The 64,149-nt window shown below is 41.9% G+C and overlaps 2 protein-coding genes across 3 annotated transcripts; one reads left to right on the top strand and one right to left on the bottom strand.

Annotated features, from left to right (window-relative positions):
* Positions 1–3,784: 3,784 nt before the first annotated feature.
* Positions 3,785–25,216, top strand: LOC134643513 (meprin A subunit alpha-like). Its single transcript, XM_065472009.1, has 13 exons — positions 3,785–3,965; positions 6,462–6,515; positions 6,605–6,642; positions 6,722–6,797; positions 6,885–7,002; positions 7,206–7,381; positions 13,959–14,180; positions 14,456–14,602; positions 14,742–14,957; positions 15,068–15,514; positions 24,303–24,476; positions 24,556–24,760; positions 25,066–25,216. Exons 1-13 carry the CDS (start codon positions 3,785–3,787, stop codon positions 25,214–25,216), a joined length of 2,205 nt encoding a protein of 734 aa, XP_065328081.1.
* A 453-nt stretch (positions 25,217–25,669) lies between these two features.
* On the bottom strand, positions 25,670–54,476 carry LOC134643263 (adhesion G protein-coupled receptor F4-like). Of its 2 annotated transcripts, none has more exons than XM_063495540.1 (19): positions 54,380–54,476; positions 53,760–53,832; positions 52,798–52,860; positions 52,504–52,516; positions 51,851–51,988; positions 51,131–51,283; positions 46,228–46,283; positions 46,054–46,112; positions 45,275–45,417; positions 43,188–43,418; positions 42,674–42,916; positions 42,347–42,484; positions 41,762–41,961; positions 40,860–41,045; positions 29,437–30,750; positions 28,905–28,946; positions 28,736–28,765; positions 28,581–28,654; positions 25,670–27,711 (listed from the first exon to the last, which is right to left on the bottom strand). In XM_063495540.1, the coding sequence occupies exons 3-18, from the start codon at positions 52,855–52,857 to the stop codon at positions 28,589–28,591; spliced, it is 3,072 nt and encodes a 1,023-aa protein (XP_063351610.1). In that variant the 5' UTR covers positions 52,858–52,860; positions 53,760–53,832; positions 54,380–54,476; the 3' UTR covers positions 25,670–27,711; positions 28,581–28,588. The 2 variants fall into 2 exon arrangements, with proteins under 2 accessions (XP_063351610.1, XP_063351611.1); XM_063495541.1 differs by having other exon boundaries at positions 30,703–30,750.
* Between the last annotated feature and the right edge of the window lie 9,673 nt (positions 54,477–64,149).

Raw genomic sequence — 64,149 nt, 5'->3', positions numbered from 1 at the left:
AAACACAATAACCAGCTGCATTTTTTCACAAAGCGCAAGATATGTTTGGGCGGTGTGACAGCGAAGGCAAATAAAAGCACATGTCACAAGCCAGACATATATTTCACCTGTCTTAGTCTTAGTTTCTGTCCGTGCTCAGGTGTTAAAATGTGTGATAATGTAATACAAGTAAAATGTGTTGTTATCTGTATGATGTGATTTCATTGTAAAACAATAGCTAAATCTTGGTCATCGGTTATAGATCACACGAGTTACATGAGTGAAAGATAAGAATGAGATATCACAGAAACAGAAGGAGAACATGACAGCGTTCTACTCTGAACTATTAGTGTGGTGTTGGTGAGCTCTGCCTATGGGACTGTGGGCCAAAGGTCAAATGCAGGTGTGTACAGAGCCCACTGACCAACATTATTCCATCAGATGCACAGCCGATACCCACATGGCAAAATTGGTATGGCCCGGATCTGGCCCACACAATGTGCTTATACATGGCCCACATACTGCAAAGAATGACGGCTCTTTGGGCCAGCACAAGGCCGGTTGCAGACACACTGCTGGCTCAGAACAGTTTCAGCTCTGGCCCCAGATGTCAGCCTAATGTATACCTTAACCCTTTAAGACCTACCATAGAACCAAGTCCGCCGGGGCTTATCTTTATATTTTTACATGCTGTAGCGCCATTTTTGGGAGCATTTCAAGTTGCTATACATCAATACAACTGTTATAGCCCAAATTTTAGTAATATGTATGCATTAAGTCCATAGAAACTACATAAATTGCAAAAAAGTGCAATAAACTACAACAAAAAATGAAAATCGTTTTTGATTTTTTTTTACATGTATTTCTAGTTAGAGAAATTTAAGAGGTTTATTGCTCAAAACTGTAAATACAAAAAAGTTGCACAAAATAGTTTCCAACCACAGGAAATTTATTTTGAGTGTCTTCATAGTTTAATTTTTGAGATACACCAATGTTTATATACTGCAAGAAAAACGAAAATAAATATTATAATGGAAATTTGCAAAAAAACCCCAAAAACCAGCATGTGCATCAAAATAAACTATTTCCAGCAGTGCAGTTTGAGTTCTAAGCATCCCAGAAACTATACAGAAAAGCATAAAGCTAAATATGACTTTTATAAACACCAGTATAGGCTTATAAGGCCCTGAAGGTAAAAAACCCCAAAAAACAACAACTACATTTTCCGCGAAAATGACGTCACTTCCGGTTTCGGCCAGGTAATGGCGGACATACGATAGTTCGCGCTGACGTCTATTCCAACGTAGGAAGTGTTTTGAACAGCTGATCGGATCGGCAAAGTGTGTTTCTGGAATATAGTGTTTTTGTTGCTGCAAGCGCTTTTTATGCAATTTTTGCAAAGCTATATGTGGAAGGAAACCGTGACCTAGGACAGCCTAATGGCATAACATGTAAGTACAATTCCTCCAGTTTCCTATGCAAAAAAATGATTGCGCTACATTATGTGGTTCCAGTTCTACAGAGATTTAAAAATAGTTACGCAAAACAGATTGTGCCCGCTCCGACCGGTTTTAAAGGGTTAATCAAGCCATGTAATAGCAACATGTGCCTAAATAATAATAGTGCAAAAGTAACATGATGAAACTCTGTTCAGACAGTGAATTGACTGATTCTTACACAGCACTTTTCTACTGTCTTGGATTATTCAAAGTGCTCTATACAACATGCCACATTCACCCACTTTCTCTAAACTGAGTGCTTTCTAACTATATTCACACTCTTGACACACAGACTAGAGGAGCTAGGGATCGAACCACTCATCTTGCGATCAGTAGATGACCTGCTCTACCTTCTGAGCTACAGCCACCCAGGGGTGAATGTAGCTGCTAAAACTGGTGGACCTAAATCTTCACCACCACGTCCGTACACATACAAGCGGAAGGGGAGTGAGTGGGTCAGTGCTCAGAGCACAAAAACTAAGCTGACTTTGAACACACCATTTATTTTCATGAGAAAACACAGCCAGAATCACAATTACAGGCTAAAATCCCAGCTATACAATAAAAATAGTGTTCGCAACCTGCTAAAAACCCTGCCGGGAGGAATAACTAAACACTAAAAAAAACCCCAAAGCTAAACGAATGTTTCTCATATGCTAAAAACTCCTCCCTCCCCCCCACAGTCCTATAGGGGTTTGGAGTTGACGTCACGCCGCAGTGCATTGTGGGATTGCGGCGCCATGACAGAAGGCTACAAATCAAAACAAACGCACTGTGTTGGAAGCAGGACTGTCAGAACCATGCTTAAAATCAGCGCAAAAGACAAAGGGCTGTATCGCGACCGATTGCGCCCAGAGACGATACTTGGAAAAAAATAGCGTGCATCGGTAATGTGGACCCGTATGAAATAAGGCAGCGGAGCGGAAACCCAGACAGCCTACCGCCGTTGTCCTATCCCGATATTTTCGAGTACCTTGTCTGTGGAGTCAGCGCATACACAGCGAATCAGTTTGGGAATTATAAATTCCTGGAGGCGCACATCTAATTCACAAACGGTTGGGTACAAGATTTGGCCGTTTTTAAGCCTCCACGTTGTGAGTACGTTGACCATATGACCAAGATACAGCCAGAGGTGGCACATAACATTGACTTCTCCTCAGCAGCTGCCCCCAAAATTGCTCTAGATGAACGATTCACGATTGATGCCAGCTGTGCGTTGCCATGTAAATAGTTTGCATTTCATGTGTACCTGCACATGTACTTGCTAAGTGCATGTGAACAGATCTTTAATAAAAAAAACAAAAACAAAAAATAACATACTTTTCATTTCTGTTTTATTGAAACCACTTTACAGAAAGTACAATTATTTACAATGAACTGTACATGCAACACAGCAGTTTTATGAATATTCAACAAGAGCAAGTTTCATTTGGCCCTGGTTTGACAACCACACTGGGGCACATATTCACCAAAACACAGCACACCTTAACATTCTTATCAAGCAGTGTTGTGTCTTCACCCTCACATGATATCAGTAACTCCTGTCCACAGCCTCCATGACATGGTGATTTTGTTGTTGGTCTTCTGTCAGATCTTCATCTATTACTTCTGCACGGGGCACACCTTCATACTCTGCAGCTGCATAATGAAAGCATGTAAGATAAAATTAGTGCATACACATAAGGTAAATGTACACCAGTATTCCAGGTGCGTGATTCATCTGAAAGTTATGTGCAGATTAGCGTACAATGAGCGCAATTTTGTATGTTTTTGGGGCGGGGGTTACCTCCGATGGGTGCTCTTTTTTGCTTTCGTTGCACTCGCCTTGCGTGCCGGTCCGAGTCTGACCGCTGCAATCCAAGCCTGACGTCTTCGTTTAGTAATATCGGATACACGAGATCCCTCCCGTTGCCTCCAGGAGGGGAAACGATGAAAAGAGAGCCCATTTTCCAGCTTCTTGCCTTCCCTATCGTGTGAGCTAACGTTGCAACCGACAACACAGTACGTACGAACCATAGCTGACGCTTCTGTGTGCTTCGTTTGGCCTACTGTCATGGCGGGAGGGGGCGTGGCCCCCCCGTGACATCACGCTCCAAAGCCCTATATTCCCACAGTTCAGCCACACACGGGCAAATGTTCCTTATCTGAAAGAAACAGGAGAGGAATTCCTTTTCCGGGATGGAAATCTTGCCAGCAGACCAGGGAGGAGGTTCCTATCTCCTCCTGACGGCACGTGACCGTGCAGTCCAGCCACTCTCCACACCTTCACACGGCCTCCCTCGTAGCACCGCCCTGAAACAACAAACATGGGCCAGCAACGTTGTCGGCACAGCCGCTGTTACCCTCCCCCAGCAAAGCTACGCCTAGCGCCCAACAGTGGGAAAGCGATACTCACAGATCCAGGCAGTGGCGTACCCCTGCCCTGCTGTGGATTTCACGCGTCGCCTCCAACTGTCGCTATTCTGGCTGTTGGGACAGGATCGCCGGGTTCCGCTGGCCGATCGCCGAATGTCTCGTGGCGCCCCACAGTCAGGCCGCAGGTCCTTCTTCACATATGCTGGCTTGCACACGTTTTGTTTCCTCCTGCTCACTTTTCCTGTGTCTCTCTCCTTTCGTCTCTGCGTTCACTATCCCCCTTAATAAGTCAGTTTGGCGGCTAATAGGCCACCTCGGGGAACGCCCCCACCTCACAGGTGCCTACAATTGTCCGCTTAGTCCACAGTGGAATAAAAAGAATATTGTGCAACAACACTAAACACACAATATAAATATGGGGATAAAACCATGCAATAGAAATATCAATAACATGCAATATCACTATCACAATAAAATCATGCAAATAAAATCAACACTATGTACCAACACACAGTCTGATCCAAAACAAAATATAAAAACACAATTTTCCACTGTGTGACATAAACATGAGTAAACCGTCACTAAGTTTTGGATAAAGTGTACACACACAAACCTGTCAGACCTGCATTTGAAATGTTGGCTACCATAGCAGTATAGTATTGCAACATGGCATTTGGGTCTTCTAACTAAAATAGGAAAATAGGAACATAAACAGTGTCATCATTGCCAGACCTGGCCCACATCTGTTTGACATACACCCTGCCAGTCAGTCAGAAGTGCCAGCTTGATGGCGGATCTGGGCCAGACCTGTTTTCTATGGGCCTGGGCCACATAACCCAAACCACATTGGGCCATGCTATCACATAAACAGTGCCATCTATGTCAGGTCTGGCCCATATCTGGATGACAAACCACTTACTATGCCAGAAGTCAGCCAGCAGTGCCAGCTTGATACCAGATTAACAAAGATTTTGATCATCTGCAGTTAAAATGGTTCTAAGGCTCAAAGTGTACCTGATGTCCTAGCAGGCTGCATTTAAAACTTCACTTTAACAACATTTAGCATAGAAACACCACAGAGCCCCACGATGATCTCAGAGTGATATTCTCACTGTGATTATTAAAAAATGACATATAAAATATGGTGGCCCTGACAGATGAAAAGCACTGCAATGTAAGAAAATGCCAGCAAAAATGCGTTTTAATAGAATGAATCAAAAAATACTGTAAATGTATGTTTACTCTTAGCCATGTCATGTTATTGTCTTCTTGACAAACACTTGTGTTGTGAGGGGTCTTCTTATTGCCATTGTGTTATTTAACTTCCATCCTGTTTTGTGTGCGTTTGCTGCATTTTTCTAATTGCTGACAGGGTTTTTTTTCTTTTTTCGAATTGCAGTGCATTTTACTTTTCAGGACCCAAAATTTTTTAAATAATAAACTTATATTGTATACAATATAAGTTTGTGCGTCATCACTCCAACCAAATCCTAACTTGATAATTGATTGTTTAAAGTGTCATACAGATGTGATCCATTTAACTAGTAAATACTACAGACATGTATGGTACTGACAGTTCCTCATTGAACATAAATGTTGTGTTTTTAACAACCTTGACTTTAGTTTTTTAAAGACATAAACATCAGCAGAATAATGGTTTCTGATTGTGAGTGTAAATATATATAAATATATATATTTTTAAGTGTGAGTGAGAAATCGCCTTGTATTTGTTGCCAAGACTCAGAAGAATAACAAAAAAGAAGCAACGATAACATTTTTGGACAGCGTAGGGTTAGAGCCATCGCTGATGACGATTTTAAAGTTTAATGCAAATGCTTTGATTAAACATTGGTTGCTGTATTTTCTGACCGACTGTGGTGTCTAAGTGAAGTGCAATGATAAATCCTTTAATATCCAATAAACCGGTTGTGCTGACAGCTGACACTCTGTAACAGTTCACTAATTATAAGCTAAGTTGAAAGTATTATACAAGCTTATCAGTCATTACAGATATCTGGCCTAACAGATTGGTTATCATATTCATTTTTTTTATATTGACAGTACAACCTGGCACTTAATCATTAGCCTGCTTCACTGCTATAATCACGCACATTTCAGAGGCCAAACCATTCTCATCTTTCACTTTGTGGACTTGTACATTGGTTCTGATTTGTCTGTGTGATTCTATTTCTGCTACAGCTGCTGTTAGCTACTCGTGCCAGGATGTTTGAAGTTTCTGTTACTCATTAAACAATATAATCTTGATCAAAGTTCTTCTCCAAGTGTAATCTTTATGGGCATGTTGACCATGGTCTTAGAGAAACGTACTATTCTGTTTGAATAACAACATGGGCCCTGGATGCAGATTAAAGAAAATAGCTGCGCTGGTTGGAGTCCTTGTATTTTTAAAGGTAAGGAGTTTCTGTCTAAAATCAAAGGAACCAGGAATATAAAGCAATGTCTCTGCTAAGGGTTTTTACTAAGAAGAAGCATCTCTTTTTGTGTGCTAGGCACAAGCCGTTCCGACACCTACTGGTTGGTTTCTATGGTCTTTTTTTCGACTACATTCACATAAAACTATCTCTTTTGTTTGCATTTTCTCACACTAATAATACTTTTATGCTCTAGCTGACACTGCAGATGCAGGTGACCTGAGAGATGACATACCTGAGATCAACAGAGGTATAAACTTTAGGCCCCATCTGCATATGTTCTGATGCCTTCTTAACAGATACTCAGTTTTACTAAAAATGTGTATTTCATACTGTTAGAGTTGACACATCTGTTTGAGGGAGACATTGCTGGTATTGTAAGTATACGCAGTATATGTTTAGAAATGGAATTTGTTCACTGAAAAAGGGTCTGATTGATTTCAGTTTGTCTTGCAGCCCAGCAGAAATGCGATCCTTGATCAAACAAGAAGATGGAAGTTTCCAATCCCGTATATCCTAACCGATTCTTTAGGTACACAGGTCACAGTAGAAAACATTTCAACCAGAAGAAATATCAAAGGAAGTGAACTGATTGGGAAATAAATTTCTTTTGCTGTAGACCTGAATGCTAAAGGTGTGATTCTCCAGGCTTTTGAAGAGTATCGTTTGAGATCCTGTGTGGACTTCAAGCCCTATGAGGGAGAGACCACTTACATTTCTTTCACGAAGCTCTCTGGGTGAGCTCTGCTACACACAGTTTGACAGTGGAGTGACCAAGACTGTTACTCAACTGTATGGGACAAGCTCTTAGGTCATTAGACTTGAGGTGTCATAAAAAGATTAGGAAGTGCTGATGAGATAAAATTATCTTTAAAACTCAGCAACTACACCAAAGTTTTTTTTAAACGTTGATATTAAAACATATCTTTTAACATCTCAGATGCTGGTCCTATGTTGGAGATGATAAAAAAGGCCAGAATGTGTCCATCGGGGCCGGGTGTGACACTAAGGCTATTGTGGAGCACGAGCTCCTCCACGCTCTGGGCTTCTATCATGAGCAGTCTCGTTCAGATCGAGATGACTACATTATAATCTGGTGGGACCAGATAGAAGAAGGTGGGTCAAAATTATTTAATGTTAGGTTTTATTCAGGAGCTACAAGTTTAACAACATTGAGGTGATAAGTCTACATTCCTCCATTAGAAGGGTACCCATCTTTGACTAGTGACCAACAGCATAACAACATAATTGATTCCTTCATTTACTGCTTAATCTTTTGTATCATATACAGTCAAAGAAAAAAGTATTTGAAACCCTGCTGATTTTGTAAGTTTTTGCTCACTAACAAAGAAATTCTGAGTCTATAATTTAAATGTCTTGATGCATTCTCAATCATCCAGGAAAGTAAATCTCCAAAAGTTGATTCTGTTCATCTGGACGTAGCGTTTTGTGGGAGAAACGTTTCGTCACTCATCCAAGTGACTTCTTAAGGGTACATCTTTCACCATCTTACAATGCTGTGATTGCAGCCATTCCCCAACTCTCTGTGAATGGTACTCATGGCCATTGATCAGTGGGTTTTGGTCAGTGGTTGTTGATCAATGGTCATGAGAATTTGCATAATTATGATTAAGGAACTGACCTCCCAGCCCTTTGTTCCTTCAGTGGGCTGGTTTCAGTCATTATGCAAATGTCCTGTTTAAAAGATTGGAAACCTGCAGTCAGCTGAGATTGAAGAAGTCACTTGGATGATGACAAAACGTTTCTCCCACAAAACGCTACGTCCAGATGAACAGAATCAACTTTTGGAGATTTACTTTCCTGGATGATTGAGAATGCATCAAGACGTTTTAACCCACTTTGGCAAGGACTGCCTAAAGCTTGTACGTCAGTATGAGCAAACAGCATGTAAGATGGCGGACTACAGGAACCACCTGAGATTCAGCCTCAGATGCCGACAAAACAGGATTACTCCTAAAAGTCTGCAAATGAGCTCTTCAGTTAAAGGCTTCCGGGCAACAAAAATCCTGTTGTCCACAGCATCAGTTGCTTAATGAACGGGTGAGGCAAACAAATTTTACCATCGACATGCTAAAATCTAAAGAGGAGCAGATCCGACAGAGACTGACAATGCCTTTAGATGAGAGTACGCTTAAAAAGGTGTTTGACTTTACTGAGAAGGCTCGTCTAGCACAGCACAAGAAGTCTAAGACCAGGCAACAAAGGAAGTTTGACTTACTTGTTGCACGTCGGAAACCACCGCAAAATACGGAGAGTGTCCTCAGCGGCCAGAAGAGACAAGGATGCGACACGGAGGATTTGGACAAGTGGGTGAAGAATTTGTCTGACAGACAGCTCACCCAAACAGAGAAAAACATCCTTGCTAAAGGTTTGAATTTTGCTGTCACACCGAGACAAATCCCGCTAGTGGAGCTGATCACAGCCACAGAAACAGCAATTCGTAACAACAATATTGCAGAAGTGGAAGCAGAGCAACTACGGACGAAAGTTTCGGCCTGTCTCAGCAATGCAAAGCCCCCAGCATCCAACATCACCATGGAGGAGAGGAAGGCACTCATATCACTTAGTGATGACAACAACATTATCATCCTTCCGGCAGACAAGGGTAGGTGCACAGTATTGCTAAACCAGAAAGACTATCATGAGAAAATGTTGTCACTACTCAGTGATGAAAATACTTATGAACCCCTAAAACGAGACCCAGGAAGTGGCTACAGGAAGAGGGTGATAGACTGTCTGAAGCAGTTAGAACAAGACAAGGCTATCGACCGGACCTCATACCACAGGCTGTACCCAGGGGAGTCTACACCAAGTCTGTATGGTTTACTGAAAATACATAAACAGGGTGCACCTTTAAGACCGATTGTCTGCATGATCAACTCTGTCACCTATAACATCTCCAAGTTTCTGGCTTCGATCCTCAACCCGCTGGTGGGCAGCTCTGAACACCACATCCAGAACACCCTGGATTTTGTTGAGAAGGTGAGAGATGTCATTATGGAGGCAGATGAAACCATGGTCTCGTACGACGTTACCTCTCTTTTCACTTGCATCCCAGTCACGGAAGCGTTGGAGGTAGTCCGTAAGAGATTACAGGATGACCCCAACCTCAGCAACAGGACCACTCTCAGCATCGACCAAGTGTGTTTGAACTGTGTCTTCATTCCACCTACTTCACATACAAGGGTCAGTTCTACAGGCAGAAACATGGGTGTGCCAGTTTCACCCAGTGTGGCCAATTTGTACATGGAAGAAGTGGAAAAGAGGGCTTTGCTATCCTACCCTGGAACACCACCAAGCCATTGGTTCAGATATGTGGATGACACCTGGGTGAAAATCAAATCTCAGGACGTACTACATTTCACGGATCACATTAACTCGGTGGACCGACACATCAAATTCACCAGGGAGGATATGAAAAGTGGCAGGTTAGCCTTCTTAGACTGTGAGATTTCCATCAGTAATGGGGGACATCTAAAAGCTGACGTGTACCGTAAACCTACACATACGGATCAGTATCTAAGGTTTGACTCTCATCATCCACTGGAGCACAAACTGGGTGTCATCAGGACGCTACAACACAGAGCGAACACCATCCCCACTGACACAGCAGCCAGGGAGGCAGAAGAACATCAAGAAGGCCCTGAGTAAATGTGGTTATCCCAGCTGGACTTTTGTCAAAGCTGGGAAGGCGCCTAAAGAAAGCTCCAGCCGATCCAGGAGAGAAGGACAACCGCTGCCCAAGAGAAAACGTGTAGTGATCCCATATGTGTCAGGAGTATCGGAACAGTTGAGACGCATTTTTTCTAAACACCGGGTCTCTGTGGCTTTTAAACCCCAAAACACGCTGCACCAAAAATTGGTCCACCCCAAGGATCGGGTCCCCCGACAAACAGAGTAACATAGTGTACGCTGTTAAGTGCCAGGAGGATTGCCAGGATTTATACATCGAGGAAACCAAACAACCTCTGGCTAAGAGGATGGCACAACACAGAAGAGCTACCTCGTCAGGCCAGGACTCTGCAGTCTATTTACACCTACAGGCCAGTGGACACTCTTTCAATGATGAGGATGTACACATCCTGGACAGGGAGGAACACTGGTTTGAGGGCGGAGTCAAGAAGGCCATTTACGTAAAAAGGGAAAGACCATCTCTGAATCGAGGAGGGGGCCTAAGGGTACATCTGTCACCATCTTACAATGCTGTGATTGCAGCCATTCCCCAACTCTCTGTGAATGGTACTCAAGGCCATTGATCAGTGGTTTTTGATCAGTGGTCTTTGATCAGTGGTTGTTGATCAATGGTCATGAGAATTTGCATAATTATGATTAAGGAACTGACCTCCCAGCCCATTGTTCCTTCAGTGGGCTGGTTTCAGTCATTATGCAAATGTACTGTTTATAAGATTGAAACCTGCAGTCAGCTGAGACTGAAGAAGTCACCTGGATGAGTGACGAAACGTTTCTCCCACAAAACGCTATGTCCAGATGAACAGAATCAACCTTTGGAGAGATATAATTTAAATGATAGGTTTGTTTGAACTGTGAGAGACAGAAAAACAACAACAACAAAAAATCTAGAAAAATGTATTTCAAAAAAGTTGTAAATTTAAATTATTTGCATTTTCATGAACGATATAAGTATTTGATTATTCATTTTTTATTAGGGTTGGATATCATCACTGATTTCTAGAATAGATTCAATTCAGATTCATAATGTCCCGATTCAATTCGATCCACAATTTGATTTGATTCGGGGAAATTTTGCCTCAGACAGTCAGAAATATTATAATTCTGTTCATTTATCAGTACATATCCATATTTTTATATCTATAAAAAGAAAGATGACACTTGTGAGAATTTATCAGAGGTGTAAGAATCACAACAGATGCCTTTGTGTGAAAGTAACAGAGCATAAAACACAAAAAAACATAAAGGAGATTTTCCTGGCCTGTCTTTTTTATAGCAGATAACCTTAGAAATATTCTCCAGTAGAACAAAAACAGAAGAAAACCATGAATCAATATATAAACATTACCTGATGCTGCTGAAGTGAAGCAGAGCATCAGGTAATGTTTAAAGTAGGTTTACTTAGAGACACAGCTAAGCATTTTGCAATTTTGCATAATTTTAAAAAGTTTAAATTTCTTCAGTATTGAACACCAGAAATGAAGCTTTCTTGTCGGAAGTCAGTTAAATTAAAAAAACAACAAAAACAACACAGTGGCCTACAGTGCTGTACGCAATGGAAGACTTGTGCGTAATAAGCAAGCGAATAATGCAGGAAACATAGATTTTTTGATGGGAAACTGTTCTTGAAATACACTGAGAGAGAGAGAGCTGTGCAGGAAGTGTGATTTTACCGTGGTGTAAGCAAAACAGCAAAAGTAAGAGAGAATTCACGATGATGTTTATGTGAAGTGAAATGTGAAGCATAGTTTGGATCTTCTTTTGCTGCTGGTTCAGTCAAATTTGGTTGGAGAGAGACAAAGCCTACAGCTTCAGAATCTAGCCCCCCAAAAAAGACGTAAACACGATGCCCAGACCCGCTGATGCATCAGAATCTGTGAGCTGTCGGCTTTCAGCACTGACGGCGTGTCCATGTACATGCTGTCGGGTGAGAAAGCCGACATCTCACCTTTTCTGATGCGTCGGTGTGTCCAAGCATTGTGTTTACGTCTTTGTGCAGAATCCATGTACTGGCTCTCATTTACTGTTTTAGCTGTTTGGTGGTTGTCGAAATTTTGCGAGGTTTAACCAGAGATTCCGGCGTTTTGGGCAAAATACATCTATATTTAAAAATCGATTCAGGATTTTAATGACTCGATATCGCGTTATTCAAGCTAGAATAAATTTTAATCGGAACCCACCCCTATTTTTTATATTACTTAAAACTTTCCAGCTTCACATTTGACTCTAGAACACTTTGGCATATAGAGGACTGCAAGTTGTCTAGGCCCTTTGGCTGCGAAACAAGCCCATTCACCACCATGCTTGACAGTTAGTATGAGGTGTTTGTGCTGATCTGCTGTGTTTATTTTTTGCCAGATGTGGTGCTGTGCATTACACCAAAACTCAATTTTGTGGTCTTATCTCCAAAGAATGTTGTTCCAGAAATCTTGTTTGTTTGTTCAGATACAACTTTGCAAAGCTAAGCCATGCTGCCATGTCCTTTTTAGCTAGAAGAGGCTTTCACCTGGCAAACTCTTCCAAACCAGCCGCAGTTGTTCAGTCTTTTCCAAATTATTTTACAGTGTTACTAAACACACATCTAAATTATACTATATTTGCACATTTTGCATCTTGCACATGTCTTCGTCCTGTCTCGTCTACAATATCCTGACAATAACTTGAACCTGGTATTCAATACCTACTGCACAATCCACTTTGTATTGTCTTTGTCCTGTCTTTGCTTATTGTACAGTTAGTATTGTATAGTTGTCATTATAGCTTTGTATAGTATTGTATAGTTAGTAATTAGTACCTTTTTATCCCTTACTTTTACCGAAATTTAGCACGTTATTTATTTGTAAATCCTAGTTTTATAGGTCTTGGAGATATATCGTTTATATACTTATTAACGCACCATGGAGGGCTTGGGGTGAAACAGTATTTTGGTACACTGTATACTGGGTATACTATTGTATTGACAATAAAGCTCTTGAATCTTGTATCTTGAAATCTAACAGGCTGAGGCCTGTAGAGTCTGAAAGGTAGCACTTGTATTTTTTTGAAGTTTTCTCTGAGCATTTCACACTCTGATCCTGGGGTGAATTCCCTGGCAAGACTTGTGTTAACACATACCAAAATGCTTTAGATCAGCAAACTGCCTGAAGTTTTCTTTTCACGGAGGCGCTCACATTTATTTATGTTCATTTGATTAGCAGGTCCTGACTAATTCCTATGGAAACAGTGACATAAATATACATGGCGCTTTTCTGGTTTACTTACCACTCTGTGTACTTTAGACCACAAGTCACAAGTTTAATAAATGTACTTACTATTGAAACTGTAAAATTTCAAACTGCTGAGGTCTAAGTAATGGGTAGTGATTACCCTTACCATAGCTCTGCACCCTAACCTTAACCATCTTATCCAACTTCTCGTTTTCAGAGTCACGGGGGGCACTGGTGCCTATCCCAGCTGTCTTAGGGCGAGAGGCAGGGAACAGCCTGCACAGGTCGCCAGTCTGTCACAGGGCTAACACATAGAGACAAACAACCATTCACACGCATATTCACTCTTGCATTCACACCTATGGGCAATTTAGTGTTTCCAATTAACCCAACCTTAACCATATTATTATTATATATGGTTATGACTTGCATTATTACTATGCAAGTCATTTTTGAATTGTGTCATCTTGCATAACACTTTTTGTCTCAATTGCCAAGACTCGGATAAAAATGTGAAATTATTTGAGAGTTGTGCATGTTTTATGTCAAGAAAACATTTTTAAAAAGTTTCAGGATTCGTGACGCATTGCTGTGGTGGTTAACAACGGAAAGTGACACCATTCAATTGTAAAATAATAAAATACAGTTAGGAGAAAAATCACACTTATGCTTGTATAGTAAATCTATGATGTGCTCTCCTTCTTTCTTTGGGAGTCAATGTCATAGTTTCATTATGTAATTTGCACATATTAATGGTAGTGTTGCTTTTGCCACAGGAAAAGAGCACAATTTCAATAAGTATGAGGACGATTTCATCACTGATCTGAACACACCCTATGATTATGAGTCGATCATGCACTACAGACCATTCTCCTTCAACAAGAACAATAGCATCCCCACAATCACCACTGCCATACCCTACTTTAATGAGGTCATTGGCCAGCGGTTGGACTTCAGTGAAGTAGACATCACTAGACTCAATCGCATGTATGACTGTGGTAAGTCTTTCCTGTCGTTGGAGTGTAAATGTTAGAGACCGGGTGCTAGTGGACATTCTGTAAGTGGTTATAGAGTTGTCTTTCAAGTACTCTTCATCCAGTATTAGTGATATTTTACTTAGAAGTTGTACTTTTTCATTCAGAATAGACTTTGTCAGAATCCTATCTGACATAGCAAAAAAATTACTTAATGTCAGATTTCCTGTTTTTTCACATCATAACATCAACTAAACTTCAGCTCTGTTGCCAACTGTTGTTAGTGTTTTTTTTTCCAGCCAACACACTTACTCTGTTGGACCAGTGTTCCTTTGAACTGATCAACATTTGTGGAATGATCCAGAATGAGGAAGATAATGCAGACTGGGTTCAGACGCTGAGCAGTCCAGTGGATATAGATCATACCCTGGCAGGGCGCTGCAGAGGTGATGAAAAAATGTCATATGAAAAGGACTGCCAGTCATAAATGTTGACAGAGGAAAAAACCCAACAGTAATGGTTAATTTTACTCTGTGCTCCAGAGAAGTGATTCTTGCCCTTTAGCTCTTTAAAATGTCTTTTTAGATTCTGGGTATTTCATGAAGTTCGATACATCTTTGGGTGATGCTGGCAAAAGTGCTTTGCTGGAGTCACGTATCCTTTACCCTAAAAGAGACCAACAGTGCCTGCAGTTCTTCTACAAGATGACTGGACCACCTGGGGACAAATTAGTAATATGGATCAGGACTGATGATGGGACAGGGACTGTACACAGTGTTGAGAAGATCCACACCATTATAGGTACTATGCACTAAAATGCCCCAAAGGAGCTTTTTATTGCAACTTTTGTCTTTCATATACATGATAAAGTATGAATAAGAATAGTTTAGCACCTGCTTTTTGTCTCTCAGGTGATGGGAATGATGCTTGGAAAATAGCTCACGTGAGTCTCAAGGTTACAAAGAAGTTCCGCTATTTATTCCAAGGCATTAGAGGATCATCTGCCTCATCAGGCGCAATCTTAATTGATGACATCACTCTCACTGAGACCATTTGCCCAAGTGCTGTATGGCAAATCCATAACTTTACCAGTATTCTTGCCACCGTTCCTGTTGGCAGTGCGCTGAGAAGCATATGCTTCTACAATCCAGAGGGCTACTCATTTGGTATCAGTGTTTACCCAAATGGAAGACACAGTGACTACCCAGACTATGTTGGTATGACCTTACACCTGTGCAGTGGTGAAAATGATGCAGTGATGGAGTGGCCAGCCCAAAACAGACAGGCGACCATTGTTGTCATGGACCAGGAACCAGACGTTAAATTAAGGATGTCGTCCACAAGAAGCTTCACCACAGGTATGAAAAGGTCAGAGTGTTTACTAAAAAGATGAACGTGCTAGTCCATACAAAGTGCAACTAGTGGAAGTGAGGGACCATTCAGATAATTTTGAGATTTTCTGCTTCCCCTCAAGTGGACTCAAGCACAGGGCCACCAACACATTACACGTACAGGGGCTGCTTGGCCATAGAAGCTACAGAAAACCGTGTCATGAAGCTCCTGGAGCACAGTTGTTGTTAATATCAGAGGAGATTTGGAACTCTACAGTTACTGAATAAGCAGTAAGACGTATTGCAACAGTGACGTCCTATTATTCTCTTCAGTGGTAAGGTTTACTAAATTACAAAGGTCAAAACACACCTGCCAATTCTATTGGAGATTATGTATCGGAATGTCAGGAGCGGGACCACTCCTCCCAACGCTCCTTCCGGTTGTCATATATATAGGTTCCGCCAGTTTTGCAAGCTGTTCATTCTGGTTTACGTGGCATTCTTGTTTACGACAAACAAACAGAGTCCCCCTCTCGGCTAATACCTTTAAAAACAGCTCATCTCACAGGAGTAACGTAATTTTACTCACCCTTCCATTCCCTACAATCGCCCTCTCGTCCGTCAGCGCGTCAGACGAACAACTACCAGTGTTGGGAAGGTTACTTTTAAAATGTATTCCACTACAGATTACAGAATACATGCCCCAAAATGTATTTTTTAACATATTCCGTTACGTTACTCAATGAGAGTAACGTATTCTGAATACTTTGGATTACTTAATATATTATCATGCTGTTTACAACTACATGAATGTGATTTATTACTATTACTGAAGGTCCGCGGCTCCGAACCGTAGTAAAGGGACCTCTGGCTAATACGTCGGGTTCGTGTCGGGCTCGTGTCGGGCTCGTAGCTGAAAACTAGCTTTACTTTGTTGTCTGGGTCAACTTTGCTAGCGAGAGACAGAGAGAGGCGTTGAAAGGCTGCTCCAACGGAACTTATTGTTTCGGAGGAAAACACGAACACAGTGTACAGTCGAGTCTTAATAGCTTACTTACAACTGGGCTCGTCAGGCACTCTTCTCGGCTGCAGTGGTTATTATTATATTTACATGCTTCCAGCTCCCGTTTCTGCTCGATGACAACTCGTAGTTTCCACTCTCCTTTTTCTCCCTCCTCGCGCTCACAGACACATAACGGGTATGGCAGTCCATTCTCCCTGCAGCACGGACTACACTGCCCATGAGGCTACATTCTTTAGAGCTATGCCTGTAGCATTCTGCCTATTAGCTTAGCACAACAACAACAAAAAGGCGCTCTCTCACCCAGGAAACACACAGTCGCAGAGAGAGAGCGTCACCCTGTAACCATGGCAACCGTAACGCTGCCGCCTCGAACAACAGAGCGTAGCTGTCTAAACAAAACCCAAACAGTCCTGACCTGCGACAATATGAAACAGGAAAATACCGCTGTGTAATCCATTTATTTCAACAAAGTAACTGTATTCTAAATACCACCTTTTTAAACGGTAACTGTAACGGAATACAGTTACTCATATTTTGTATTTTAAATACGTAACGGCGGTACATGTACTCCGTTACTCCCCAACACTGACAACTACTCTCTGCATCCATCGCTTTTCCTCTGGCAATCCCAGATACACACCGAACGTCACTTTGGCGCTTCAGAGAAACTGAATGCTGACGACCTCCTAGCAGTTTTCTCGCCACCCGACATACGGTCTGCTACATCCATCCAGTCGTCTTTTCTCTGCTAAATCCAGTTCCAACTCTGGCCGCCCGCCACTTCAACAAAAACCAGCGGGGTCGCCCGGCAGCAGAACTGACTGTTCCCCTCACGTTGCTCGGAAACGGGCCAGAGGCCGGGCGAGTCAGCCGGAAAGCCGACGGACATCAGCGCTGAACCCACGCTTCCAAACACATCGCAGCTCCAACAGCAAAGCTATAGCATACTTCATAGCTCCACCCACCTGCCAGCGCCAGGTAGTAGGCGGAAGCTCAGCTCTGTGCTCCTTCCTACTAACACAATTTAATGCAAGCTAGCTCCATACTGTCAAACCCTGGGCCTCTGACCCAGCGCTCTGAGTTTATTTTTGTATTCTTCTCATGTTAGCTTTGTGATCATGTGTTGTTCCTATTTAGTTTAGGTTAAAGGCAGCCATTATTTATTGTTTCCTTGGTTTTAATGTTTGGATTCTTGTCTAATATATCATGTGTTTTAGGTCTGTGAGCTTAGTGTTGTCATGTCTAGTTTCTTGTTTATTTTGAAGTAGATCGTGTGTTCTGGGTTCATGTGGTTAGTTCTTCTCTCCCCTGTGTTGTCATTATGTTTGATTCTAGTCAGCTGTGTCCTCATGTGTCTCCACTTCCCTTGATCACCTCATGTGTGTATTTAAGTCCTCAGTCTTCATGTGTTCAGCGTCGCGTCATCTGTTATCTCTCAGTCATAGAGTGTCATAGGTTTTTGTCTTCACTGTGTTTCATAGTTACTCAGTGTTCATGGTTTCTTCATAGTTTTTTCACTGAGTTTCATAGTCTTTTAGTTACAGTGTTCACATTCCTCTTTGTTTTCTTAGTTTCATGTTTTGTCTGCAACCAGCTAAATAAAGCTCGCTTTTGGGCAAAGTCATGTCACGTCTCCTGCAACGCCTCTCTCTCTGCATCTGCATCTGGGTCCTGAAGTCAAAACACTTTGGCACACCCTGCCATGACACCATACTCTCTACTGTTCTCCATCGTCGTGATGTTTCCATCCCTCCTTTTGCTAAATGCTTAAGCAAGTTGGCACTGGGATACCCGGTTCTTCCCTATCTGCCATTTGCAAATGCAGCAGCAAGCTTCTTACCACCGAACTGCCAGTTTCAGCAAAGACGACACACACACACACAAAAAAAAGTACCATGTCTCCAGTTCTCCATCCCTCGGTGGCAAAATGCAGCATGCTTTGGCAACGAGTTGCCAGGTTCCCAACCTCTCATCTGCTAAACTCCGCAGCAAAGGTCAGCACAGAGTTGCCAGGTTCTCAGCCACTCATCCCTCCTCTGCTAAACTCCGCAGCAAATGTCGGCACCGGGTTGCCAGGTTCTCAGCCACCCACCCCTCCTTTGAACAATTCGGCAGCAAACCTTGGCACAGAGTTGCCAGGTTCCCAATCTTTCATGCCTCCTTGGCTAAACTCTGCAGCAAACATTGGCACCGGGTTGCCAGGCTCTCAGCTACCCATCCATCCTTCGCAAATTTCTGCAGCAAACATTGGTACCAAGTTACCTGGTTCCCAGCCTCTCATCCCTCCTTGGCTTAACTCTGCAGCAAATGTCGGCACTGGGTTGTCAGGCTCTCAGCCACTCATCCCCCCTTTGGAAATTCTGCAGCAAACCTCTGCACCAGGTTGCCAGGTTCCTTTCTCCTTCATTCGCGAAAGCAGCAGCAAGCTTTTCAACCATTGGGTTGCCAGTTTCTCAGCATAGTTAAGGGGAAAAAAAAAGGCCACAGAGTTGCCAGTACTCCATCCCTCCGTAGCAAATGCAGTATGCTTCAGCACCGAGTTGCCAGGTTCTCGACCACTCATACCTCCTCTGCTAAACTCAGCGGCAAACGTTGGCACTGAGTTGCCAGGTTCTCGGCCACTCATCCCTCCTCTGCTAAACTCCGCAGCAAATGTTGGCACTGGGTTGCCAGGTTCTCAGCCACCCACACCTTCGAAAAATTCTGCAGCAAACCTTGGCACCGAGTTGCCAGGTTCCCAGCCTCTCACACCTCCTTGGCTAAACTCTGCAGCAAACAATGGCACCGGGTTGCCAGGCTCTCAGCCACCCATCCATCCTTCACAAATTTCTGCAGTAAACGTCGGCACAGAGTTGCCAGGTTCCCAGCCTCTCACACCTCCTTGGCTAAACTCTGCAGCAAACAATGGCACCGGGTTGCCAGGCTCTCAGCCACCCATCCATCCTTCACAAATTTCTGCAGTAAACGTCGGCACAGAGTTGCCAGGTTCCCAGCCTCTCACACCTCCTTGGCTAAACTCTGCAGCAAACAATGGCACCGGGTTGCCAGGCTCTCAGCCAGCCAAGTGACATGTGGTGTGCCTCAAGGGTCGGTTTTAGGCCCTGTACTTTTTAATTTGTATATGCTCCCTCTTGGCGGTGTCATCAGGAGGCATGGAGTGAACTTCCACAGTTACGCTGATGACACTCAGCTGTACATCTCCGTGTCTCCTGATGACACCAGACCAATGGATGCCCTTTTTAACTGTATTTTAGATATAAGATCTTGGATGGCAGAAAACTTTTTACAGCTTAACCAGGACAAAACTGAAGTTTTAATCATCGGTCCTGAGGCTCAGAGAGAGAAACTCTTGTCTAAATTACAGGCATTTTCACTATGCCCTTCACTACAAGTGAAAAACCTGGGTGTTATTTTTGACTCTGAGCTTGGTTTTATCCCACATATTAAACATGTAACCAAAACTGGATTTTATCATCTAAAAAATATAGCCAGAGTCCGCCCTATTCTCTCTCGGGCCAACACGGAGATGCTGATGCATGCTTTTATTACCAGTCGCATTGATTACTGTAATGCCCTGCTCTCTGGTCTCCCCAAAAAGAATATTTCACCCTTACAACTTTTACAAAACTCTGCAGCTCGTGTGCTGACGAAGACCAGAGGGCGGGCCCACATTACACCGGTTTTAGAATCGCTGCACTGGCTCCCCGTGTGTTTCAGGATCGATTTTAAAGTTCTTTTATTGGTTTTTAAATGTCTTAAGGGTCTTGGGCCTTCTTATCTCTCAGATCTGCTTTTACCATATGAACCCTCGCGGACCCTGAGGTCCTCTGGTACTGGCCTTTTGACTGTTCCCAAAGTCAGGACACATACTCACGGAGAGGCAGCTTTTCAGTGGTGTGGTCCTCGACTGTGGAACAGCCTGCCGGAGGAGCTCAGGGCCGCAGAGAACGTACATGTTTTTAAGAACAGGCTCAAGATCCACCTTTTTAATTTAGCTTTCACCTAACGTTTATTTATTTTATGCTTATTTATTCTATCCTGTTATTCTATTTATATTATTAATTTAGGTTTTACCTAATATTTATTGATTTTATTCTTATTCATTTTTTATCTTCTTACTCTGTTTATATTTATATTTATATTGTATCCCGTTCTTATTTATTTTATCTTTTTACCCTGTATATATCCTTATTGGGTCATATCTCCAGTGTTTCCTCGGAGGGGGCTCTCTGCACTGGGGCTGTGATTGACCGTGGGTGCTGGGGCTCTGGGTCCTCTCAGCCTGGCTGGGGGGCTTCTTTGCCTCCCTCCTGCTGTGTGCCCAGCCTGGAGGCTGCGGTCTGCGACCGGCTCCCGGTGCAGACGGCTCCCTGTGATAGTGTTTCCTCACTTGGCTCATGCGTACCCAGCCCAATTTTACTCTTTAAGTGTGCGTGTGTGTGTCTATGTGTGTGTGTGTGGGGGGGGGGGGGGGGGGGGGGGAGAGAATGTGTGTATTCATGATCGTTTATGTTAATGAGAGTGTGGGGAGTGAGTTGGAGGGCGGGGTGGGGTGGGCTGCTTTTAACCATGTAAAGCACTTTGTGCTACATATTTTTTTTTGTATGAAAAGTGCTTTATAAATAAAGATTGATTGATTGATTGATTGATTGATTGATTGATCCATCCTTCACAAATTTCTGCAGTAAACGTCGGCACCGAGTTGCCAGGTTCCCAGCCTCTCATACCTCCTTGGCTAAACTCTGCAGCAAACAATGGCACCGGGTTGCCAGGCTCTCAGCCACCCATCCATCCTTCACAAATTTCTGCAGTAAACATCGGCACCAAGTTGCCAGGTTCCCAGCCTCTCATCCCTCCTTGGCTAAACTCTGCAGCAAACAACGGCACCAGGTTGCCAGATTCCTTTATCTCTCATCCACAAAAGCAGCAGCAGCTTTTCTACCATCGGGTTGGCAGTTCTCTGCATAGACAAAATAAATAAATAAAAAGGCACCAGGTTACTGAACTGCCAGTTTCTCCGCATCTATCATTGCCAGCAGCTGCAAACCCTTCTAGCAGCGTGGTGTTAGGTTCTTGCTATATCTGCCATGTGCAAACCGCACATAAGAAGCATAAGCTTCTTACCCCTGAGTTGCCAGTTCCTGTCCATCCATCATGGCAAAAGCAGCAGAGAATCCTTCCAGCCAGTTCCTTCTATATCCATCATTCGTAATCGCAGCAGCAAACTTCTTCCACCACATTGCCAGTTTCTCTGAATCCGTTATTGCAAAGCAGTAGTAAACCCCTCTGGCACCAAGATGCCAGGTTCTCTCTTTATCCCTCATTCACAAATGCAGCAGCATGCTTTCGGCACCACGATGCCACGTTCTCTTCCTCTATGCCCCTATGCAAATGCAGTAGGAAGCGTTGGCAACAGGATGCCAGCTTCTCTTCCTCTGTCTCTCCTTTACGAATGCAACAGCAAGCTTGGCACTGAGATACCTGGTTCTTCTGTATCCCTCATTCGCAAACGCAGCAGCATGCTTTCTAATATAGAGTTGCCAGTTTCTCTGCATTTATCACAGCAATGCAGCAGTAAATCCTTCTACCGCTGGGATGCCAGCTTCTCTGCATGTAGCCCTCACATGCTAAGCAGCAGACGTTCCTTTCGGCACTAAAACGGCAGGTTCCGTGTCTCTATTCCCCATTTGCAATGCAGAAAAAGCTCTTTGCCCCGAGATGCCCGGTTCTGTTCCCTAAGCAGCTCAACCTTCTGGTACTGGATTGGCAGCTTCTGCCATCAATCACTTGGGCATAAAAAAAAAAAAATCCTCTCTCCAGGATGCCAGTTTTTCTATTTCATCCAGTTTTCCACAAGATGTAGCAGCAAACCGTTCGGGCACCGAGATGCCAGTTTTGCTGCCATCTTCCTGCCCTCACAAAGCACCAGCGAACCTTCGCAACACCAGGATGCCAGGTTCTGTCCTCTATCGCTCCTTTTAAGACATCCAAACTGTGCCATGCGCATAATTCTTCATAGCGTCCCTTCACTTCTCATGTGCTTTCCATGTCATTTGCTTTCACTGGCATCATCAGGCATCCATCCTCGACACAATCATTCAAGACCGCTTTCTAAGTCGACTCACGGTTCTGACTGCATCTAAATGACATCTCCCACGAAGTCCAGTGGACTCACACTCTGCTTTCAGATGATTTTGGGGGTTATTATTATAGACGATTATTTTCCTCTAATCAGTCTTTCAATTCATTAACTCTTCCCAAGCTGCTGCTGTCACTTCTGTTCATTCAGAAATCAGCTCAGTGGTTTCGCTACCTTATCTGAAGCAATTAACCAGCTAAGCACCCCCTCTCCATCTTCTACTCAAAGACAAGCTCACACAAGCTTTTCGAGCCATCAAGCCTTACCTCAAATCTCAAATCCAGCATTCTTCTCTGTCAGAGCTTCAGCTCAAAGTCGAGCCACATCGCTACCTGATCGAGGATTCCCCTCATTCATCTATTAAGATTTCCATTGTTTCCTTTGATCTCTTCTCCTGCCATTCCTTCCTAATTGTCCGAGCTCATCCACTCCACACCATGGAGCGACGCTCTCTCTCCCTGCGCTTGTCTTTGCCCTGATCTCCTTCTCTCTCCCCCACCTGTCGCGGCAGATGGCTCCCCCTCCCAAAGCCCGGTTCTGCTGGAGGTTTCTTCCTGTTAAAAGTGAGTTTTTCCTTCCTACCGTCGCCAAAGTTCTTGCTCATAGGGGGTCACACGATTGTTGGGTTTTTCCTCTAGACATCATTGCAGCATCTTGAGGCATCCGTCACTATGGCTCGGTGCTATATAAATAAGTTGAATTGAAAATCAAATTATTAACGCTGACGTCCTTAACCTTCGTATCGCACAGTTATCACTGCTTCTAGAGGATGCCTTCTTTGGGGATCTGCCAGGCCCAGGAGCCGCCGTCAGTCCCCTTCAAGGCCTTCCCCAAACCTCAAGCTCAATTCATGTCCAAGCGTTCACCATTACCTATTAAATGCTGTCAAACCTAAAATGAGGAGGTGGGCCCAGGTAGTGAATTGGAGATTATGTATTGGAATTTCAGGAGCAGGACCACACCTCCAAACATGCTCCATCCGGTTGTCATCTATATAGGGTTCCCCCAGTTCTGCAAGCTGTTCATTCTCGTTTACGTTCCCCACCCTCCCTCCCTCCTTGTTCTCAATTCTTTAACTTCTTCACTTCTATTTAGTACACGGGGATCTGCAGGCCCAGGAGCCGTCGCAAGTCCCCTTCGAGGCCTTCCCCAAATTGCAGCTCAATTAATGTCCAAGCATTCACCTTTACCTACTAAAATGCAGTCAAACCTCAAATGAGAATGTGGGCCCAGCTAGTGAAATTAAACTTATTAAAAAACACATCACCTGACTTTGCAGTTAATTATGGCCATACAAAGGTTTATTTCCAGTCAAGAAAACCTTGAAAGGATATAGAAATTGTGGATAATCTGCCTCACAATCAAGAAACTATAGACAGCTTTGACTAATTCCTGGAGAACAGTGCACAGTGGATCACTTTAGGCAAATATTTGCCTAAATATTGTATTTGCTGTAGGGTGAAAAATAACTTCAATTGAATGCTAACTTTGGTCCATGGCTGCTGCAAGTGCATGCAGGACATTAGCTAAAGAATTAAGTCTTTTAACCATTTCTGACAATTCTGTTAGTTTTGACCAAGTCTGTACATTTTCGGCAATGTGTCCCCGACATCCATGTTTCAAACACGAATATTCTTATTTTGTCCACTCAGACACTCATGCCCATTGGAACAAACCAACAGCCACATCCGGAGCAGTGTGGGATGACAGCTGTAAATGCTTCCGCAGTCAAGACTTTGGCTGGAGCACATTCATTTCCCACTCACATCTGCAAAGGAGGAGCTTCCTCAAGAACAATGATCTCATTGTTACTGCCGAGTTCAGTGGTAAGGATGTGAAATGTGATGCCCCATTTAATTTTTCTATCTAGCATTTTAAATTAGCATCTTCTCAATGGTTTGCTAGATTTGACCCACCTGATCAAGACTGAGGTGCTTGTTCAACTGGCCCCACCAAGCAATGACATCACAGATGAGAAGTCCCAGAGTAAGATGGAAATGAGACCAGAGGCTCCAAAACACAGAGTGGCACGTGCTGCCAACCCCTGTTTCCCCAACCCCTGTTTTAATGGAGGAGTGTGTGTGGAAAGTGAGGGGAAATCATCTTGCAGGTTTGTGATGGTCTCCTTTTCAGAATTAGAATACTTTATTAGTCCCTAAGGAAATTATGTGGGTTACAGTTGCTCCAAGACAGCAAAAGTAACAGACTAAACTATTTAAACAATACAATATGTTACAATTTTAAGAAATAGCAATAATATATGCATACATTTTGGGATGAATATACTGTATGGCATTATTAATCATGGCGTAATTTTTCCATTTGTGGGCTTACTGCTTTCCATAATATTTAATTATATATTATAGATTTTATTGGGTTGCTTTCATATTAAAAGGTCTGTCTGCTGCTTTTCAGGTGTGCAACAAGCCAGGCCAGATACTACTCTGGAAAGATGTGTGAGAAGCTGAATATAGATAGAAGCTTCCTGGCAGCTGTGACTGGTGCCATAACAGGAACAGCAGTACTGACCCTGGCTATTGTACTCATTATCAGGAGACCACAGTAACTTTCACTTGAGTGTATGACATTTTCTCTGCATTTGTTCATTAATGAAATCAAAACTATCATCAGTACTGGAGTGAAATGTAACTGAAACTGTAACTGTGAAATGTAAATTTGTTATATGAGGGCTCATTTGGGAGGGAGATGGATTGTGAATGTTTCCACCTGCAAAGATTATTGTATTACATAAACTTTTCCATTCATTTTTGAAATAATAAGGACCTGCTATTAGGCATCAGGATTAGAAGCAATATAAGGATCAGGAGTAAATTGAGCCACTCCACTCAAAGGTGATGTCCCAACATAACGTTATAAAAACAATGATTTGTCTATTTGTATGTGACAGTGATTTTTAAAAAAATGAAAATGTAAGGTTGGAATTCAATTTCACAACAAAAAAATAATTTATGTTATTTATTTTTATTTGATCAGATTTCAGATACATACAGTGGCCACACAGGGATAGTATACAGGTTATAGTTCACGCCAAACATAAATTTAAATATACAGTAATTCATCTTAAATACAACCATTAAACAAGTCCGGACTTGTTAAAGCATTTACTTTGTTCTATGCACAGTCAGCACTTGCACTCTTGGTGTACTTAATATCCAACATCCAGTTAAGTCGAAGATGTACACAGTTAGTTATCTTTAATTTTACTTGGAATGGAAGAAAACAAATGATTTTTGCATCTACGAAGATAACTGACAAAATCTACCAACCTTAGCTAAGAATAATGGCAATTAGTGCTAGAAGTACTATGTGTCATGTACAAATATCATCGGAACCTTAGCACTAATCATTGACAACAATGCTCTGTTTAAAGGTATAGTATGCTACAGTTGTTGGTTATTGCTAGCAAACACAATTTTCAAACTCACTACCAGATTTACTTCAGCCAAAGACAGTATAAAAGATGTTCAGTGTTACCCACTGGTTTCTGAAATCTCATTTATAGCTTCAAGATAATTCTTTTGAGTGGCATTTTAGTGATCTGAAACCTGATGTGAAGAGTGAAGGGTAGAACTGACCATGAAACTTGTGCTGATGTAGATATCATGGGAAAGTCTCTTTTCTGGCAAGAAGAATGACCTAGATTTCCAAGATTTACTTAAAGGTTTATTCCCTATGACTGGAAACGAGTCACTGAAACCCTAACACTCACCATTCACGTTGTCATTTATGTCAAGGACGTCATTTAGTAATGACTGCAAACAAAAGTATAAGACAAGCCTCACTTTTACATCTGGCAGGTACCTCCATGTTTTACACTGTCTGTCAATGCAGCTGAAGTGCATTCTTCGTCCTGTTTGCTGTTATTGTCCTGTATATGTGTTACAGCCAAGAAATGTCAGTTACATGGCAAAATGAGAATAAATAAGGAAGGCAGGGTCTCTGGAGATAAAGACACTGTCATACACTTCTAATGGGTCATAAATAATAACTAGACAGGGGTTCCATTGCTTCTTAGGAAAACTACATATAACTATCCGGTCTTTAGGTGATGACGTGACGAATCCTGCTTCTGGGCGTAAGCAGTCTGCGTTTAATATGGCTTTTGTGTTGTTAACATGTTTAATGTTTTATATTCTCTTCTATTTAATCTCAAAAAGCTCCTAAAAACAGTCAGTGATCACTGTTGACCTCCCTCGGCTTTTATTACCGCTAATCATTTATTTAAGCTCAGTTTTTAAAACCTTACGATGTAACTACAGCCCAGCCCATGCAGCAGTATATGAATGACTAACCTCGTATTGTGGATGGATTATCTCAGTTGTTCTCCTGAGTGAAGTTTGGTCCGTTTACAGCAACCTGCCATGCGATTACATTTGTTCCTGACCACCAAGAATCCTCACGTTAACTTTTATTGAGTGGAGAAAGGGTTAGCGTGTTTATATTATGCTCACATAGCTGTGTTGCTAGCGGTCACGTAGCACATCATTATATACCAGCTAGCCCAACTTCAGTAACCCTACAAACGTCACTGCTGTTTAGTTTTCTGTCTTCATTTATGTTGGAAGTGATAGCAGAGCTGTACGTTTGAATTTGTTTCCAAAATCCCTCAGTCAGGACATGCTATATTGTATTTAGATGGAAGCTAGCAAGCTAGCTTCCTGCTAATTTCTAACTGCGTTAAATGTCATAAATTCTGTTTTCATGGATGCCTGGATGATAAACTCAATTGTTACATCTGGTAGAGCAGAACACTGATCATTTTATTACAGATGAAAGACTTTGGACAGTTTTTCAACTCTCAGTGATGCCACAGTGATTGTTTGACTTAGGGACCTGTAGCGGAGTTTGAGCCCAGACACGGCTAGTGACGTCAGACTTAAAGACCGGATAGATAACGAGATGGTTATAAACAACATTTAGTTAAATCTCCTTAAATTACCCACTGTAAATGTCAATCAACTACATACTAACTTAATGCAAACTGTATTTTCCTGTAGAGGGGTAGTTGGACAGGTGAGTTGTTAGTTCAGGATTCACAGTCTGAAAAGCAAAAAAATAAAACTTTTAAGATTCAACTTTAATTCACAAAAGATCATTTCTGCTTCCATGCAGTGAAAAAGTAATTAATGTTGACCATATGGGTACTATAAGTGTTTGACACGAGAGCATGTGAAAAACAGCACAACATTCAAATTAAGATCACAAAACCAGCAGAAAACAAAAGTATTTATATTGTTTCAACAGGTTCAGTGTGACCACGGTTTAATAACTCATTCTTGAAAGGCTGCTATTTGCAGTTTGGGTTATACAGAAATCAAAATGTCAATTTCCGCTGCTTAAAAAAAGCAAAACCTTGAGAAACGTGTCTTTTCCACACTGTAGATAAAGCAAATAATCAGGGTTCATAACTTTGGCAATCTATGAACTGTTTATCATCCAACATAATCCAGGCAAAATTAAAATTTCTTTCTTGGCTAAATTGTTGCAATTATTCGTAATTACCTTATCCCTTAGCTGCACATAGTTTTTAATGCAACTGTGTAAATTAGTTAGCATGGTAGCTCAGTAAACTGTAATGGTAAACATGATATCTGCTAAACACCAACGTTTTCATTTTAAGCATGCTAGTATGTTGATGTTACACAACCTATGCCATTCCACCTGAGTACTCATTCCACCTGCTACTCAGCCTTGTTATAGATTGCTTTGTAAACACAAAAAAACTTGTATTTGTGTGGTGGTTTACAGCAGCCATCAACAGTTAATAGATATAACCCTGAAAATGTGAGTTTAGTTACTGAAGGATCTCTCATCACTCAGGATTGATCAGTTCAGTGGGCTACCAAGTTTCAAGATAGAAATTTGGCATTATTAAAGGAATATTGTTAAGGACAATAGATAGAACTGACCTGCATCTTTAGTGGTCTTTTGTGTAAGTAGTTGAAGTGAATTTCTTTGTGCTGTCATTTCCTTTTGATTTTCCCTGAGGGAAGAGACCAGAAGTATTATCAGCCATGTTTCTAACACTTTATCAGGCAATTCTGTATCTTATTGTTGTGCTTACCGTTATGAGCTTGAACAGTTCCTCTCTGACCTGATAGTAACAATGTAGACAAATTGTTTACATTTTGGTACATGGCAAACACTAAACACTTTCTTCTAACCATCAAATATTTGTTTTTTGATAAATATATCTAGAGTGATATCTGTTCTGCTAAAATGAATAAACCTACCTTCTGCTCTGCAAAACACCCTGTGATCAAAATAAAAAAACCCTGGAAGAGAGAAAAAAATACATAACATGTCTAAAAAGACACGATGGTTTTCCTTTTTAATCAGGTTTGCAGTTTTTATCAGCAGAGACAAGAGTTTAAGGGAATTATATGCCAATTGGAAAGTTAGATCTGGGCATCCCTATTTCCATTGAGTGACGCTTTCTGATCATCATCAGAAACTTGTATATTGATAATTAACTCAACTGTAATACATGGGTTTATTTTTACTTTTAAACAATGAAATAATCAATGTTTTAAAATATGTTACTTCTACAACTCATCAACAATGAAAAGCAAAAAAAGATAACTTTTAAAGAAAAAGAATTATAAAAAAAGACAATTATAATTTTTAAAATAGAGTGAAATGGAGATTTGTCCATTGTTGATTTTCTTTTTCATATTTGTGAATGTTTTAGATCATCAAATACATTTTTTGAAATAATTATTACCTAAATTTGCTTGGTATGTGCTAACTGTGCATTCAAATTACCTGGAAGGTATTAAGGATGGTGAAAATGTAGGTGATAACGTTATACATGGGGCTATCAGACATGATGAGTTGAATGAAGCCAACGATCCATGTCACTCCAAAGACAGGTGTTAGAACAATCACCACTTTGAGGATGCCTTTTGCCGTTTCCTTGTCATCAGCCTTGCTGCTGTCAGGGACTGAGGTCTTCATCAGTGTAACGATGACAACAACCATGGAAAAGAGATTTGCCAAAACAATGGTTCCCACAGGCAGGAGAAAAGCATGCATGGAGCCAACCAAGAGTCTTACGTAAACTAGCCAGCATGTTGTGCTGTTGTAGTAGTTCTGGTTGGTGTATTTGTAGTACACATAGCTGGATCCCACCATTAGGATTGGGCAAACATACCCTAAAATGCTGGAGAGGAACATGAAAACTCTTTTCCTCAGTGGGCTGAAGACAAAGATGAGCTGGTGGACAAGCATGATGCTCAGGCACAGCATCCAGCAGAACATAGCCAAGTAAAACAGGTGTTTGCATATGGTCAGAACTAGACACCAGCTGTCACTTAGAGTCTCGGGATTGCTAGAAGCCAAGAAACTGCAATTTGCGAGCAAGAGGAATGTGGCAATGTTCACTATAGCTGTGTGCCGAAAATGAGAAAGGTTAGTCTTGACCACAGCTGACCACACAAGAGATTCAATGATGAGAAAGATCACCAAGGAGCAAATGGACACACCAAGGCCAATATTTGAAATAAGTTCAAGGATAGGATCTTTTTTTCCTCCATCACCCTTGGACATTAGGACAGAGAATGCAGTTAGGTGGTTGCACTCACATATTGTGTGGTTTTCATCAGAAATGCTGATATTGCATCCTTCATCTGACCATTTATTCCCTGTGGTGTTCCAGAAGACACAGTGAGGTTGAGTGGGGTTGGTTTTCCCACTGGGGAAGTCCAGTCTAATTCGTATAGTTGAATCACTTTTATTGTCCAGTGTGGCTGATAATATGAGGTCGGTAGGTTTAGGTTGTGTGCCATTAAAGCTGTTATTTAATTTACTCATTAGATTTTTCACAGCTACAGTTTTCAGTATTCCGTTGGTCTTGTTCATATTCACACCAATGTCAAACACAGACACATTACAGTTATTGCTTCGACAGAATGTAAGGTCTAGATTTGTACTGTTGACTCCGTTGCTCTGGTTGACCTGAATGTTCTTCACTAGACCTTCCACAGAATTTAGGTAGTTTGATGACATGTTATAACGAACTGTGTCATTTACCCCACTCCAGGTGCCATTCAACATATTGCTTGCTGCACTAACAAAATCCTGAAAGACAGTAAAAAAAAAAAAAAAATTAGTTTGACTGAACAGTGACTTTTCACACTTTCCCAGTTGATGCTAGGACCCCCTATTCAGGCGTAATCTGCTTGGGTGTACAGTCAGTGATCTTCAAGTGCTGCGTGGTCTGTTGTTGAAATTTAAAGTGGAAGAGAAACACTACATGTATAAAGGCTAATTTACACCATAGAGCCCTGCTCTCAAAAACAGACATAGATCTGTGAAGCAACGGGGAGCAGAATTTGTCTGAATCACCAAAGCAACAAGTTAAAGTCTGACATGCCAGCTTTTCCTGGCTGGGTGTACGGAAGTATGCAATCGGTCTGTGAAGGTTCTCAGTCATCCAGGTCATCGTAGTCAAAGGAGTTTGTAAAGAAAAGTGTCTGGACTTCTTTAAGTTGCTTGAAGACGTTTCACCTCTCATCCGAGAAGCTTCTTCAGTTCTAAGGTCAAATGGCCGAGAGTCCCAGATTTAAACCCTGTGGGAGTATCCCCCCAAAGAGGGACAAAGGACCCCCTGGTGATCCTCTAATCACATGAGCCAAGGTGTGAAAGCGGGTGTGGGACCTAATCAGCCAGGGTTTCGGGTGAGCTCATTGTGAAACCTGGCCCCACCTTGTGCTGTGCACATTGAAGAGAATGGCAACCTCAACATCGAAGTTTACCGGAAGCCCACACACACGGACCAGTACCTCCTCTTTGACCCCCATCACCCTCTGGAACACAAACTTGGAGTAATCAGGACCCTACACCACCGGGCAGAACATGTTCCCTCTAAGCCTGAGGGAAAAAAGAAGGAACACACACACGTAAAGGAAGCACTCAAAACATGCGGTTATCCTAACTGGGCGTTCATAAAGTCAGCTAAGAGGCACAGAAAAGAAGATCAGACACCAGCGAGGGAGGATATGAAAGACAGACGCAACAACGTTGTCATCCCCTATGTAGCCGGTGTATCAGAGAAACTCAGGAGAGTTTTCTCCAAGCACGACATCCCCGTGTACTTCAGACCCAGCAACACACTCAGACAGAAACTGGTTCACCCAAAAGACAAAACTCCAAAACACAGACTTAACAACGTGGTGTATGCTGTACAGTGCAGCGAGGAATGCCCAGACCTCTACATCAGAGAGACCAAACAGCCACTTCACAAGCGCATGGCACAACATAGAAGAGCCACCTCCACAGGACAAGACTCAGCAGTCCATCTGCATCTTAAGGATAAAGGTCACTCTTTCGAGGATGCCAACGTTCACATTTTGGACAGAGAGGACAGATGGTTTGAAAGAGGAGTGAAAGAGGCCATCTATGTCCACTGTGAGCGACCATCTTTGAACAGAGGCGGTGGTTTACGACACCAACTGTCTGCCATCTATAATCCAGTTTTGAGTTCCCTCCCCAGACGCCTTAATGCCCACTCACATCCTGGGCCATCTGACCTCAGGAATTCACATGACAAGGTGGGGCCAGGTTTCACAATGAGCTCACCCGAAACCCTGGCTGATTAGGTCCCACACCCGCTTTCACACCTTGGCTCATGTGATTAGAGGATCACCAGGGGGTCCTTTGTCCCTCTTTGGGGGGATACTCCCACAGGGTTTAAATCTGGGACTCTCGGCCATTTGACCTTAGAACTGAAGAAGCTTCTCGGATGAGAAGTGAAACGTCTTCAAGCAACTTAAAGAAGTCCAGACGCTTTTCTTTGCAAACTCCTTTGACTACGAGGTATGCAATCAGCTGGCAAAGGAAATGCTTACAAAATGTCATCAGCCAATAAAATATTCTCTCTTTTCCCAACACAATCAAAGAGTTTACTACATAAGAGGTTACTAGATAGGTACACCACACACATAATTATTTTTCTTACCGAAATGTGAACGAAAATTCTAATATGCATCAGAACTTCCACGGGTGGACAAAAATCTTGATGTTAAAAGTCTCCTTCACTTACATTTGGGCTTGGCATTTCCTCACTTCTAAAATAAAGTTCAGTCAATGAAATGATGTGAGGAAAAAGTTTTCAAAAAAGTGTGGCATCTCTTCCTCAGAGCCTCTGCTTTTTTTGTTTTCTTACACCTGAGGTGGGAAGTATAAATACTTGGTTTCTGTAGAATTTTCAGGTACTTGAGTAATTTTATTTTCTGACTACTTTTTAGGTTTAATTCCTACTTAAAAAAAACCTTTTGACTCCTTACATTTTCAAAACAGGCTCATTACTTTTTGTTTAGCTCAAAAGTAGCTGCAAGCCTTTAAATGTGAAAATAATTTGAGCCTAAACAGTAACACATGGAAGGCAGTCCTGTCTGTACCATAATCACCAAAGGATGTCGCATAAAAATAGATGACGTTTGCCATAGTGAGGGGTTGAATTCAACCTGTGATTTTTTTTCCATAAGTTGTAAGGTACTTCAGCATCTAGCTAGTCTTACAAAAGGGGAGCGAGCATAAAGGGAGTGACTTTTTTAAAGTGGCAGTTAATTTCAAATACAGCATTTCTATCAGCTTAAACAAACATCAGCAAACAAACTGTTTGTGTGCAGTTTGATGCACAGTGATTTGCAGCTAAAGGTCCAGCTGCTGTATATCACGGGGAGAGAAAAGAAGGAGAGCTAACCTGACACAGAGATGGAGAAAGATAAAAATAGACAGGACAGGAAAGGAAGAAACAGGTTAGTTTGCTGTACTGCGATTAGCACAGTGGCTACACAGTGCTAATGGTCGCTTACATTAAGTGTAGGAGAGATTAATATTCCATCACAATGTTGAGGATGAAAATCAGCAAGGACAATTCATTAGACACCTGCTGAAATCATGTTGAATTCAGTTGTGTAAATCTACAAAGAGCACCAGGTCAGCTGATCACAGCCCATACACAAAGACAATTTAGTGGCGCTCTCAACAGAAATTATTGTGAGTCTTTTACTCACACTGAGCCACTACAACTGATTGTAGGGTTCCCCCACCTGCTGAATCCACTTTAAGGCTTAAGTGTGCTCATTTTCCTGTTTAGAGGCAAAGTCTCCCTCTACAATGTAGGCAACAGAAAATAGAGCTATATTTTTTATTTTCCTTTTTTTTCCCTTCTGATTCAAGCTGAGTACAATTAGACTTACAAATCAGACTAAAGTTTGTATTCCCATCCACTACTATTATTTTATTATTACATTAATATTGCACAAGGCTCAGTTAGCTTTGTAAAAACAGCTAGTAGAAATATCCTCCAAAGAGCTACTTCTTATTGTCTTACATTGAGTAAATTTCAGAGCCTCTGCTTATTGCATCAGCTGATTGTGCTCCTTGCTACACTCAACGTGGCAGGGAAAAATCGGTTTCTGCTTGTTGATTTGGTGAATAACCTGTCACCTGATTCAGACTCTACTGCATGCTGTCCACATTCATAAAGAGCTTTACAAAACTGGGCATTACAGCTAACAGCTGGGTTTTCCTGTGTCAGTGCAGCTAGCCAAAGAACAAAGAACCACTTACTACTTAAAAAATGAAGAGTGAAAATGAACAGTATGTCCTTGGGTTTAACATAAAACTCACTGTTGGACCAAGTGCCAGCATGAAAATGACCCCCTTAGACTTATTTCTAGTTTAAACAACCTAGTTTTCTGAGTTAGTGGTTCTACATATTAGTTCTTACTAGTTAGCTAACATAAAATAATGTAAGTCTACTGACCACAACCAACCTGGTGATGTAATGTTCTGTACTGACACCAGATGGTGCTAAACATGTTTTAAAAACTTTGAGCTGTGCATGCTATATCATCCAGGTAAGTAAATCTCCAAAAGTTGATTCCATTCATCTGGACGTAGCATTTTCAATGGGAGAAACATTTTGTCACTCATCCAAGTGACTTATTCAGTCTTAGCTGACTGCAGGTTTCCCCAATCTTATAAACACTACATTTGGATAATGACTGAAACCAGCACCACTGAAGGAACAATGGGCTGGGAGGTCAGATCCTTCATCATGATTATGCAAATTCTAATGACCACTGATCATCAACCACTGATCAGTGGCCATGAGTACCATTCACAGAGAGTTGGGGAATGGCTCCAATCATAGCATTGTAAGATGGTGACAGATGTACCCTTAGGCCCCCTCCTTGATTCAGAGATGGTCTTTTCCTTTTCACATAAATGGCCTCCTTAACTCCCCGCTCAAACCAGCGTTCCTCCCTGTCCAGGATGTGTACATCCTCATCATTGAAAGAGTGTCCACTGGCCTTCCATCCATCTATCCATTTTCTTCCGCTTATCCGGGGCCAGGTCGCCGGGGCAGCAGCCCAAGCAGAGAAGCCCAGATCTCCCTCTCCCCAGCCACCTCCTCCAGCTTGTCTGGGGGAACACCAAGGTGTTCCCAGGCCAGCCGAGAGATATAATCTCTCCAGTGTGTCCTGGGTCTGCCCCGGGGCCTCCTCTCAGTGGGACATGCCTGGGAAAACTTCGCCCAGGAGGCATCCTTGTCAGACGCCCGAACCACCTCAACTGGCTCCTTTCAATGTGGAGGAGCAGCGGCTCTACTCTGAGCCCCTCCCGAATGGCCAAACTTCTCACCCTATCTCTAAGGGAGAGGCCAGCCACCCTTTGGAGGAAGCCCATTTCCGCCGCTTGTATCCGCGATCTCGTTCTTTCGGTCACTACCCACAGCTCGTGACCATAGGTGAGGGTAGGGGCGTAGATCGACCGGTAAATTGAGGGTACAGCATCCGCACCGCTGCGGCCGCTGCACCAATCCGTCTGTCGATTTCCTGCTCACTTCTCCCGTCACTCGTGAACAAGACTTAGACTTAAACTCCTCCACTTGGGGCAGGAACTTGTCCCCGACCCAGAGTGGGCACTCCACCCTTTGCCGGCTGAGGACCATGGCCTCAGATTTGGAGGTGCTGACTCTCATTCCCACCGCTTCACACTCGGCTGCGAACCGTTCCAACGCGAGCTGAAGGCCAACAGAACAACATCATCTGCAAATAGCAGAGATGAGATCCTGAGACCACCCAAGTGAAAGCCTTCCACCACTTGGCTACGCCTAGAAATTCTGTCCATAAAAATTATAAACAGAATCGGTGACAAAGGGCAGCCCTGGCAGAGCCCATCACCCACCAGGAACGACTCCAACTTATTGCCAGCTATGCAGACCACGCTCTTGCAACAGTTGTATAAGGACTGAATGGCCCATAGCAATGGGCCAGACACCCCATACTCCCGGAGTACCCCCTACAGGACCCCCCCGAGGGACATGGTCGAATGCCTTCTCCAAGTCCACAAAGCACATGTAGACTGGTTGGGCAAACTCCTATGCACCCTCAAGTATCCTTGAGAGGATAAAGAGCTGATCCAGTGTTCCACGACCAGGACGAAAACCACATTGTTCCCCCTGCATCTGAGGTTCGACTAACAGATGGGCTCTCCTCTCCAGCAGCCTGGTATGGACTTTCCCAGGGAGGCTGAGGAGTGTGATTCCCCTGTAGTTGGAACACACCTTCCGGTCCCCTTTCTTAAAGATGAGGACCACCACCATGGTCTGCCAGACCAGGGGTACTGCCCCTGATCTCCACGCAACATTGTAGAAGCGTGACAACCAAGACAGCCCTACAACATCCAGAGCCTTCAGGAACTCGGGGCAGAACTCGTCCACCCCAGGGGCTCTGCCACCAAGGAGTTCTTTACCTGCCTCAGTGACCTCACCCCCAGAGATTGGCGGGTCATCCCCTTTGTCCCCAGACTCTGCTTCCACCACGGAAAACATGCCAGTGGGATTGAGGAGGTCCTCGAAGTATTCCTTCCACCGCCCAACAATTTTCTCAGTCGAAGCCTGCAGCACTCCACCCGCACTATACACAGTGCAGGTAGAACACTGCTTTCCCCTCCTGAGTCGCCTGACGGTTTGCCAGAATCTCTTTGAGGCAGTCCGAAAGTCTTTTTCCATGGTGTTAGAGTCAAATTGTTAAATGTTGCCATTATTGTACTTAAAATTTGTATATCTTGGTTCAAACTGTATGATCAAAGACATTCCTTTGTTTGTTGAATGTTTTTTCAAATATTAATATTTTAATGCAACTTTTGGCCCATTGAAATGAATGGCGAGCTTCATTTGTGGTGTGTTGGCTCCATCTTTTGGTCCCATTGAAACGAATTTCAAACTTCATTTGTGGTGTTGGCTCTCTCTAGTGGTATGCCGGGAGTGGTCCCCTTGTCTTCCCAGAGCTTGGGATTACCTTATTGACTCTAATATCAACGGAGCGCACAGCGTCGCTGCTTTCAGGAACCATTGGAATTTTTAAGATTGCACAAATGATTCAGGAGTTACGGTAATTGAAAGGGTGTATGCTTCGTGGAAAACACCATATCCTACAATTCATAGCACGCCCCTGCCGAGTCAAACAATGGCGGCTGTCACTTACTTTTCATATTGCTCTTATTACTGTTTCTAGGTCACAAAATAAACTTTTAAGATATTTTCTGGTGAGAATGTAGCTGTGTAAACTTCAAATATCTGCTCGTTTTATCAAGACATCACACAATAGTGCTCTGACGTTTTCGGAGCCGGTTGACAGCTAGCCAGCTAGCTAGCGAGCTCGGTCTGGCTGATTAAAGCCAGCGAGAACACCCCCCCCAATCAAAGGAGCCTTTGATGCCTGTACTTCAGCCAAGGTAAGCGTTTGCCTTTTATTTACAGTGGTCCCTCGTTTATCGCAGGAGTTATGATCCGAAAATTACCCGCGATAGTTGAAATCGGCGAAGAAATCGGCGAAGTTGAAATCGCTGAAAAGGCACCTGCGGGTGCCTTTGATGGTGCAAAACGTTTCGTTGACATTGTTATGTTTGTTGGGGAAAAAACTTACAAACATACAGTACAGCACTTCAGAGTTACACTGCTAGCGATCAAAGATTTATGTAAATTTGACAAGCTGAACGCATTCTGTACTGTACAGGAGATAATGCATGAGATTAATTGACAATGGTCTACAGCCAATTAGAACGCTGTGTAAAAACAAAAAACAAAACAAAACAAAAAAGTGCATGCAAAATTGCCCCCCCTCCAGAACATTGAGACTTTGAGATCAAAATCAAAATTGAATGCTGCTTAATGGACATTTCTTTACTCCCAAGAATATCAATCTGCTACACTGTTTACTTTAAACCACTCCAAATTTAAATTGTAAATTCTAAATTGTACCTTGTCTTGATCCCCTGAGACTTAAGCATATATTGATTTTCTTCTTTTATTTCTATTTATTAGCTTTTTTGCTGTGATGTGCCTGCAGCCTCGTCCTATTGTCTCTCTGTATGCTGCACTGCATACAGGAGAGATCAAAATACAGTTTACTTTGATTTGACTTGAAAATCAGCTGTATTCCATTTGGGTCCCTCTAGTGCAGGGGTCATCAACCTTTAACACCCAAAGAGCCATTTGGACCCAGTTTCCATGGAAAAGAAAACCCTGGAAGCCCCAAATACTTTTTTACATATAAAATGAAAATACCACTGTTATTGTTTTTTTTTACCTTTATGCTTTGTATAAAAAACTAAATTGTGTTGCTTATGAAATCCATGAAGTGCTACAGAGAAAATTAAATTTTATTTATGTAATGAACACATTTTGAAAAATATAACAAAAGGGAGATACACCTGAGCGGCATCTGCAATCATGCCTCGCCGGCTTAAAGTCTGTGCTCTCTCTGTTGTTGTGTTGGTGTGTGTCGGGCTGTGAGTTGAAAAGCTACAGCTGGCTGTGTGGGTACAGCAACCATGTGTGAAAAGTGGTCAATAAAGAGATGCTACAAAGCATGTTCATGCAAACATCGTTGGCTCTGCCGTCATACAATGGGACTTCTGTTCCTGAACCTCTGTGCACAGCGTCTGCAAATCGGGGCTGTACGAAGTCACTTCATATTTACGCAAGACTGTAAGCCAGAGGTCGGCAACCCTAGGCACGCGTGCCACAGCTGGCACGCGAAGGGTTAGCTGATGGCACGACCATAGCTGGACTGGCCATCGGGCATACCGGGCATTTGCTCGGTGGGCCGATGGTGTTGCGTTAAACAACAGCAGCACGTTTAAGCTTGATCAGCTGTTCTTAGAATTTATTTAATATTAATTTCTAGTATCAGCTGATGTTTGCTGGAGCCACAGCTGTAAAGCTGCTGGTCATGATATCAGTTTGGATTCGTGGTGAGAGGGAAACATGAAGATGAAACCAGGAGATGTCCTTACTGAATCATCAGAGCTGAACAGGTGATGGAGAAACAGGTTTACCTTTTAGGTGACATGAATAACACCAGGATCCTTTTCTAAGTAGCTGACAGCTGGTAACTGTGCAGGGGCGGGTCTAGCAAAGTTTTGCCAGGGGGCCAGGTAGGGCATTAACAGGGAAAAGGAGGGGACAAAGAAATGCTTTTCTTTCTTATTCTCATTTAAAATGTCTCGCTTTTAATAAATAATTATCTGAATCTTACAACCACAGTTTTTATCTGATGTAAAATGTATAGAAATCATACATATACCAACAAGACTGTACATCACTGTCACAACAGCGTTTGTTTTCATTCAAAGGCTTTATGGCTTTAATACCTGGTGGGCTGGTCTCTAGTCAAAATGCCTGGGCCGATTTTTTGTCCCAGTCCAGCCCTGGGCACGACACGCAGTGAGTTAATCTGAGGAGGTGCATTAAAAAAAAAGTGTTTTTGGGACTTTCAGGTGTATGGACCAATGTTTTCTTTTCTGATCAAACCAGAAAGCTTTAATGAGCAGCTGGATTTGTCTCCCATTAACTGGCTGAGTTAATGCCAGTTAATGCAACATCGAAGCAGCTGGAATCCACAGCTGTGCGTGTTCCTTGGAGCTTGCATGTTCACCTGCTGGACATCACTACCTGACAAGTTTAACTGTCTCCAGAACATTGCAGAGGCCTTATTGACAGTATTTGGCTCTGCATATCTGTGTGAGCAGATTTTCTCTCACATGAGTGTCCTCAGGTAGCCGTCTGAATGCTGGACACTCGGAGACCTGTGTCTCTGAGTGGGAGACCAGAGATCACATTAACATGTGTATCTCTGTATTAACAAACATGCCATATTGGCTCAGTTTATTTTTCTTATCATTGTTGTGAGGAGACCATAAACAGCATTTGCATTTTCTGTTGTACAGTTCATTTGCTGTTATGGATAAAAAGTCTTTTTTTGTTTCAAAATAGCTGATAACTATTCGCTGATAGCTGCCAACATCTGTGAACAAATATAATTCTGTTAAGTTGTTTTATATAGTGTGTAACTGTTCATATAGAGCGTTATTAAATTTATTGCTAATGCAATCATATGGCAAATTGACTTCTGAGGAAATTTTAGATGGCGCTCATCATCAGAAAGGTTGCCGACCCCTGCTGTAAGCTGTCACCTGTGAGGTGCGAGCGGTGTCTGTTTTTACCATAGTTCATGGTGGAGAATAGCTGCTCTAGTGCGTTTTGCTCCCTGTAGTCGTATGAATGGCAAACTACACTCATGTTGCGTTTTATTCCCTCTGGTGGTATGAATGGCAAACTACACTCATTGGCAGTAAGATAGGCACACTTAAAATTTCTTCTGAAATTTTCGCTCTCTAGTTCTTTCAATATTTTTTTTGCCATACTTAAAAAAAGGTGTGGGCTTGTTTTTCTGGCATCATTCATATGTAGTCCTCACAGGACTGTTACTACAAATGCATTTTTTTCATATTACTGTAGATTAAACAAAATTTAAAGTATTTAAATTGAGCTCAACTTTAAACGTCTGTAAAATTAATCCATATAATGCTGCTGGTGGAAATGTTTTCTGCAGCATAAGTACTTTTACTTCTGGTATTTTAAGTAAAATGTGTCAGTAATATGCAGTTCATTTGTGGTGAGGCATTTTTACTGTGTGGTGTTATTACTATTTGTCTGTAAAGTTCAGTGCACACCAGTGACTCAAACTATCTTGACAAATTGTTAGTTAGACATGAGATCTGACAAAGTAGATCCTTAGATGTTGAGGATTAATTCTTCTTTTAAAGTGAAACCTGAACTTTTAAATTCATAAACATACAGGTATAACAGAAAAAGTAGACATGCTTACAGGAAAGATATCGTCTTGCAACACAGTTGTTTTTGATGCCTTGGCCATCATATTTAGAACATCAATCGAGGCGCTAACGTCGGCTATATCGTTGCTGGATCCAGAACCTAAAGCAGAGCTGTTTTTTAGCCCTTCAAATATATCCTTGGCCACCTCTGGGGTAGCCCCTAGTCCCTTCAGGAAGGCCTAGATAAAAGAATTAGCGTGCAAAAAAGTAAAAAATCAAATCTTTGTAATTCAGTTGCATTGTTCACAATAGTAGGCACAACAGACACTTTACATTCTTTTAATGACTTGGCATATTTTTACATTTGAATTTGTATGAGCTGTATGTAAAACTTTACCCAAAGATTACCATACTACTTCAAGATGCTATGCCCTGTAGAAATGATTTTTAACTAGCAAACTAGCAGTTTAATAAACTTTTCTTATAATGTTGGATGAAACTGGTCACAAAGTGGTATCTGCAACAAAAAGCTCCTTGTGATTAGCTGGCAGCAGATTGTATGATGAACATTCAAAATTTTATTCTGAGTTGTAGTGACAGGTTGATGCAAATGGGAAAGCTTCTCAGTTTCTGGTTTGCGTCATAATTTCCACAATTTCCCTACTTAGTGGTAAATTTCTTATGAGTATTTGCAGTCAAGTGTGCATCTATTATGATAACTACTGCTAACCATGGGAACCTGCTAGCGCCAATTTCACACTAGTGTGTGCCAGCAACCTCCTGCAAGTACTCGCCAGCCTTATTTTAACATCAAGGTAAACTTAGATGAAATTTTACAAGCTTTTGCATTGCAGTATTTAAACTGCAATGACAAAAGCTAAAAATACAGAAACAAACAGAAACAGTAACTTATTGTAATATCATACAGTACCATGAGAAATGTAGACACACTCACTTGAGCTGCATTTGAAACTTTGTCCAATTCTTCACTGACACAGCTGTAGAACACGTCCTGCCAAGCAGGGCCGATACAAGTCCGGGACTTATAGCCAACCCTTCCCAGTGGGCATTTTCGAATAATCACTGTTTCTCCAGCTGGGGTTTCTGGCCATGTATCTTCATTAAGTGTGATCTGTTTACAAACTATGACACCATCTTAATTTAAAAAAAGAAAAAATAGTGAAGAAATTAAAAAAGTGATATTATATATCACATGTATGACATTAGCTGATGCAATATAGGTCATTGCTAACACATGCAATTCGAAACGCTGAGCATATGCTAATATACTACAAATAACATTTACAATAAACATGTTAAAGTGGACCTATTATGCATTTCAGTCATATATCGCTGAATATCGGGCTTCCAATCAGAAGAAAGTTAGCTTAAATGAAGGGTGGCATCAGTGGAGCTGTTTTTTTCAGACAGGATTGCACCAGGCCCTGGCATACAAGTAGAATAAAAATTTGGAGCTGGAAATGAGCATAAGTCCTCTTTAAACTTAGTGAACATATTAAACAATTTAAAGAATCCATACCATAGATAGCTGGGATGTTTATTTGTGCACTTTTCATTTGATTCACATCATTTTTAAAAGTGATGTTAACATAAACTCCACTTCCTTTTGTGCAGGGGATGGTAGGACTGAACGTGTAGTTGACGTAACCCTCTAAAGCTGTAACAGAAGATTAAAATTGTTATGGTTTTTTTGTCTATGAAGATTTTGTGCAGTAAGGTCTACTTTAAATTTGCATTTTTGAATAATGTGAATTATGTTAATGGCATCTATTAAACAAAACTAAATGATGTTTTAGTTTTAGTTGGAATAATAAGATTCAAGGATAAAAATGTATGTTTATCTTACTTGTGTTTTGTACGGCTTTATAGTTTGTTGCCGAACCATTGTAGCTCCACGAAATGTCATAGGTCTTACCGCTTGCTGGGATTATGGCACTGGCAGTGAGGCTTACACTTGGCTGACCCTTTGAACAGTTCATAGTAAGAGGCATGGTACTCAGGGTAATTGTATCAGGCAGGAGGGCCACACTCAGATAAGTCCTGCCTGTGTGCCTGATTGAACCAATCGTAAATCCACACTCATATGTGCCTGCAGGGAACACATGGCAGTTACAACTGAACTGGGGGTTGGACTTAAACACATGGATGCAGGAAATGGCAGGAGATGTGCGATCAATTTCTGTTGTACTGACCATAATCGGAACAGTGCCAAGAGTAGAAATATATATATATATATATATATATATATATATATATATATGTATATATATATATATATATATATATATATATATGTATATATATATTTAATTTCTGAATTTCTGAATTTTTTTAATAAAGCAAAACGCATAAACACTTGCCTTCCCAAATGCCTGTCACCCCATTGAGTGTAACACCAATACAAGATTGGTAGATAGATGTGGCACATGTCTGATTCAGCTGGACCACACTGCCACTGTTGAGCTCAAAGCGCTGATTCTGTGTGGTCATATTCCAGCCTGCGCTGCCTGTGGCCTCCTCAAGTTTGCATGCAAGTTGTGGCGTGGACTGATAGCAAACTGTAGTCCCTGGGGCCTCTACAATGACCATTCCTGTGTCAAGATAATAGATGGAAATAGAAATCCTTAAAAGGCTAAAAAGGTCACTTTAGATTTATCTGTCCAACAACATATAAACTGAATCATATTTGATTCATACTGAATAGTCAGAATAATTTTAATAACCATTTAAACTAAAAGTGACTGGTCTTGATGAAAAGTTATTGGAATATGGTCTTCTAATTTAATATGTGCGTGTAAGTAAAATTAGATACAGAGTCAGTGCAAAACACTTATTCTACAGCATTAATCTAATGCAAGGTAAATATGTTACTTCAGCTAAATTGGTATAGCTAAATATAAGTGGGCATTTTGTTTTATAACACAGCGTTTTATGCTGTTTTCCACATATAAGACAGATTAACATATTTGACATTACTGGAATTAACTGAAGAACTCAAACATTTTATAGACAGTTAAAGGTGTGCAGCTGGAATACCTCTAGACCTCTAAAGGCTTTTGACCCCATTGGTCATAATTAGTTCTGTCAATAGATTAAAAAAATACAGAAAACTAATTAATCTCACAATCTCACTTCTGTAATTAATCGCGATTACCTGATCAATAGCCTGGTTGCAATTAAATTTTTTCAACTTTATGTATAAGCTTGTAACTGACATTCATGCAATATAATGAAGTAAATGCAGAATAAACACAAAGAATGTATGCTGAAATTCAAAGAGAATTTGAATAGTTTTCTTCAATCTTTTAGCACAGGTTCTCTCCTGTGAAATACAACTTTTTAACTTTTTTTTACCTACATACTAATAGGTAAGTATACGCTAATATATAATATATATTAGTGCTGTCAAACAATTAAAATGTTTAATCAGATTCATCACAGGATGACTGTGGATTAATTTTGATTAATTCTATATTGTTCACATTTCATTTTGTTTGAGCAAACAGACTCGAGAAAAAAGGGAAAATATACGCACTTAACATGTTTATTGAACATCTTGAACATTCATGTTAACAAAAAACTCTTTAAACATTTATCCTCTCTCTCTCTGTCACTTTTGGGGAGGCACTTCACGTCCTTGAAACGAGGAACCAAAGCTATGTAAAGCGCGTCCCATTGAGAGGGCCATTGTGCGTTTATCATCTTCCAAATTGAGTTGATTGGTTCAGCTGCCCGTCACTACCAGATCAACTGCCCATTTGCACATGTGCGAAGGTAACTCTACTTTAAAAAAACTGCCGAAATGTGTTGACAGAGACAATTCAGGGATTTTGACTCATTCTTCACTCCAGATGCATTAATTGCGTTAAAAATTTCTATCGCGTTGACCATGATGGTGAATTAAGTTGCGTTAATGTGTTAATTTTGACAGAACTAGTTACAATATATTACTTAACAAACTGGAAAAGTGTGGTATCAGAGAGTTTGGACTGAAGTGGGTGATGAGCTACTTAAAAGGCAACAATTTATGGAAATAGATGAATACAGATCAACCTGCATGTCATTAAATTTGAAAAATGAAAATTAACAAATCAAGTATTATTGAAGATGTATGCATAGAAATGGTACTGTATATGAAAACAACATTTTGGGTGTCAAGTTTGGGAGCTGGAAGGCTCATTTTAGACATGTAAAAGCAAAATAGCAAAGACTATTGCATTGTTGGGAAACGCAAGTCACATTCTGAACTGTACTGCTCAATTATTTTGTCACACATCAATTATTGTGTAGAAATATGGGGTAACATGTACCAAAACACACAATACCCATAATGGAAATAAGGTACAGAGCAATAGATACATAGATTAGAAGATCAAGCTATGATGAGTCTTACAAGAATCATTACATAGTCAAATGAAAGAATAGTAAAACATGGATTTTTACTAACCTAGAGTGTCCACAAGTATAATAGCTGAAAGTTGCTTTTCAAGATTAGTGACTATTCCTTGAAGTTTATCAGTTGGCACTCTGACACTGACGGCTACCTGAAAGTCAGCAATGAATTGAGTGGATGATGGAGTGGAGATGGTTCTGTAGAGAATGATGGAAAAAATACTTGTTACAGAGAAAATTTAACATTAGAAGCAGTACATTGTATCTACTGTGCATATCTTTTGCACTAAAAGGTAATACTTGTCAGTCTCTGAAAGTGTACATGCTTGATTCCCATTGTTCACCAAACTTCCATTATATTAAACATTACAATGTCTCCAAAAAAGTATTTGGCCAGTCTCTTTGGAATCCTGAGGTTTCTCTTTTTTTCTCTCACTTTAAGCCTTTTGTTCTCCATTTATTGCAAGTAGTGCAGTTTTCAATTGCTGTCCCTTCTATTGCCAGGGAACGGCACTTGGCATTTGTCATCAGCTATGTGCAGAGTTACTGAAATGGTTAATAAGTCAGAATTTTACGAAGAGTTATTTGCCACTGTTTCAGTGTTTCCATGCATCAATCAGCGTTGAAGGTCATGTCTCCGAAACAGCCCTGAAGACATTGGCTGACACTGATTCAGTGGCAATAGCCTTTGTTGCTTAAGTATCATTGTCATCACAAAAAACTCACCTATAATAAACCAAGTGGTGTCACGATTAGAAGTGGTGTTGTTTTGAAAAAAACAAACAAAATACAAAACAGTGACTTTATAACATGCTTCTTTATAAAGTACGATACCTTGGACCAGTAACGTTCACATACTGAATAGCATTCAGTTGTTGAAATTGAATTTGAAGCTAAGAAAAGAAAAAACATGAAATCATTGATATGTTTGTCTTATCTGACAATGGAAAACATATTTATATTTATAGTTTAGTTATAGAATAGTGCAAATGTGAGGATGAGACATACCGTTGTGTTTTTGGTTTGATCCCATGCTGTAGTCTGTACTGATCCATTGATGAAAACTGTGTTCATTGTAAATATTACAGTTAGTTATTTCTTAGTTTTTTGGGTTGTCAGACACAAGCATACATAGCAACATGGGGAAAAAGAAGAAGAGTGAAAAGCAAACGGGAAAATCTAACCATGATGTAGTTGTATTCAGCAGATTTTAGTTCTGTTTTTTTCTTTTTAATTTTTTTCAAGGTCAGTTTAGTTTCACTTAGAATCGAAGTTAGTTATCTAAATTTAATTTAGTTTTTAATTGTTATAGTTTTTCAGGTAGTTTCTTTTTTATTACTTTCAGTGTTTGCGTTGTTATTTATTTAATTACTTTTAACATGGGTGTTGTTTGTCATGGCATTATTTTGGAAATTAAAAACAGTATAGTAACAATAAAGACACTTGACACACAAATATTGTCACGGACCCAGCTCCAGGGATTCGGGGTCCGTGAGCAGTGTGGACTACTATTGTAGTTATTATTATTATTATTATTATTATTGTGGTTATTGTTATCATGGTTGTGTCTGCTGTCCTGTGTTCCGTGTTTGTATACTGTCAGGTGTTTATGGGTGTGTGCATGTGTGTGAGGGTGCGGTCGTGGCAGGCACTGTTAGGCCTGGTGGGTGTGGCCCTGCCAGCTGACTGGTCACACCCAGGAATCCACACACACCTGGCGCCGATCAAGCCTCGTCAGAGGAGCTTCAAAACAGTGTGGCTGAGAGCTCCTCGACGCTGGATCGTTGAGTGACTTCCTGTCAGTCTTAGTTAATGTGCAAGGTTAGTGCAACTCTGCCGTTAGATTTTGTCCTCACGTCTGCCTTTTGTATGCGTGTTTCCCCAGGAGGCATTGGGGCGACCAGGAGGCAGCACACGGACAGTACACGGGGAACGGAGACAGAGCACGTAGCACGGGATAAGGGAGAAGACACGGAACGGGAGTCGGGATCGCACCGGGGACTTATTGTTGTTTGGAGTTTCATCACTGTAAATAAACGCACTGCCTTCATCATCAAGTCCTGCATTTTGGGTCCTCATTCCTCACATCCCCACGGTCTGCCACACAGACCGTGACAGAACGATCCAGCCACCATGGACCCAGCGGACTCAATGGAGAGTTTTAGGAGCAAGGTGACAGACAAAGTTAATCGTCTGTGTGACCTGTGGCTGGAAGCGCACGAGGAGAGTTTACGTCGCGCTGTGGAGAAGCGGCTGAAAGAGACGCTGTCTTGCTTTCCTTGGGTATGGGATACGCTCTACCCGATCGTCGCGGACTTCCTAGTTAACACGCTCCACCTCCACTCTCCTACTCAGGCTGCTTTTCTGCCCGACCAGCTGGTGGACCCGCAGCCTGAGACGCCGGCCCCGGCATCGTTAAAGAAACGACGCTCGCGCCGCCGGCGCTCATCACCGCAGCCGGGTTCACGGACTTCACAACAGCCGGCTGTGGTGAGTTGTAAGGACAATTTTTCACTTTCCACTCCATCTGTTTGTTTACTTAGGAATTGTGAGACCGCTAAGCCTGTTACTCAGGCAGCCATCCAGTCTATAGCTGAGCGGTCTGCGGTTCAATCATCTACCCTACCTACAGCAGCCTCCACCCCACTACCCGCTCCAGCAGCTCCGAATGCAGCTGGGAGTAATACGAACTCCATCAGTGTGTTAAAGCCTTTCCCTGTGACGGTGGAAATAGAAGGGGAAGAAGGAAAGAAGAGGGTAAAAGAGATTGAGGAGATAGAGAGTGTTGCTAAAGATTGTTTCTCGCTGCCTTTACCCAAACTGACTGCCGGCACTACACAGCCCAAGCCACAGCATCCCGGCCCGGCCATGCGCCCTGTGCAGCTGCCATTAGTACCGCCTCTGCCCGAGGTCTCCACACCACCCTCCGCCTCACTGTTTGCTGCTGCCACCCTACTGACTTCACCACCAGCACAGTTAGCTGCCCAGCCAGAAGCTCCGTTAGCTGCCCAGCCAGAAGCTCCGTTAGCTGCCCAGCCAGAAGCTCCGTTAGCTGCCCAGCCAGAAGCTCCGTTAGCTGCCCAGCCAGAAGCTCCGTTAGCTGCCCAGCCAGAAGCTCCGTTAGCCGATCAGCAGCCACCTTCAGCTCCGTTAGCCGATCAGCAGCCACCTTCAGCTCAGCTAGCCGATCAGCAGCCACCTTCAGCTCAGCTAGCCGATCAGCAGCCACCTTCAGCTCAGCTAGCCGATCAGCAGCCACCTTCAGCTCAGCTAGCCGATCAGCAGCCACCTTCAGCTCAGCTAGCCGATCAGCAGCCACCTTCAGCTCAGCTAGCCGATCAGCAGCCACCTTCAGCTCAGCTAGCCGATCAGCAGCCACCTTCAGCTCAATCATCCATAGCTCAGTCAGCCACTCATCTTCACCCTCAGCCAGGGGTCCCAATTGCCTCTGGTCCTGCATCTGCTCCAGCTGGAGGGCTCGAGCAGCCCGTCCAGCCTGAAGTTTCGTCTGCTGGGGGTTCGGGAGAACCCAGCCAGCCTCGAGTATCGTCAGCTGGAGGGCCCGAGGAGCCCGTCCATCCTGAAGTTTCGCTAGCTGGGGGTTCAGGTGAACCCAGCCAGCATCCTGCCTCGTCGGCTGGAGGGCCTGAGGAGCCCGTCCAGCCTGAAGTTTCGTTAGCTGAGGGTCCGGGAGGACCCAGACAGCACATCCTTCCGTCTGCTGGCGGTCCGGGGAGGTCTGTTCAGCCATCACCTGCTGAATCATCCCCCGCGACATCTACATCACCGCCTGCAGCATCTACCTCACTGCCTGCTGCTTCATCTCCTTCACCATCCACATCACCTACTCTGCCACCGCATCCGCCGCCTGTGGCTGCCGTGTCGCCACTGCCTGTTGAGGAGCTCAGCGAGCCCGAGCTGGAGCTCAGCGAGCGGGAGGAACCCGCGTCGCCAACTGTGGAGCTCAGCGAGCCGCAGCAGGGGAGAGCGCCGGAGCTCAGCGAGCCGCAGCAGGGGAGAGCGCCGGAGCTCGGCGAGCCGCAGCAGGAGAGAGCGCCGCCCGATCAGGAGCTCGGCGAGCCGCAGCAGGAGAGAGCGCCGCCCGATCAGGAGCTCGGCGAGCCGCAGCAGGAGAGAGCGCCGCCCGATCAGGAGCTCGGCGAGCCGCAGCAGGAGCCTGCGCCGCCTGATCAGGAGCTCGGTGAGCCGGAGGAGCCTGCACTGTCATCGGAGGAAGACCCCGGTGGGTCGAAGGGACCGCCACGTCCTCCGCGACCAGCAGCACGGCCGCCACGTCCTCCGCGACCAGCAGCACGGCCGCCACGTCCTCCGCGACCAGCAGCACGGCCAGCATATCGTGGATTGTGTGTTGTGCTACATTGGCGCCCACCGGAGATGCGGCAGCGCCGCCGCCACCGGACCCGTGGCAGGCCGCCGGAGCTGCAACGCCGCCGCCACCGGACCCGTGGCCGCCCGCCGGAGCAGCAGCGTCGCCGCCACCGGACACGTGGTAGGCCACCGGAGCTGCCGCTCCACTGCCGCCGGACCCGTGGCAGGCCGCCAGAGGAGCAGCGCCGCCGCCGCCACCGGACCCGTGGCAGGCCACCAGAACCGTTTCGCCGCTGCTGCCGGACACGTGGCCGCCCACCAGAGCTGCTGCGTTTCCATCAAGGAGTTAGAGGTAGGCCAGCTGAACTGTTTTGCCGCCACTGCCTAACCCACAGCAGGTCCCGCTTGTTTTGCCGTCCTGCAGGTCGGCCGCCAGAACTGTGTTTGCGGCCACCGCACCGGGGGATTGGACTATTGAACTGTGTTTTTCTTTTGTTGCTTTGTGGTGGCTGTTTAGCGGAGAGGCTTTGGGGCCCTCCGACCTGTTACCCCCCGCCGCCCACCCTGGGTTGGTTTTCCTGTTTTTTGTTTGTTTTGTTTTGGGGTCGTCGGGAGTCGACCCTTAGAGGGGGGGTACTGTCACGGACCCAGCTCCAGGGATTCGGGGTCCGTGAGCAGTGTGGACTACTATTGTAGTTATTATTATTATTATTATTATTATTGTGGTTATTGTTATCATGGTTGTGTCTGCTGTCCTGTGTTCCGTGTTTGTATACTGTCAGGTGTTTATGGGTGTGTGCATGTGTGTGAGGGTGCGGTCGTGGCAGGCACTGTTAGGCCTGGTGGGTGTGGCCCTGCCAGCTGACTGGTCACACCCAGGAATCCACACACACCTGGCGCCGATCAAGCCTCGTCAGAGGAGCTTCAAAACAGTGTGGCTGAGAGCTCCTCGACGCTGGATCGTTGAGTGACTTCCTGTCAGTCTTAGTTAATGTGCAAGGTTAGTGCAACTCTGCCGTTAGATTTTGTCCTCACGTCTGCCTTTTGTATGCGTGTTTCCCCAGGAGGCATTGGGGCGACCAGGAGGCAGCACACGGACAGTACACGGGGAACGGAGACAGAGCACGTAGCACGGGATAAGGGAGAAGACACGGAACGGGAGTCGGGATCGCACCGGGGACTTATTGTTGTTTGGAGTTTCATCACTGTAAATAAACGCACTGCCTTCATCATCAAGTCCTGCATTTTGGGTCCTCATTCCTCACATCCCCACGGTCTGCCACACAGACCGTGACAAATATGTAGAAATCCCAGAATCAATAAACAGCACCAATTTTGTTGGCAAATTTGACCAAAGACATGTCGATTATTGTTATTTATTTGCAAATAAACAATATTGTTTACTTGCAAAAAAGTACTTTTAGTGTTTTCAACATTTATAATAACACTGTCATACACTAAAAACATCTAGTTGTAGTGACCCTTATTTTATATCAACAGAATACTAAGAATAATCAACAATAATGACTATGAGAAAAAAAAAAAACAGAAAAAAAGAATTAAACATCATCAGGAGACCTACCTTGAACTTTAGGAGAACAGAGGGGTGTGATGTAGGATACATTTTGTGTGCAAGTAGCATCCCTGCAACAGTTGTAGTTGTAGCACACTTCATTGCTCCAAAGATAATTTGTAGAGCAGTTGCAGTTGGTGTCAGTTCCAACAATGAGGCACTCTAGAAAAAAATAAAAGTCAAAAACAAAAGGAAACATTTTTATTTTTCTGAGTTTTGTTTTTGAGAGTTAGGGCCACTCTGGTGTATCAGAACTAAATTGGCACATTATTATTCGGATTTGAACGACACTGTTGTAAAATAAGGACACCTGAATTCTTTCAAAGTACGGAATGTAAACATATCTAACTTTAAAATATATTTATTCATCAATGTAAATTAATAATTTTATATGAGCTTAGTAGAAACACAATGACCATCAGTAGTATTTTGTTTTCGTTAACACAGAGTCCAGTCCAATAACTTTGGCTTTTGTAAGAACAAAAAAAATCAGTCATAGACAAATTGCAGTAATTGTTACTACAGCTCTTTCATGTTTAAGATAATGTTTACGCAATCAGTGCCTGAATTCAGTTCACTTAAGATTTGTTCTTAGTAGTCAAGAAAGAATGGGCAAATATAGGTTCAAGCCACAATAATGATTCTTTTTTTTTTTTTAGGTTAGATTACATCATTTTAAATGTTTTTGTTAAAACTTAACAAATTCAAGATAATGGTCCAGAAACATACCTGCTACCAGTTCAGTGTTTACGATTTGTACTGTTTGTCCGCTCGTCAGTGAGAGGTTTGTTGAATTGATAGCTGACAGGACAGTCTGGGCATCCAGTGTGACATTACTCTCCACCATTATCTCAGCGCTGTACATATCTTAAACAGGAATAAGATTTGATATATGTTATTATTTTGTATGATTAGCAACTTATTTAAAAAGAAGTGATTGAAAGATAGAATAAATGTACCACATAATTTAACGAATTATCAGATTTCTGGAGCTGGTAAACAGTAGATTTTTATTCTTATCATTACTTGAAATAACCAGAAAATAATTCTTAAACAAACTTAACTTAATCAGTGTGATCAGCCTCAAGCCCTGTCTCAAAGCTCTGTGTGTAAAGAAATGAATTGGTAGGCTACATAACAATGAGTGTTGAAACACAAACTCCCTCCATTTTGGACTCTCAAAGATTTGCACTGGCAGGAAATGGCTTGAGCACTGTGTATTTGTTTATGAAAACCCCCTTTGACTAAATCCAGAAGTGGTGACAGTTGCACTGGAATGAATCTGCTAGACCTTTTTCAAACCCGGGATGACCAGGATTTTTAATCCTGCTGCCTATTTGAAGACATTTTAAACACATTGACTTTTTACCTTACTGGCTTACCTTGTGCAAGGACCTGCAATGTCAAAACCAGAAAAATCACAAAATGAATCATTCTGACAAACTAACAACTCAATGTTAAGCCAAATTAAAGTACACAAATCATATCCCTTTCCATAAACATGAATATATGAATATACTGTGGAGTTGAGATTTGGAATAGAACAGGTTGAATTTTCTACATTAAACTAGTATATAACACACAATAGTAAAAATATTATTTACATTTAACTTGAACCTTGATGGGTAAACTCTACTCCTATACAAAAATGTAACCCATTAAAGAGGGTTCTCTACCTGGTAGTAGATGTACACAGCTCCGGTAAGAAAAATGAAAACCTTGGAATACATTTTCATCACCTGGACAAAAAACACACACAAGGGTTATGACAAGTTGAGAAGAGAGACACTCACTGAAGAACATACATAAAATACACAACTTATCCAAGGTACAGCACATGGATGCATAAACAAATACTGGGCCTATTTGTAAGGATATTAACGCTATCACAACTATTGTTGTGACTTGTCATTATAAATGAAATGGAACTCAATTGAAAGCGTCAGAACTTAAAGTGTCGGAAAGTATAACCACTAAGCTAGAACTCTGTTTTCTGAAGCCAGTAAAAGCACTGGATTTAAAAGTGTGGACAGGTAGAGGTTTTAAAACCAAAATACTGAGCTGAAATGCAGTAAAAGACTTCACCTGTGTCTATTCCTACATGAGCTCATTGAAATCTCGTCATAAAGTTTTATTGTATTTTTATTAACTGTGTCAGCACTGGGTCTCCCATATATTTAACTATGAGCCTTAAACTATTTTTGTCCTTAGCTTCCATAACACCCTTATCAGCTGCTATCTGCTTTCCCTTCCAAAGTACAGGAAGCTTGTATTTAGCTAGGAAAAACCTGTTTGCATCATTTTGCATGTTGGCTATGAATACAAACAACAAGTTGGTGGTTTTTCTTTTAACAGTGCACTGTTCATTCCTGTTCACACCAACAGTAGGATAGCACCACTGTGTACACAAGCCTGGTGATGCGGTATAGCTTATGCCCACATCATTTTCTTGTTGAGTCAAAGACACGGCCGGTGTGTTTGGATCACCAATCATAACGTATCATAAATATTGGAGATTTAAACAACACATTTTTTAAAATCCAGAAACAGAAAGTAAATGTATAAATCAAACCATGTAGTAAACTAAAAAACTAAAGTAATCAGTGAACTGAATATAAAACATCACTTGTTCACTTACTGTGATTCTGCTCCACTTAGTGAAATCACAAAGTATTTTCAGTTCTGTTATTTGGCTTCTGGAAGGGAAGTTCCTGTTAACAAAACAGTGGTTAAAGGGCTTCTTATCATAGGAATAGCATATTGTGATACTGAATGGTAATGTATCTCATTATAACCATAGCATGCTGGGGGCTTCTATAGCGGAAACATAACGAGATTCACGTTTAAAGGTTTAACTTACAGGATTTATGACTTTATAGATCATATTAAAATATGATTATTTAACATCTTAAGAACCAAAAAGGTTAGGGATAAAGTTTTGGAGACATTTAAAACATAAAACCTGAAAGGCTACAATATATGAGACTTCATTTGAAATGTCAGAAACTAGTTAGTTTATGGAAAAAGTGCTTATTTAGCCTGTGGCAAATCCAAACCCTCACTATAACTGGGTCAGTGTTAAAATGTAAACATGTTAAGGCTTTCCATACATATCTATTTTAAATTGCTTTCAACACTAATAATTTAAAACAAAAGGCAGTGTAGTTCAGTCAGGTGGTAGTGAGAGCTCACCTCTGTTATCTTTTCCTTAAAAAAAATGCAAAAATCAAAAGAAATACACAAATAAAACATTCTTACCTTTGCTGCACTCTACACAAAAACGATTGTTAACCCATTAACTTTGCTTCTATTAACAAACAACACTCCATGTCTATCAGACACCTATCAGATTTCCAGTCAAAGTAAGTGAGCAAATTGCTCATGAACACTGAGTTAGACTGAACAGAGGGTGTGTGTTAAGGGTAGTGCGTATGTGTTTGGTTGGGAGGGGATGTGTTATGGGACACATCCCCTCACAGATAGTGATGTTCTGGCTTTGGTTTTGAAAGACCATTTGCATTGATGGCATGTCTCCATATGTGCTGAGCCTTTCAACTTTCCATGAATATTTGTCTAACAAATCGAGCATTCTCCTTCAGGAGGTCACAGCGCAACTGCCTGCCTCATAAAAATGTTCAGTGTGTGTGCGTGTATTTGTGTGTGTTGTGTGACAGGGATAATTCCAGTGTATATAATATAAAATTAGCATGGTTCTTAAAGTGGACAAACTAATAAATGCTGTAGTGAGAAATGTTTTTTTTCAGCTCTCTAGAGTTAAGCCTTTGATCTCTTGCCAAAGGCAGACCACGTGATTATTGTAATGCACTTTATGTTGGTATTGATCAAGCCTCCACTTTCATGCTGTTTCCCATTTGCTGCAGGGTAACAGAAACATTGCAGTGGTTTCCTGTATGGAGTACCATAATGTGAAAACAATATGTTAGAATATTACACAGTAGCACAGTCCTTTGGGTTGTAAGAGACATAGTTCAGTTTTGCTGGATGGTTAATTTTTGTCACCAATATCCACCCACACACTCATCCATCCATCCTTCAATTATCCAGTTTTACATTAGTAAAAGATGTAAAGATATCACTCACAGACTGTAGTGTTATGGCAGCAGCAAAGTTTACTTACACTAAAAGGAAACTAGACTAACCAAACCCAAAAGACTAATCCTTGAATGCAAAAAAACAGCATCATAGAAACATCTTATCTGTGTATTTATAATATATAAATGTTTGTGCGTATGGTTTTCTTTTTTTTTTTAAATCATTTAAAAAAATATATCAACCTTCCGCAGGGCAACAAACCATTTTACGTCATACCTGAAGAAGTGGGTGGGATTCATGGGAAGTTTCTTTTCAAGTGTGCATACAAGGTACATGCATACAGACTCACACATAATCATCTGCTATTTGCATATTCTTGAGACTTTCCTCACTGATTTAAATATTTCAAATTAAGTCCGAGCATCCATCACGCCAAGGGCGAGGCAGAGGATGATACACAAATTAAAGCTGATGATGTATCCAAAACAGGAAATATCTCTGATCTTATATCAAAAGCGCAAAGACCAGTCACAATCTGTTTTTTTCACTTTTTATATTTTCCTGCTGTTCTTCAGGATTGCAGACTAATGCATATTGCGTATTTGCATATCAGCAAACATGAAGTAATGAGCTTTGAGGCCCTTTTAGGACATTTAGGAGAATTCCCAAAGAGATCCTAGCCCTAACTCTTGCCAGAAGGAAGTGACAGGATCGTTTACATCGTTTACAGCAGATGAACCATACATGAAAATCATGTGGTTGTCAAAATGCCATCCCTGAAGAAGGGAAACAGAGAGAAAAGGCTAAAGCATGAAACATTTCAAAAGAACTGCAGTATGGTCTTATGGACTGATGAATCCAAATTTGAAATTTTTGGAGTCTTTGTCAGTAAGTACAGTGGTGGTCAGGAGAGCAGTTTGTGAGTGTCTGCAGCCATCTGTAAAATATGGTGGAGACTCATTTCAGTCAGCGGCTTATGCAATACAATCTGCAAAGCATCTGATTGGCAATAGATTCATTTTTCTGTGTATGACAATGATCTGAAACACACAACCCTAACCCAAAGCAGTAAAATTCATGGTTTGGCCTTCCCAGGACCCAGAGCCAGTGTGGGATCATCTCCATATCAAAGAATGCAAACTGATGCACTGAGCACTTCTCCACTCATCTCTTTTCAAAGTGTATCACATGAAATCTCACAGCAGTCTGAGCCTGCAGCAACAGTAGGGGGTGGATCTCTAAATGTAATCTCTATAAAGCAGGAAAGTTTTAAAAGTAAAAAGGCTGTCTGTCTCCTGAGTCTAAACTCTGAGTTTGTTTTACTAGAAAACAGCGTCATAGCTGAACGCTCTGGTTCCCACTTTGCTTTTCAACACTACACGCAAGCACTGCAGAGTGCTCCAAGGCCTTTTAATTTAAGGAGAGCAATATTAAATTCAGTTCTATATTTAAAAGTCAGCAAGTGAAGAGAAACTACTATGGAGGAAATATTCTCTCGTTTTCCCATCACTCTCACTGCTGTATTTTGGATCAACTGAAAGCATTTTAGGAATTTTAGAACAAGCCGATAAAAAAATTATTTACAATAGTTCGGCACATAAGTAATGAATGTACAAACTAGATTTTCAGCATCACTCTGAGACAGGATCTTTATGATTTTAAAGATAGTTCACAAATAAAAGCGAGCCCATTTAAGGAAATGACACCAAGATTTTCAATTCAATTCAATTTTATTTCTATAGCGCCAAATCACAACAGCAGTCGCCTCAAGGCGCTTTATATTGTAAGGTAGACCCTACAATAACACATACAGAGAAAACCCAACAATCATATGACCCCCTGTGAGCAAGCACTTTGGCGACAGTGGGAAGGAAAAACTCCCTTTTAACAGGAAGAAACCTCCAGCAGAACCAGGCTCAGGGAGGGGCGGGGCCATCTGCTGTGATTGGTTGGGGTAGGGGAGGAAGACAGGATAAAGACATGCTGTGGAAGACAGACAGAGATTAATAACAAATGTTATTCAGTGCAGAGAGGTCTATTAACACATATTGAGTGAGAAAGGTGACTGGAAAGGAAAAACTCAATGCATCATGGGAATCCCCGGCAGCCTACGTCTATTGCAGCATAACTAAGGGAGGATTCAGGGTCACCTGGTCCAGCCCTAACTATATGCTTTAGCAAAAAAGGAAAGTTTGAAGCCTAATCTTGAAAGTAGAGATAGTGTCTGTCTCCTGAATCCAAACTGGAAGCTGGTTCCACAGAAGAGGGGCCTGAAAACTGAAGGCTCTGCCTCCCATTCTACTTTTAAATACTCTAGGAACAACAAGTAAGCCTGCAGTGTGAGAGCGAAGTGCTCTAATAGGGTGATATGGTACTACAAGGTCATTAAGATAACATGGGGCCTGATTATTTAAGACCTTGTATGTGAGGAGCAGGATTTTGAATTCTGGATTTAACAGGGAGCCAATGAAGGGAAGCCAAAACAGGAGAAATCTGCTCTCTCTTTCTAGTCCCTGTCAGGACTCTTGCTGCAGCATTTTGGATCAGCTGAAGGCTTTTCAGCGAGTTTTTAGGACATCCCGATAATAAGGAATTACAGTAGTCCAGCCTGGAAGTAATAAATGCATGAACTAGTTTTTCAGCGTCACTCTGAGACAGGATATTTCTAACTTTAGAGATGTTGCACAAATGGAAGAAAGCAGTCTTACATATTTGTTTAATATGTGCATTGAAGGACATGTCCTGGTCAAAAATGACTCCAAGGTTCCTCACAGTGTTACTGGAGGCCAAGGTAATGCCATCCAGAGTAAGAATCTGGTTAGATACCATATTTCTAAGATTTTCAGGGCCGAGTACAATAACCTCAGTTTGATCTGAATTAAGAAGCAGAAAGTTAGCGGCCATCCAGGTCTTTATGTCTTTAAGACATTCCTGCAGTTTAACTAATTGGTGTGTGTTATCTGGCTTCATGGACAGATAGAGCTGGGTGTCATCTGCATAGCAGTGTAAATGTATGCTATGTCTTCTAATGATGCTGCCTAAGGGAAGCATGTATAATGTAAACAGAATTGGTCCTAGCACTGAACCCTGTGGAACTCCATAATTAACCTCAGTGTGTGAAGAGGAGTGTTGGGACTAACGCCTTATTAAGTAACGCGTTACAGTAAGTACGTTATTATTGTGGTAATGAGCACGGTAACTAGTTATGCCAAAATCAGGAACGCGTTAGTCGTTACTGGGATTTAGTTAGGGTTGTTACTCGTTACTTCTTGTGGTGGCATCGCGGAGCTTCCACAGATTCTGTAACATTAGCAAGTGGTGGAGGCCAGCAGGTGGATGAGAGAAAGGGGACGCAGAAGGAAGAGAGACCCGAGGCGGCCGCCGGTCTGAGTGTGAACTGAAGTTCAGGTAAGAACTTATGACCTGCAGTCTATCTGGGTCAGATATAAACCAAGTTTAGGTGTAGTTTATTTTCGTTATGCTGACTTTTTCGTACTGCATACTAGCTAGCATGACGGAGTTTCTATACAGCTGGGTGGGTGCTATGTTACTGATGTTGAACTTTATTTTGTTCATAAGGTTAATTATTAGAGTTGCCAAAAACAAAATCGTCTCGTATTCAGAGAAAATATTACGTGTTTCGTATTTAGGTGAAAAGGAACACAGTTTGTCCCGGACTTCAGCTACAATGAAAAAGACACAAAGCTGGAGCTGCACAGCTGCATCTTCTTCTCTCATCCTCTCACCCTCCCTCTCCTGTTTCTACTTCAATCATGAAACTGATCAATGATCAGCTGATCGGCTTTTCTCTCTTGTTTGTTTATCGCCCACTTTGCGCCAGAAAGAGGAAACCAGCGGATGTCACGTTAAACAACAGCAGCACGTTTAAGCTTGATCAGCTGTTGTTAGAATTTATTTAATATTAATTTCTAGTATCAGCTGATGTTTGCTGGAGCCACAGCTGTAAAGCTGCTGGTCATGATGTCGGTTTGGTTATCTGGTGAGAGGGAAACATGAAGATGAAACCAGGAGATGTCCTTACTGAATCATCAGAGCTTAACAGGTGATGGAGAAACAGGTTTACCTTTTAGGTGACATGAATGAGTTGAAGGGAAGTTATGAACTGTTTCTGAGAGACAAATAACACCAGGATCCTTTTTTTACGTAGCTGACAGCTGGTAACTGTGCAGGGGCGGGTCTAGCAAAGTTTTGCCAGGGGGGCCATGTAGGGCATTAACAGGGAGAGGTGGGCACAAGGAAATACTTTTTTCTTATTCTCATTTTAAATGTCTAGCTTTTAAAAAATAATTATCTGAATCTTACAACAAACGATTGATAGATTGATACATATATACCATTAAAACAGCGTACATCACTGTCACAACAGCGTTTGTTTGCATTCAAAGGCTTTATGATTTTTCCTATAATGGCGGGCCGGTCTCTAGTCAAAATGCCCGGGCCGATTTTTTGTCCCAGTCCAGCCCTGTATGCAGCTCATCTGCAGTCTGGTGTTACCTACATCTTCCTATTCGGAAGGCAGAATTTCCGAGTACTGAGTACAATCGAAAGCACCACGACTGCAGTTTTTGTGTTGGATGGAAAAAGCGCACATGACACTGTGACGTAGGCTAGAATCATGGCAGCGGTCAATGACGGTCCAGGCGTGGGATTTCTCTCGTGGAAATATGCACATTATTTTTTTCTTTCTATTGGTAGGTGGCACAGTGCACTTGTGGCAAGTAAGCAAGCTTTCAGAAGACTGGCAAAGTTATGGAAGCAACACATTAACAAGAGAATTCTGAGTGAAACCAAAGTTACTTTCCCTAGTAACTAGTTACTTTGAAAGTAATGAGTAACTTGAAGTAACTGAGTTACTTTTGATTGAAGTAACTAGTAATGTAACTAAGTTACTAATTTAAAGTAACTTACCCAACACTGGTGAAGAGGACTCTCCATTTACATGCACAAATTGGAGTCTATTAGATAGATATGATACAAACCACTGCAGTGCAGTACCTGTAATACCTACAGAGTGCTCTAATCACTCTAATAGGATATTATGGTCGACAGTATCGAACGCTGCACTGAGGTCTAGCAGGACAAGCACAGAGATGAGTCCACTGTCAGAGGCCATAAGAAGATCATTTGTAACCTTCACTAAAGCTGTTTCTGTGCTGTGATGAGCTCTGAAACCTGACTGAAACTCTTCAAATAAGCCATTCCTCTGCAGATGATCTGTTAGCTGTTTGACAACCAGAGGCGGAGGCAGACATTTGAAACACCCAGGGCTTAGCCCTAAAGGGTAGTATGCATGTGGGATTTTTTTTTTTTTTTTGGGGGGGGGGGGGGGGGGGTAGAAATGACTGAAAGATTAATTGGCTGTGTTTTGAGTTTTGTTCAAAAAAGAATGACTTCATATAGGGAAAAATATATATCACATCTGCAGGACACCTTAAACTAGTTTTTTTAATTAAGCAGCAAGGCAGAACAAAATCAGGACTGTATCAAGACACAGGGACTAAACCCCAATTCAACCAGACCCAGAACTGATCCAGAATTAAAACAGGACTACAACAGTTCAAAATCAGGATTACTTAGGACTTAACCAAGACAGAACCAGAATCAAAACTAGATGATAGTAGCACTAAAAATCATCATAGACCTGCACTACACTTATGTTTTAATTCTACCAAAGTACACTATTTAGATTCAGAAAAGTTTATATAATTATTTAGCCTTGTTGTTCAAACAAGCCTGCATAACTTAATAAATATAAAATTTGAAAAATAACAAACCTAAAAAGAAACACTAGGTACGAGATACATGAGTACCTATGATACGGTGATACTTTTGGTAAACAACCATTTGACTAACATGTCTGTCTCACCTGCTCTTGTTCCATCTCTGTTCCTCTCTCTCCCTCTTTGTGCTGACAATCATCAAATATACAGTTGAAACCAGATATTTACATACTCTTCAGATCAAAACACAAACACTTTTTTAATTGTAACATCAAATCAGACTAAATGTTTATTTTTTTAGGTTGATAAATATAAAAAACATATTTGCTAACTTTAAGAGTAAAGAGAGAAATTGTCTATTTCTTAATTGTAAATGGCACCAAATTGTATTCTAAAATGAGCCACACTTATGGAGCTCCACAATTTTTTTCCTGGTGTTTTGGTTGACAGGCATATAAGGCAAAACACAGGCTCTGTGTTTGCCTTATATGCATACACAGGTGTGCCACCAATTTACTCACATGGACTCTACTAACCTATCAGAAGCTTCTTCAGCTCAGAATGGAATCGTCTGGAGTTTTCTTATTAATTAACAATAAACTTAGTGTATATGTACTCCTAAATTTGATGAAAGTGATAGACAGCTCTGTCTCTCTTTATTCTGACATTTAACTAATTCAAAAGATATTTCAATATTTATTTATCCAAAACAAAACAAGTTTACTCTAAATTGATGTTTAACAGTAAAAAAATGTTCTTGTGTTTTCCATAAAGTGTATGTAAATATCTGGTTTAAACTGTGAATATACTGCTGTGTATTGAAATTCCTCTTGTTTTGCATAGAAATATACTGAACAACATACAAAGCATAATATATAAAATAACATCTATCAGAGTTTTTTCTTTGAAAGAAGCCCCTTATGTCCATTCTTGTATATCAGTACATTACTGAAACCGATTTATTTAGCCGTGGAGGGTAACAACTGAAAATATGAAATAAACATACATGTAATGTCATGATTCGGCTGTGTGGCAGGCAGGAATTAGACCCAAACGCAAACTCACGGGGACATGGGGGATAAACTCAAAAAGCACAGCTTTATTGCTGGAAACACAGATCACAGGTTATAGAAAACTAAACTGGGAAAAACTAAATATAAAGCTCACCAGGAAACACAGGGAGAATCACACACAGCATGAGGGAGAACGCGACACTGAACTGAGGGAGACGTGGACATAAATACACAGAGGGTAAACGAGGGAAGAGGGAGCACACGGGGAACAGAGCTGACACAGATAATCGTAACGAGACAGGGCAGGGGTGAACACAACATGACGCATACTGACGAGAGACTGTCAAAGTAAAACAGGAAATACACAGAGGTTCAGACAGGAGGAGAGAGAGCACGGGGAGAGCACAGACATAACGGGCTGGGGAAAACATGGAATAAAACACAAGGAGAGACGAGGGCTCACAGATACACAGAGGGGCACACAGGGGGTAAGAGTCACAAGGGAAAAACACATAAGGAACAACGTAACAGAGCAACCCAAGAAGCATGGCCTAAATAAGGAACAAAATACAAAAATACATGAAAACTAAGAATACTGGGCCAACATGGCCCAGGACCATGACATGTAAGCTAAGACTCTCTAAAGAAACAGCATTGTTGTTGTTCGGCTTTTCATTTCGCCATTTGTTGATTCACTCGAAGAGCAAGTAACAAACTGATCACTTGACCCATAGGTCAAGTGATCAGTTTGATATCAATCTTTCGTGATACACCGTCATATTTACATCATTTGTACAGTACGAATGATTTGCTTTGGTACCTGGTCAAACTTCAGTTCTCCTCTGTCTGCCTGGCTGCGCTTCTCCAACAGCGCACTCGAGGCAGCAGCTCCCCCCGCCCCCTCGCTCAGTCGCTTAGTGCCTCAGCTCAGATCATACCAATATTAGGGGGGATTTACGCACAGTCGTAAATTCCCACAGTGTGCACTATGTGCTTCTAATATTGTGTGTAGTTTTTGTTTTATACAGTTGTCAGTCAGGCATCTAACTATGAAAAAATTACACTCCAAAGGACCCCGGGCTTCTGAAAAAACAACCCGGGCTTAACCCCAGTAAGCCACCCCCCCGCTCCGCCACTGTTGACAACTACTCTTTCAAGGATGTTTGATATGAAAGGAAGGTTGGAGATTGGCCTATAATTAGCTAAGACAGCTGGGTCTAGAGATGGCTTTTTAAGTAAAGGTTTAACTACAGCCAGCTTGAAGGCCTGTGGTACATAGCTGATTATTAGAGATAGGTTGATCATATTTAAGATTGAAGCATTAATTAATGGCAGGACTTCTTTGAGCAGTTTTGTAGGAATGGGGTCTAAAAGACACGTTGATGGTTTGGAGGAAGTAATTATTGAAGTTAACTCAGAAAGATCAATTGGAGAAAAAGAGTCTAAATGAATATCAATGGTACTAAAAGTAGCTGTAGATAATATTACATCTGTGGGATGATTATTGGTAATTTTTTCTCTAATGATAAAAATGTTATTTGTGAAGAAGTTCATGAAGTCATTACTAGTTAACGTTAAAGGGATGTTTGGCTCAGTAGAGCTCTGACTGTTTGTCAGCCTGGCTACAGTGCTGAAGAGAAACCTGGGGTTGTTCTTATTTTCTTCAATCAGTGATGAATAGTAAGATGTTCTGGCTTTGCGGAGGGCTTTCTTATAAAGCAGCAAACTATTTCTCCAGGCTAAATGACGATCCTCTAAATCTGTGACACGCCATTTCCTCTCCAGCTTACGAGTTATCTGCTTTAGGCTACTTGTTTGAGAATTATACCACGGAGTCAGGTACTTCTGATTTGAGGCCTTAGTTTTCACAGGAGCTACAGTATCCAGAGTCGTACGTAGTGAGGAGGTAAAATTATTAACAAGATGATCGACCTCTGTGAGAGTAGCGTTCAGGTAGCTGCTCTGCTCTGTGTTGGTACAGGGCATTGAAGATGATAACAGTGGGTGGATTATATTCTTAAACTTAGTTACAGCACTTTCAGAAAGACATCTACTGTGATGAAGTCTAATCTCCACTGCTGTGTAATCAATTATTATAAATGTAAATGTTATCAGAAAATGATTAGGCAGGAGAGGGTTATCAGGAAACACTGTTAAATGTTCAGTTTCTATGCTATATGTTATGTGATTAAAGTGGTGGGTGGGTTCTTTTACATTTTGA

The sequence above is a fragment of the Pelmatolapia mariae genome, linkage group LG15, assembly GCF_036321145.2.
Source record: "Pelmatolapia mariae isolate MD_Pm_ZW linkage group LG15, Pm_UMD_F_2, whole genome shotgun sequence".
NCBI lineage: Eukaryota > Metazoa > Chordata > Actinopteri > Cichliformes > Cichlidae > Pelmatolapia > Pelmatolapia mariae.
Note: the sequence above shows the minus strand (reverse complement) of the source record. Positions and strands in the feature narration are given on the sequence as shown.

Coding starts and splice junctions, on each gene's coding strand:
- LOC134643513 (XM_065472009.1), top strand. CDS start 3,785: ATGGGCCAGCAACGTTGTCGGCACAGCCGCTGTTACCCTCCCCCAGCA. Junction 6,516..6,604: donor CATACCTGAGATCAACAGAG/GTATAAACTTTA, acceptor TCATACTGTTAG/AGTTGACACATCTGTTTGAG. Junction 24,761..25,065: donor GAGGGGAAATCATCTTGCAG/GTTTGTGATGGT, acceptor GCTGCTTTTCAG/GTGTGCAACAAGCCAGGCCA.
- LOC134643263 (XM_063495540.1), bottom strand. CDS start 52,857: ATGAAAATGTATTCCAAGGTTTTCATTTTTCTTACCGGAGCTGTGTAC. Junction 51,284..51,850: donor AAACACTGAACTGGTAGCAG/GTATGTTTCTGG, acceptor ATTTTTTTCTAG/AGTGCCTCATTGTTGGAACT. Junction 45,418..46,053: donor GTGAACGTTACTGGTCCAAG/GTATCGTACTTT, acceptor CATTCTCTACAG/AACCATCTCCACTCCATCAT.